Source organism: Myxine glutinosa, chromosome 3 (assembly GCF_964187855.1).
Source record: "Myxine glutinosa chromosome 3, kmMyxGlut1.1, whole genome shotgun sequence".
In the NCBI taxonomy this organism is placed as follows: Eukaryota; Metazoa; Chordata; class Myxini; order Myxiniformes; family Myxinidae; genus Myxine; species Myxine glutinosa.
Genome location: NC_136263.1, coordinates 65,288,977 through 65,361,065, shown reverse-complemented (window position 1 = coordinate 65,361,065; position 72,089 = coordinate 65,288,977). Strand labels below are relative to the sequence as shown.

The following is a 72,089-nucleotide window of genomic DNA, read 5'->3' as shown; positions in this document are numbered from 1 at the left end:
GGGAACTTTCATTGAATTTTTTTCCCGTTTTTTGCAACCGAGTCTTAAACCATCTTTGCGACTATGAAAAATGAAATCAGATGGTGAATTAGAGTCGAGAAAAAGCCGTGATGGAGTCTCAATGGACATTATGTTACAGGCCTTTGAAAATGCATTTTGTTCTATAAACGGTAAATTTCATTGAATTTTCTTCCCATTTTTTCTCTCAGGGCTTAGAGCCCTGGTGTGAATCGCCATGTTAGCGATTCGCCATGTTAGCGATTGTGAAAAATGAAACGAGATATCGAATTCGAGTTGAAATATAACTGTGAGAGAGAGCAAGACACCGCAGGCCAAACAAAAGAGGCCTCAAAGCAACGTGAGAAAACAAAATGGTGGTGATTTGTTTTTGAAGCCCCCCCCCACACAGACAGACAGAATCACCTACGAATAATATAAATATCGATGTTTTTTTTTGTATGTATGCAGCCATGTGATCTCTATGCTTTGTTTGGAAAGCTATCTATTGCTCGTGGTCTTTGGAGTGTGCTCCTTGTTTGATTGAACCAACTGATTTTTTCATTGAGCTTATTGTCGCATTGCAGCAGGTGATGGGCACTGGCCTTTGTTGAGAATTTATCAGCAGGTTTATAATTTATCAACCCCAAGGACCGCACAAGTTCTTATTGAGGTTCGCCTTTTTCCTCCCCTTTTTTCCCTCACTTAGAGAATCAGTGAAAAACCACAGATTGTTACAGATTATGAGGCCGGCCGAGCCATCCCTAACAATGTGGTCCTGGGCAAGATTGAGCGTGTGCTCGGTGAGTTTTGTGTGCCCTTTATTTGTTTATTTCTTTTTTCTTCTCTTTCTCCTGGTGTCTTTGTGCTTGTCCACGCTCATTGGGGGATTCGGGCTTGAGGACGGTTCCTGGTCTCCTTTGCTAACCAAACGCTCTACCCGTGACAGAAATCAAACTGCGATGGAAGGATATTGGACGACCGCTGCATTTGGGACCGAAGAAGAAATGAAAATCTTATATTATATTGTTTATGAATATTCTGGTTTTGTTCCTGAATGGCATTTGAAAAGACTCATTTTCCAAGTTTGCTTTTTGTTTTCACACTGCACGGACTTGACTGGGTTCTAACTTGCTTGACAATACCACAAGGTTAAAAGCCCTCCAAGACTTTCCTCTTTTGTACAATTTGGGGTTAAATGGTTGGGTGATTAGCAGCTCATTTTATTCTGCATCGAAAAGATGACAATTTGTTTAGTTTAGTTCCTGTGCCATAAATATAATAAACATGAATGCTGAATTTGGATTGTGTAGGATGTTTTGTTTAAATGTGGCATTTTATTGCTTTTAACTGAATACAACTTTTATTTTTTTGTTTTTAGTTTGAAGTTAACCAGACTTGGTCATGTAATGGTGAGAGCATCCGCTCTGAGTCTGCGAGGTCACGGTTCGAACCCCGGCCAAGTCATACCAAAGACTTTATAAATGGAACATGCTGCTTTCTTGCTTTCCATAAATCATCTAAAAGGATAAGAGCTTGGACAATCCTCATAAGTTGCCATCCTTGGGGAGGAGGAAATTCCTCCTCAGGAAATACTCCTCCAAGTGTGAGAAAGGTGGCACCATTGTTATGATGTCACTGCTACCAAGAGTACCTTGGGAAGTGACAGCACTTGTCTTACCCCAAGCTCAGTTGGCATTTGTCTCAACAACGGTCTTGGATTGCCGTGTATGTTCGTCTGTATGTCCATGTATATGTGGCTGCTCCACTATGGAGCTGAGATCGTGTAACAAAAAAAATATATATACATATATACATTATATATATATACATACATGATGTGTGTATATATATACAAACCATGATACTAAATGGACATTTAAGAAGCAGTTTTGATGCAAGATCAGTGTTTGTGCAGAAATGAAAAGTTAATGGGTTTTATTTATTTATTTAAATCAATCCCAATGCAAAAGATTTAGCATAAGAGGACTGTGTAAAGGGAACTCTTCTCCACGTCCGTACTGAAGGATTTAATAATCTTCAATGTATTTGCTTTAATATAGTCTTCAAATTGGTTTATTTATGAGTGCCGGGATGCAATGTCCTGAATTCAAGCCAAACACAGGCTGAACCCGCCCTCCCCCAGCCAACCCCCCCTCCTCCAGGGTGAATAAGGTGCATGTTAATCATAAAGTCTGTGCAAGAGTTATATACAACGTTAATATGTGATATGATTGTAAACAGGTTTGATCTCTGTTTATATTAATGTCTCGTTTATATTAATTTTTCTCGTTTATATTAATTTATATCTCGTTAATTTATATTAATTTATATCTCGTTAATATTAATTTATATCTCGTTCTCGTTTATATTAATCTCGTTTATATCTCTGTTTATATAAATAATTAAAAATTAATGTCTGTTTATATTATATATGAATTATATATATATTAATGATCAAAATATATTAATGTCTCGACTCAAGAAAGTGCTCGTGTGTGCCTCCAATTTCACTTTTGTTTCCTTCCTTTTCTTTACTTTACTAAATATTATGCTCTTCAGAGGAACCAAGTCATGCTCTGGAAAAGTTCATATAAAGGGGTGCCAATTTGATTCATGCAGCTGCATGAAGAAGTAAATGTATTTTAACCTATATATTGTTGCGGATCTCGAGCGTGGAGACGGCGTGAAGCTGGAAGGTGTGAAAACATTTTGCTACCTCGGAGACATGCTGAATGGAGAAGGTGGATCAGACTTGGCAACGGTTGCTCGAGTGAGATGTGCATGGAAGAAGTTTGGGGAACTGAGTGGCGTGCTGATGAGGAGGGGAGTGTCGTTGAAGCTGAAGGGAAAGGTGTATGCTGCATGTGTGAGAAGTGTTATGATTTATGGGAGCGAGACATGGGTCATGAATGTAGAGCAGCAACGAAGGCTGGGGTTCGGTGGAAATGCGAATGGTTCGGTGGATTTGCAGAGTATCGTTGAGAGAGAGGAAGACAAATGATGAATTGCGAAAGATGATGGGAATAGAGCCTGTGATTGATGCAGTGAAGAGGAACAGGTTGAGATGGTTTGGTCACGTGTTGAGAAAGGATGAAAGTGGCTGGTTGAGAAGAGAGATGGAAATGAATGTAGAAGGAAGTAGAGGACGGGGAAGACCGAGAAAGACTTGGCTAAAGATGGTGGAAGAAGAAATGTGGGCAAGGGGGTTAACAAGGAGAGATGCAGAAAATAGGGCAAAATGGTGAAGATTGTCATGGGGACCGCAAGGCTAACCCCCGCTCTCGCAGGGAAAATGGCCTTAAAGTGCATGTTGTTGTTGTGTTGTATCTCGAGTCCGTCGACGTACAGAGGGGGGTTAAACCCTTTTCCCCCTCGGGCCTTCGAGTCCACGAGGCCGCTACCCACTTTACACTCGTGGGGCGGATTGCGGAGCAATTCCAGCCGCCACCCCCGTAGCGAGCGTGCAGAAGGGTATCTGGTCGAATCCCCAAGTACCTTCCATACACACGCGGCCACGAGAACGGGGACTGGACCTCGCACGAGTCACGCTAGTCTGATACGCCCGAGTGGTTTGTGTAGTGAAATCGTATTAATGCTGAACCCAGGTGATGCTCGCTGCTCGCTGACACCGCTGGGGGGGGGGGGCGCGGCTATAAGACCCGATGAGGCCGCTGCTCTAGGGGACTTCTCCTGTGACATGTTACATTGACTGGTAGACTCGTTAACGGTACGTACCGCATAGAATATTACGCTTGCTTGCATTGAATGATATTGTGGATTGACCTCTGTGAAGCCAAACCTTATTTCTATTGCATTCCTGTATTTGCAGAATGATGTCAAAGGTCTTAATGGAATTAAACCGACAGATGGTCTAAAGTTGTGGTCTTGAATGATTTCCACAACACTTAATTCCATTAAAATCTACGGACATGGCGGGCAACAAGATGCTGGTGGTTTCGCAATTCTGCGCCGACCCGCAAGCCCCGGATGCTGGTTTGCAACTGACTCACTGGTTGAAAACCTTGGAGAACCAGTTCGCTGACCAGGACACCGAGCCGACTGCTGCCGCGAAGCTAGCAGCGCTCCAGTCCAAAGTCGACTACAAGGTGTACAACAGTATTGCGCGATGTGCGACGTACGACCTCGCTGTTGCGGAGCTCAAGCGATTGTACACAAAGAAAAAGAGCGTGGTGTATGCTCGGCGTTTGCTGTTATCACGACGCCAGCAACCAAACAAGCCGATGGATCACTATGCCCAGGAGCTCCGGCAACTCCTGCTAGACAGCACCCAGGAGCCACGGACTCACGAGCAGGTTCAAGATGACCTTCTCCTAGACGCTTTCGTCTCCGGAGTCTCCTCTCAGGACCTCAGGCTCAAGCTCTTGGAGAAGACCAACCTGACTTTCACGGCGGCTCTAGAACAAGGAAAAATATATTCCGAAGCGCGGCTGCAGTCGAACGACTATGATCGCACGCGCCTCTTGGCGGGGACCTCGCTACACGCACGGCCGGAGAGTGCTACCGCCGATGAACCGGGAGCGGACCCGCTCGCGGAACTCCAGGTTGCCCCGGCGGAGGATCCGGGGATCCTGATGGCTGCCGCTATGGCCAGACCAAAGGCCTTACGCGGAGCCACATGCTACTTCTGTGGGGGTCAACGACATCACCGGTCAGTGTGTCCGGCTCGGGACGCAATATGCCATTTGTGCTCGCAAAAGGGGCACTATGCAAAAGTGTGCCGGAAAACCGCACGGGGTTCGCGGCCGCGCGCGACCTTGAATGGGCTTATTGCAGAGCCTACGGGCCGAGCACGGAACACGGCGCCTTACCCGGCTTTGATCGGCAGTGCCCCTCCTTGCGGGCCCCTGGTCGCCCAATCGACCTTGGCAAGAGACACCGAACAGCCACAAGTCTCATCCTCAATCGGACACGGAACGTGCGTCCTTGACTAGACTCCGGGCAACGCGAGAGACTTTGGGGCCTCGCCAAACCCCGGCGGTACGTACACGCTACGTCTCTCAAGAGCGTACAGCGTCCTCTGGTGGCGACACGTGTTTGGTACAAACTACGGAGGCCCATACTCATCAAACGGCGATTTTGAATGGCAAGACTACGGAGGCCCATACTCGTCAAACGGCGATTTTGAATGGCAAGACTACGGAGGCCCATACTCGTCAAACGGCGATTTTGAATGGCAAGACTACGGAGGCCCATACTCGTCAAACGGCGATTTTGAATGGCAAAACTGCGGAATGCATGGGAAGGCTCTCTGACAGCTTTAACGAATGCCCCATGAACAACGAATACTCCGGCAACGACCGCAACACTGCTGATTGCATGGGAACGCTCCCTGACAACTTATACGAAACTCCACGGGCACCCTCTGACGCCCGGAAAACTGCGGCTGGCATAGGACCCACCCACGAGGCGCGACCGACTCACACGGGAGGTTCGGTCCCACTCCCAGCAGGCTCGTCCGGCCTGGCTCAAGCCGTTATTCCCCTCATGGTCGAGGGCCATTGTGTGCGTGCCTTGGTGGATACAGGGTCTACGGATAGTTTTATCGATCAGCGACTAGTGCACAGGCATGGTTGGAAGGTCTTGGGGACTATGAGACGGATCTTCATGGCTTCCCAGGGACTTCGGCTCAGCACGAAGGGGGAATGTCGATTGAAACTCGTGATAAAGGGACGGATTTTCCCAGATGTACACCTCATGGTCTTACCTGCTTTATGTGCTGACATTCTGTTAGGACACGATTTCATTAAGCGACATGGACGACTGGAAATGGAGTTTGGTGGGCCAGACACGCTTGCTGTTGGTGGGACTGACACGCTTGCTGTGTGTGCCCTAGCGAAAATGGAAATCCAGCCACTTTCGCTGTTCCCCAATTTAACCTCCGACTGTACACCTGTAGCGGTAAAATCACGGCGCTACTCTCAAGCAGACATGCAATTCATTGCGGGAGAGACGGCTCAGCTCTTGAAAGACGGCATCATAGAACCCAGCCGGTCGCCGTGGCGGGCCCAGGTCTTAGTGGTGCGAAGCGAAGCACACCGCAGACGCATGGTAATCGACTATTCCCAAACGATTAACCGTTTTACACAGCTGGATGCCTACCCCCTTCCGGGGATGGACGCGCTGGTGCGACAGGTGGCCCAATACTCGGTCTACAGCACTCTCGATCTCCGTAGTGCGTATCATCAGATCACTATCTCTAGGGCAGATCGTATCTATACCGCTTTTGAGTCGGGGCAACGGTTGTACCAGTGTACTCGATTGCCTTTTGGGGTGACGAACGGGGTCGCCTGTTTCCAGAGGGCCATGGATGACCTCATTGCGAGGGAGAACTTGACCGATGTTTTCGTCTATCTAGACAATCTTACGGTTTGTGGGTATGACCAAGGGCACCATGATGCTAATCTGAAACGCTTCCTCGAGGTCGCGCAGAGGTATCGCTTAACCATGAACGAGGCTAAGTGTCAATACTCCCTACGCAAGATAGATCTTCTGGGGTACACCGTGACCCATGGCTGTCACTCCGGATAAGGAGCGTCTGCGACCTCTGCTTGACATGGCCCCTCCCAGCGATCGGGCGTCCCTGAAGCGCGCTCTCGGGCTATTCGCCCATTACTCTAAGTGGGTCCAAAATTTCTCCGCGAAACTTCGCCCCCTTGTGGCCTGCGACACATTCCCTCTGCGTCCGGCCGCTTTAGCGGCCTTTGGGGGCCTTAAGGCCGACATCGCCAGTGCCGCTGTGGCGACGATCGACGAGAGCGGATCTTTCGTCCTAGAAAGTGATGCCTCGGATCATGCCATAGCAGCGACCCTCTCCCAAGGAGGGCGCCCGGTGGCTTTCTTTTCACGGACTCTTACCTCCGCTGAGCGGCGACATTCATCTGTCGAAAAGGAAGCGTACGCGATCGTCGAGTCGATTCGGCGATGCCGCACGTACTTACTCGGGCGGTGCTTCCAAATCATCACGGACCAACAAAGTGTTGCGTTCATGTACGACACCTTACACGCCCAGCGCATTAAGAATGAGAAAATCACTCGCTGGCGTATAGAGCTTGCCGACTTCTGCTACACTATCAAATACCGCCCGGGGAAGGATAACCAGGTCGCCGACACCTTAGTGAGTCCGGTTACGTGTGCGGGTATCGTCACTCTGGAGGGCCTATGCGTTTTGCACGAAACTGCAGGGCATCCGGGCGTGACGCGTTTCGCTCATTTTGTGCGTAGTGGTAATCTGCCGTACTCGATTGACGATATCCGCCGTATCTGTCGCGACTGCGCTATATGCGCAGAAATCAAACCACGTTTCTATAACCCTCCCCTGGGGACACTGGTTATGGCTACGAGGCCGTGGGAAAGATTGGCGATGGATTTCAAGGGCCCGTTGCCGGTGTCGAGTAACTCTCGCTATCTGCTCACTATCGTCGATGAGTACTCGCGATTTCCTTTTGCTTATACGTGCGTGGATATGACGGCTGCCACGGTAATGCGATGCCTGCAGAATTTGTTCTCTATGTTTGGGTACCCGGCCTACGTGCATACAGATCGGGGTGCGGTCTTTTTGTCTCAGGAAGTGCGAGGCTACTTGCTCCAAAATAACGTCGCTTCTAGTTATACCACGCCGTACAGACCCCAAGCGAATGGGCAGATCGAACGCTTCAACGGGATTATATGGAGGGCCGTCGTGCTCAACCTCCGGACCCTCGGCCGGGGCCTCGATAAATGGGCTTGGTCGCTACCTGCGGCGCTGAACTCGATTAGGGCTCTCCTATGTACGGCCACCAACCAGACTCCCCACGAGAGACTTTTCCACCACCCGAGGAGCTCGGGGTGTATCCGGTCTTTACCCAGTTGGCTCGCTGAGCCCGGGCCGGCCTATCTCAAACGGGCGGTCCGCACAAGCAAGTACGACCCCTTAGTGGACAAAGTGCAGGTACTCCAGGCTAATCCCGAGCATGCACGTGTGATGACGGCAGATGGGCGTGAGTCCACTGTCTCCGTACTGTTATGTGGTCCTCCCGGTAACTACCTGGTCTCGGTGACCCCCGGACCGTGGGAGGCACCCCGCCAGAAAGATATATGATTTATACGCTTTCGTAACGCAATCAATATGAATTCCAGTCAATAAGAAACCCCACACCAAGAATCCGGAGTAATCAATAATATATTCCCCCAAGGAATCAACAACCATCAACAATCAACAATCAATCACTAAGATGGCCATCTTACATATGTGTCCCCCCCTGTCCCCACTCACGACCACTTGGGCCACTGTCCCTCACAATGTCTCTCTTCTCCGCACACGGGCGGTTGAACGAACCCCGGGCGGACGTGCTCCAAACGTGCACGTCTCGTACCGGGGACAGCTGCTGCAGCGCACACCTCCTTGCCAAGCAACGGGGCAAAACCAAGCGCGGCTTGCAACGCGCACGAGGCCCAAGGTGTGACCCGTAGGCGTCCTTGTAGACGGTGAGGCGAACTGTGCCGGACGCTTGGTTCCGTGCACGAACCCACGGCAACTTGACGTGTCAAGGGGTAATTACCCCGCGCAGGTAACTCCTTTTGTCAGATGGGCTTTCAAACGCAGCGTCCTCCACGCTGCTCAATATCGATACCAACTCGCGTCGGAGCTCGGCGAGGAGGAGGAAGGAGATCGTCGCTTCTCCAGGACCTCGTGTCTTTTTTTCTTCCGTTTCCGGTCTCCTTTTTCCCAGAAGGGCTCCTGACCCTTTAATCACAACAACCTTTAATCGACTACACATTGATAAGCAAAGACCTGAATAGTAATTCACATAAATTCACATAAATCCGTAACAGTACGCCATCTTGCCCCATGCGGGGTCACCGGCCCTTATAAGGAATCGGACGAGCCAATCTATGAGACTATGGACTCTTCCGACACTTCCGTCACTGAACGTCTGCCGACCCTCCCTTCGCCACAGCCACCCTTGCCTGAAGGCTTGGCGGTACCCCCTTCGTCACCTGACTCCGGCAGCTACTCTGACGCCGGGGTCTCTGGGTTACGTGATGCCGTACCCGGGGAATTTCGGACACGTGCTGGCAGGGAAATTCGCCGACCGGTACGGTTGGGCCGACTGATACCATAATTCCGCACCCTGTTAATGCTGACGCCTCGCTCGATTATAGCCGCACGGCAGTGTAATTCTAACGGTGGGGAGAATGTAGTGAAATCGTATTAATGCTGAACCCAGGTGATGCTCGCTGCTCGCTGACACCGCTAGGGGGGCGCGGCTATAAGACCCGATGCGGCCGCTGCTCTAGGGGACTTCTCCTGTGACATGTTACATTGACTAGTAGACTCGTTAACGGTACGTACCGCATAGAATATTACGCTTGCTTGCATTGAATAATATTGTGGATTGACCTATGTGAAGCCAAACCTTATTTATATTGCATTGCTGTATTTGCAGAATGATGTCAAAGGTCTTAATGGAATTAAACCGACAGATGGACTAAAGTTGTGGTCTTGAATGATTTCCACAACAGTTTGCGTGTCACGTGACTCGTGCCGTTAATTATTATTGAACCCAATTGAGCGGTTTTACTTCATACAACGCGAGGCCAATGGTGGAAAAGACATACGGCCAAATGGAAGGAAAGAACACAGGTTTATTATTACAATGTACAATGGCCAAGGCAAAAAGACACAGGGCAGAAACTTAACGTCCTTAACTTAATACCCGGACAAGGGCCCTTTCACTCACGCGGGGAAAGGAAGGAAGAAGAAGGACGCACTCAAAGTGCGTCCGTTTGTGCGATTCACCCCGGTCAGCTCGTTGGCGTGTCCCTCGAGATGTTCGCGGCACGTGCAGTGAGCCCCGGGCAGGGAGATCGTTGGCGCCTGTGGCCCCGGTAGCTATCGTCCTCGAAAGCGCTTATAACAGGGGCAGAATGCAGACGACAGGGAGAGTTCGTGCTTTCGGTCACGGAGCGCAGAGAGAGATGATCACAGAGAGCCTCGATCACACACACAGTCGCTTCAGAATCCCGGGACAGAGAGCTCAGAGACAGACAGCGCGCTGGGAGCTTGGCCATGGAGGAGAGAGTTCGTGGATCCGGACCGGGTTTTATAGCCCCTCAGAGTCCCACCCGAATGTTTGAATCACCTCCCCTGGCTGCTGTCTCTGGCCACTCCCCTTTAGCTCCCATTGGCTGCTCGCCGCTTGCCGACCACTCCCCTTCAGCTCATCCCTCGGGCCTCCCAGACTTGTTCTGGGCATAGCACATGGCATTGCAGCCCAATGAACAATGAAGCCGACACTTACTTGCCTGCTTCAACGCATACTAACAGGAAAGGAGACTATACTTAACATTGAATAAGACATAACTGAACTAAGCGAGGCTACATGTTGTGGTGCAACTAACTAAGAGGGGGGTTTGCCTTTATTCTCAAAACTGCAACACTACCCCCCTCTCTCACCAGACTCGTCCCGAGTCGACCCCAACATCGGAACGACCGGTAGAGTCTGACATGCAATTTTACGTTTACTTTTAATGTGACACATCGGTGTAATCCCCCAAACATTTATTCTAACCCATGTGTGCGACATTTTTAACACTAGATATGTCCCACCTAATGCGTTGAGCAGCTATTCTATCAGACTCACACTCACAACTATCCGAGTATTTCCGGAATTTTCAAGCTAAACACATAGCCGGTGGGCGCATTCTTATATGTACATGCACAGAACTTAACCTTTATTTACAATTCTTTGACCCAGGACCTGGACTTAAGGAAAGAATTGGAGGAAGGAAAATCAAACACTTGATATGGCACTTGCTGCTTGCATCTTGCATCTTGTGTGTGCGGCTAACAAAACCGGCTGGCCATGACCGGCATACAGGCCATATGAAGCATCAGGGCCATCTAAGTCTTCCATCTTCATAACTAGCACACAATAGCACACAATTTCTTTTTATTGGCCAGCAGGGCCACTCTCACGTGGTCCAACTGTGTGGCGTCAGTGCCATTCAAGTCGTCCGAAGATGCAAGGTAAGTTTCAGCAAGATGCTGCACAGCAGAGGTGCGAGCCACAAGGCTTGTGGTCCATAGGTGTAGCAAGGTGCCGCACAGGTCGGCCTCCAAACAGTCCTGGGGCGGGGAGGGAAGACATGGCGCAACAAACAAAGGGAAAGGCACACGGTAGCACATGCAAAACAAGGTGACCAGGCACCACCATACCTGGTGCGGTGCGAGGGACGTGGTAGAGCGAGCGGAGCAAGCTTGTCCCTAACCGTCCGTACCCCCCCCCCCCCCCCCCCACTGCTGGCTGCACTACCCTAGCCCCCCTTGTATTTACAATCCGTCTCTACGTCTTGTCTCCCATATCCCCCTCTATACCAAATTCGTCTCCAAATCCATCCCAGGAAGGAAGGGATGGAACAAAACAATGTCTCACTCACGTCATGATGCATCTTACTTCCAACCGGCTTACAGAGCCCTGGTGTGAAGCTCGTCCTCCTCGGTGACTGTCTGTGGATGGTGCGAAGCGATCTCACATCCTAACTACACGAATAGCATTACTCATTTAAACTACCCGGGGTCGTACCCTGCCAATCGGCCTCTTTAAACTATGTGGTTCTAAGAACCCAAATTCCCATTGCCCACACTGTGGTGCCCTCCGAATTTGGGTCTCGCCCCAACAAATTTTCTCACTGTGCCCTCGCACAATTTCGGGGCTGGGTCATGTGGCTCCACCAGCAGGTCCACCTGCCTGCGCACCTCCGCCACTGAAGCCGCTTCCCGAGCTTGCCTGCTCCTCACACTACACTAACCGGGGAAGGCCCTCCCTGGCACTTACCCCCTCTATGCCCACCTCGGCATCGGGCAACCCGGGTCCTTTCCTGGGATCCTCGGGCCCCACTCACTCACAAACAACTACCCTAACCGGCTCCCAGAGCCTACCTGCGGCCTTACCTGGCCACCAAGCTACCAGTGACGGAGTGCCCCAATAACTATACTCACTAATTAAGCCACACGCCCAGCCATTCCACAGTCTACTGCACCCCACAAAACACTTCTTTCCACTACCCACACCACAGGTGTCATTATCCATGCAATTTACCTATGGCCCTCTACCTGGCTTTAAACTACCCCCCCCGGGCTTTCGCGAATGGGTTCCACTCCCCCCCCCCCCCCCCCATTCGATCCTTCGCACCATGCATTCCACACCAATTACTTCCACACCTTTAATCTCGCACACCATTTATTTTCACACACCACTACTTTCACACACCATTACACAATTCCCTTTATCTTCACTCACACAATTCCTCAAACACACAGCATCATCTGTCTAACTAATTTCCCCGAAAACTCGTGCTTCCCTCGTCGTCCCTTTACACTATGCACACCCTTTATTAACAACCACCGAAACTCTCTACGTCCCCACTACTGTTCAGGTGTCACTACTTAAATCTCAGTCCCTACTGTCTTCTAAATCCCTAACATTATCCTAGCCCTCCGTCGGCTAGCTTCGGTGCCCCATGGAGGCAACCATTGCTGGCCCCTCCATGTGTCTATCATGCCATCCCCATAAACTAATGCTCATGCCCCCCCCCCCCCTCCGTGGGAGGAATAGTCACACAAACATTCCCCCACGTGGGGTACACTACTCCCCCCAGTCTTCTGGACTATGAACCCCCATCTACGGAGGTGCTTTGTCACAGCTCGGCCTCAAAGGGCCGAGCGATCCATGCGGGTGGTTGGTCGCCTGTATGTGGTGTCCGTCCGGCATTGACGATCCGCGGGGGGAGGGATTGATGGGCCCAGGCGCTGGGCTCCATCCCTGCGCAGGGCCTTTCGGTCCCACGCGCGATGACGACCAGCCACGGTCAGCGCACCTCACCCGATAAGGTGCGTGGCTCCGAAAATCAAAATCTCCCCTCGAAGCCGGCCGATCGCCCTTGCCGCCGCACGGCGCCAACCATACCGTGCGGGGGCCGGAGGCACGAATCGTGCATGCCGGTCCCTGCGAGACCGACGAAGCAACGATTGCCTCCGGTTCCTGCGGCACACAACTCACCGGGGGCTCGCGTATGCTACCCGTCCCACTAAGGACTACCCCGGTCGGTGTCGATGCCTGGGCCGTGTCCTCACCACGTGCGACCCACTCCACACTCGCACACCCAGGCGCACATGCGCCCCCCACACACTCCGTTATCGCACAACCCGGTGCACACTTTTCTTCTATACACTTGGCCATCGCACACTCTAGTGCACACTTTTCTTCTACACACTTGGCCATCGCAAACTCTGGTGCACACTTTTCTTCTACACACTCTAACACACACGCGCTCCGGTACGCACTCCCTCTCACACCGCACAATGGGCCCTTCGCGAACGCCCGGGTCTTGACTCTCTCCCAAGCTCGCCGAGCACCCGTTCGCACCAAACACATTCCCGCCATTAGTGCCACTCACCTCGGGGCTCTCCTTCCCCTGCTTCTCCGCCAACACCTGCAAACTTTTTATTTTGTTAGCAAGTTCGGCATCACGGTGCAAACACAAACTTTGTGCGTGTTCCATTTCCACCTCCCGTGATTCGCTCCCTTTCTCTCCCGTCTCTTCGTCTAACACGACGATCGTCGGCGCCCCTAAAATTTCCTTTTCCAACTCCACCTTCGCCGGCGCCCCCAAAATTTTATTTTTCCAATTCGACGATCGTCGGCTCCTCTACACCCCGCGTCGCTACTCCCATAGCCCCCGTCAATGTGGCTGTGCTCCGCTTTATCCCGCTCGCCACGCGTTTCCCGCACCGCGTCACCCCATCCCGTACCAACGCGACCTCCTCGCTCAGCTTGCGCCCAATGTCCTCCCCCATTTTTAAAATGTCCTTTCTTGACTCTGCCCTCATCTTTTGCATATCGCACCTGGATTCCTTCCTCATTTTTTCCATGTTATACCTGGATTCTTCCCTCTGAGTATCCATTTTGTTTTCCAACCCTTCTACCGACTTCCGACTTCTACCGACAACCCTTCTACCGACTCCTCTCTGGCCTTGCCCCCCCAGCTCTCTCTGGGCTCTGTCCCGCAAATATTCCTACAGGTCGCACAAGATCTGCCTGCAACCCTCTTATGGTCAAACTGCCAAAATCAAGACTCTCTGCTCACCTTCAATCCTTCATTCCTCTTTTCTCCCGCCTCTGGAACAAACTCCCTCACTCTCTTCAATCCCACTCCACCCTCCAGGTCTTTAAAACAGCTGTTCACCACCATCTCTTATCTTCCCCCATCCAAAACCTTGATCTTTTCTACCCCTGCTAATTTCACCCCAATTCCACTTTTTTGAAATACCAACTTCTGTCCTGGAAGTCATTGGTGTCCTTGTGTTTTATACTTCTCCCTCCACCCCCCCCCCCCCCTTCCCATGCCTCCTCCCCCCAAGCCCTCTCCCTTCCACACATCTCCCTGCTCTCAAATGTTGTGTTTGTGTGCTTCACCTTCTCTCTCCATCTTGTTTTCCGCTCCCGCTTTTTATATATTTTGTTTGTCTGGTTGATTTGTTTGTGAAGTAAATGTTAGCTCTTTCACGAGCCTCGATTCAGTATACAAAAAAAAAAAAAAAAAAAAAAAAAAACCCTTCCATGTTACACCTTGCTTCGTCCCTCATCTTTTACGTATCGCTTCTTGACTCTGTCCTTTGCACCTCCAGGGATGCTTTTATTTGAGCCAAGAGTAGCTCGATGTTAAACCCGGCTTGCACAGCGGGCCCGGCTTCCGCCGCCACGTGTGAGGCGCCACCATTTTCTTCCTCTCCTGCCGCACCCTCTTCAACTCCCTCCACTACCAACTCTCCCTGCTGGTCCTGGGCCATTAATTATACATCCTCTATTACTCCCACCAGCATTTGGTCGTCTTGGCCAGCCATTGTACGAATTTAATTTTAATTTTAAACTAAATTTCGGCCGCTCGTAATTTCGAGCACGTGATGCGCACTCTAGCTCCAAATATCCCACTCCCGGACACCAATTTGTTGCGGATTTTGAGCCCGTCGACGTGCAGAGGGTGGTTAAACCCTTTTCCCCCTCGGGCCTTCGAGTCCACGAGGCCGCTACCCACTTTACACTCGTGGGGCGGATTGCGGAGCAATTCCAGCCGCCACCCCCGTAGCGAGCGTGCGGAAGGGTATCTGGTCAAATCCCCAAGTACCTTCTGTACACACACCGCCATGAGAACGGGGACTGGACCTCGCACGAGTCACGCTCGTCTGATACGCCCGAGCGGTTTGCGTGTCACGTGACTCGTGCCGTTAATTATTATTCAACCCGATTGAGCGGTTTTACTTCGTACAACGCGAGGCCAATGGTGGAAAAGACGTATACGGCCAAATGGAAGGAAAGAACACAGGTTTATTATTACAAAGTACAATGGCCAAGGCAAAAAGACAGGGCAGAAACGTAACGTCCTTAACTTAATCCCCGGACAAGGGCCCTTTCACTCAACGCGGGGAAAGGAAGGAAGAAGAAGGACGCGCTCAAAGCGCTAATAACGGGCAGAACGCAGATTACAGGGAGAGTTTGTGCTTTCAGTCACGGAGCGCAGAGAGAGATGATCACAGAGAGCCTCGATCACACACACAGTCACTTCAGAATCCCGGGACAGAGAGCTCAGAGACAGACAGCACGCTGGGAGCTTGGCCACAGAGGAGGGAGTTCATGGATCCGGACCGGGTTTTATAGCCCCTCTCAGAGTCCCACCCGAATGTTCGAAGTACCTCCCCTGGCTGCTGTCGCTGGCCACTCCCCTTTAGCTCCCATTGGCTGCTCGCCTCTTACCGGCCACTCCCCTTCAGCTCCTCCCTCGGGCCTCCCAGACTTGTTCTGGGCGTAGCACATGGCATTTCAGCCCAATGAACAATGAAGCCTACACTTACTTGCCTGCTTCAACACATACTAACACAGGAAAGGAGACTATTCTTAGCATTGAATAAGACATAACTGAACTAAGCGTGGCTACATGTTGTGGTGCAACTAACTAAGAGGGGGGTTTGCCTTTATTCTCAAAACTGCAACAGTATGTAGGGTGCCACTTACATCCGAGGGACGGCACACACATCGATGAATCACCAGGCTGACGATTTGTGGCTGGATCAGGATTCAAACCCAGGGTAGACAGCGAAGGAGAGAGTATGCGTTCCTCTCGGCCATCCTGTCAGCAAGGTGGACTACAGCACTGTACTGTTTTTGAACAACGTAATGTCGGACTAGCTCGAGATTAGTCAAGACTAGACATAAGTTGGTCATAGAACGTGTTAACGACGTTCTATTGAAACGATGCAAATAGACTCGACGTAAATTGGTGACTTACTGTATTGCAACTAACACCAAAGCTGAGCTTGCCATGAAGTTTAACCCCCTGGGGATCTTTGACTGGTCGAGGGTTAAACATGACCATCACCGCCGTGCCTCAACACAGAGTGCCATTTCCTGTGTGTTTTGTATTTTACGGCGATGGCCCCACTTCACACAGGAGCAACAAAGGTTTCATTGGCTTGAACTGTGGCCTCCTGAACTAGATTGTGTGGACAGCTGACTGAAGTACAACACAGTGACTGGGCGATTGCAGGTAAGGGAGGGCAGAATGTAGTCATTGCTGCTGTGTTTGTTTCTATCTTGTCTTGCTTCTTGCTGTTGAAGAGTTTAGTGTGTTCAGGATGCAGCATTTGCAAGTCGTTTTTTGTGGGTCTCCGGGAAGTTAGGTCTCATATTGAGAGCAATCAAGGCAGAAGAACCCTTTTCCTGAGTCTCCAATGTTGGTCTCACATTGTGAGCTGTCATGGCAGAACTGTTTTACTGATATCCTCAAATTTTGTGAGTCTCCAAGGTAACACTCACATGCTGAATTTTGGTTGTTCAAAAGGTTCTCAAACAAATTCATGTCACCCCTCATCTTATTATTATGAAAGAGCAAACGTAAATGGTTATGTTTGTATCTTATTATAATAGAGCAAACGTATATGGTTCGCTGTGTATGATAGGTATGTTTATATGCGACGAAAACGTCTTCTTCAAATAAAATTACCACCCTCTTAAATAACCCTCTTCATTGCGTAAGACTGCTGAGACCCCTTAGACCTTTGACGACCCTTTAATTCACCCAAGACCCCTGAAGACCCAAAGTGCCCTGAAGACCCCCAATGACCCAAAACACCCCAAAGACCCAAAATACCCTTCAAGGCCCTGAGGCTCAAAAAGACCCTGAATAGCCAAAAACCCAAAACACCCCGAAGACCCAAAACACCCCGAAGACCCAAAACACCCCGAAGACCCAAGACACCATGAAGACCCAAAAGGCACCGAAATGGTCAAAGATGCCTACCCCTCTGAAACGATGTGTGGTGAGGCGCGCAAAGCACGCCGGGACACGCCGGTATTTGTAACCAAAACGTCGTATTCTTCTTCAAATTAAAATAACACCCCAAAACAGTCCATGAACTCTTAATTACGTACTGTTGGAATATACCTTTTGACCCTTTGGACTGCTGAGACCCCTCAAACCTTCAATGACCCTTTAAGTCCCCCAAGACCTTTAAGACCATCAAAAGACCCTTAAAGATCCCGAATACCCAAAAGACCCAGAGGACCCAACAGTCCGCGAAGATCCAAATACCCTCAAAGACCCAGAGGATTCAAAAGTCCCTGAAGATCCAAAAGACCCCAAAGACCCAAAACACCCTGAACACCCAAAAGACCACGAAGACCCTTAAAGACCCAGAGGATTCAAAAGTCCCTGAAGACCCAAAACACCCTGAAGACCCTGAATATCCAAAATACCCTTAAAGACACGAAAGACCCTTAAATAACCCCAAATATCTAAAATACCCCAAAAAGACCCAGTGCATTCAAACGTTCCTGAAGACCCAAAACACCCTTAAAGATGCTGAAGACCTTTAAATACACCAAAGACCCAAAATACCCTTAAATCCAGAGGACTCAAAAGTCTCTGAAGACCCAAATGACCCTGAAGACCCAAAAGTCTGTGAAGACCCAAAATACCCCAAATATATAAAATACCCTGAGACACTAAAGACCATTAAATACACCCAAATACCCTTCAAGACCCAGAGGATTCAAAAGTCCCTGAAGACCCAAATGACCCTGTAGACCCAAGACCCTGAAGACCAAAAATACCCTTGAAGACCCAAAACACCCTCAAAGACACTGAAGACCCTTAAATACCCCAAAGACCCAAAATACCACTAAAGACCCAGAGGATTCAAAAGTCCCCAAAAACCCAAAAGTCCCCGAAGACCCAAAGCACCCTGAAGACCCGAAGCACCCTGAATACCCAAAATACCCCAACGACCCAAAGGACACTGCAGACGCTGAAAGACCCAGCAGATCAAAAAGACCATTAAAGACCCCGAAAAAGAACCAAAATACCCCAAAGACCCAGAGGAACCAAAAGACTTTTGACCCAAAATACCGAAAAGACCACGAAGACCCATGTATTCATGTTTCAATAGCATATAATTAATGGACGTACGGTACTGTCCTCGTATTCGAATAGTATGTATTTAAAAGACGTACTCAGAGGTCATTGGTATGTAATTAATAGACGTACTCACGTGCCGAGCCACGCTAGTTTTAGAAAAAAAGGGTGTCTTCAGCTTCAACTTCTGACTTTTAACTCCAACAAAAAAGATGAAGGGGCATTATGATTGGCCATGTCTTTGTTTGAGTTGATGAGGTCGAGAAGACCATGGCCACAGCTAAAGGAATGGGAAGGAGGAAAAAAAGTGAAAGATGATGTTGGCGTGCAAAGTGTTTATACAGTAATGAAGTCATGTACTATGGTAGCTGCAGTGAACACCGAGGGTTAACAGCTACAGTTCCCTTCATGAGTGACAGATATTATTGACATTGATTGCACGGATCAGGGAGAGACCTCGTCTTCCTTGAATTATTAAAATATCTTCACTCAGTATGATGAAGTTCTCGTCATGATATTTTGAACAAGGAAGTGACAGATTGAACAACTTGGGCTCAAAGTGTGCAAATACTTAAATAAAGTCCTTTGAGTGTGCATAGTATACCTGTAGTTCTGTAGACTGGTTTTCATTCAAAAAAACGTTGGATCGGCCAACCCAGTGAGTCGAGCGTTTCTTCGCGCATTCCTGGAGATCTTGCACATGGGATTGACGTCCATCGGATCTTCTTCTCCAGCCATCATTATGATGACTTCTTTTTCTGCACACACATCAGCAAAAGGAAGTCAAAAACACTCAATTGCACTGTCATCATAATTTCCATCATTATCATGCCTGTCAACAAAATCCTGGAATGAATATTTATCCATCTACATGTCTCTCCTTCTCCCTCGAGCCATGATAAACTGCTTTGTGGAAAGCAGCTCAAGCCACCCCAAGCTGATTGCAGGTGAAGAACACAGTTTAAGCAAAGTTAGGAATAATTTGTAATGCAAGGCAAGAATCTTGGCAACTTACGTTCCAACAGATATGATGGTTTCCTGAGGTGTTCGGGTGGAGGAGGGAATCTGAACCGCTTCTGAGGGGCCTTTGAAATAAGACAATAGAAATATGAAAGATTAATGCATTGATGTCTTCATCAGTTTGATAACTCTTCATTAGTTTGAAATGCAATGATGGAACAGATATAATCGATGGAAAGGTGAATTGGGTGATTTCATCCAATTGAGGGGAGTTGCATTTCTTGTTGTTTATCTTGCATGGCAACAACCAAGCAAAATTATGATTACAATTATCTCCACATTTAAAGATATTCTTCTTCCTCAAAGTAAATATTTACAGCAATGTCGAAAAAAATGAAGCACCAAAATTAATTTCAACTTAACAACTTGATCTTGGGGTTGGCTGAGGTTTGCACCCAGTATATTCACACCAACTTCACCAAAGTACTGAAGAGTGCTCACCTGTTGAATGGCAAGCACAGGGATTTCATCCTTAACACTGTGCTGCTTCTCCTGCTGTGTCTGTTGTTGCTGCTGCCACCAAATATTACATTGAGGATTCTGTGCCTGATGGAACCTCTCAAAACCGTGCTGTCTGTTGTTGCTGCTGTTGCAACCCACCATCACTGTGGGGCTTCTGACCAATTCCAGAACTTTTGTTTCCTGCCTGCCTTTGCTTCTTCATTTGTTTTTTGAAGAAGCACTTTTCCTTTTCTTTCAGTCGATGTTCTTCTTTCTGATTCAGCAACTGCTTTTCTTTCCAATCGTGAGACCACTCATGGTCATTCTGATACCGTTGTTGCTGTCGATTCATCTTCCAATCGGCATTCTTTTGCACATTTTGTTCCCCCTCAACAGCAACACCTTCTTCCTCCTCCAGAACAACACTTTCTTCTTCCTCCACTGCAGCAATTTCTTCTTTCTCCTCTATAACAACACTTTATTTTGTCTGCTCTACTGCAACACTTTCTTTTGTCTGCTCTACTGCAACACTTTCTTTTGTCTGCCCTACAGCAACACTTTCTTTTGTCTGCTCTCCTGCAACACTTTATTTTGTCTGCCCGACAACAACACTTTCTTTTGTCTGCCCTACAACAACACTTTCTTTTGTCTGCCCTACAACAACACTTTATTTTGTCTGCTCGACTGCAACACTTTCTTCTTCCTCCTCTTGACCAATACTTTCTTGTTCTTTCTCTTTGGTCACATTAAATTTCTCAAAATATTTTCTGCGTTCCTGATTCGTTCCCTTCTCTTCTTTTATTGGATTCATCTCAACTTCCTCTTTCTGCCTTAGATCATCTTCCTCTTTTTGTCTCTGCTCTTCCTCTCTTTGCCTCTGCATTTCTTTATTCTTTTTCTTTTTGAATTTTCGGTTTTGTTTCTTTCTTTGCGAGTTATTGCAATGAGGCTTTTGTTCCTGGTGAAGCCTCTCAAAACCGTGCTGCGGCTGTTGTTGCTGCTGTTGCAACTTGGCGTCATCATGGGGCGTCTGTTCAATTCCAGCAATTTTGTTTCCTGCCTGCCTTTGCTTCTTCATTTGAATTTTGAAGAAGCACTTTTCCTTTTCTTTCAGCAGCTGTTCTTCTTTCTGCTTCAGCAACTGCTTTTCTTTCCTATCGTGAGACCACTCATGGGCATTCTGATACAGTTGTTCCTGTCGATTCAGATTCCAATCGGCATTCTTTTGCACATTTTGTAGCCCCTCTGCAGCAACACTTTCTTCTTCCTCCTCTACAACAGCACTTTCTTCTTTCTCTTCTGCGACAACAATTTCTTTTTCCTTCCCCACAACACTTTCTTTTTTCTCCTCTATAACAACACTTTCTTTTGTCTGCTCTACTGCAACACTTTCTTTTGTCTGCTCTACTGCAACACTTTCTTTTGTCTGCCCTACAACAACACTTTCTTTTGTCTGCCCTACAACAACACTTTCTTTTGTCTGCTCTACTGCAACACTTTCTTTTGTCTGCCCTACAACAACACTTTCTTTTGTCTGCTCTACTGCAACACTTTCTTTTGTCTGCTCTACTGCAACACTTTCTTTTGTCTGCTCTACTGCAACACTTTCTTTTGTCTGCCCTACAACAACACTTTCTTTTGTCTGCTCTCCTGCAACACTTTCTTTTGTCTGCCCCACAACAACACTTTGTTTTGTCTGCTCTACTGCAACACTTTCTTTTGTCTGCCCTACAACAACACTTTCTTTTGTCTGCTCTACTGCAACACTTTCTTCTTCCTCCTCTTGACCAATACTTTCTTGTTCTTTCTCTTTGGTCACATTAAATTTCTCAAAATATTTTCTGGGTTCCTGATCCGTTACCTTCTCTTCTTTTATTGGATTCATCTCGACTTCCTCTTTCTGCCTTAGATCATCTTCCTCTTTTTGTCTCTGCTCATCCTCTCTTTGCCTCTGCATTTCTTTATTCTTTTTCTTTTTGAATTTTCGCTTTTGTTTCTTTCTTTGCGAGTTATTACATTGAGGCTTTTGTTCCTGGTGAAGCCTCTCAAAACCGTGCTGCGTCTGTTGTTCCTGCTGTTGCAACTTGGTGTCATCATGGGGCGTCTGTTCAATTCCAGCAATTTTGCTTCCTGCCTGCTTTTGCTTCTTCATTTGGTTTTTGAAGAAGCACTTTTCCTTTTCTTTCAGCAGCTGTTCTTCTTTCTGCTTCAGCAACTGCTTAACTTTCAGCAGCTGTTCTTCCCTGTGCTTCATCACCTGCTTTGTTATCAGCAGCTGCTCTAAGGTCTGCTGCACCCGCTGCTTTAGTTTCAGCAGCTGTTCTTCTTCCTGCTGCAGAAACTGCTGTTCTTTCAGCAGCTGTTCTTCTTTCTGCTTCAGCAACTGCTCTTCTTTCCTATCGCGAGACCACTCATGGGCATTCTGATACCCTGGTTGCTGTCGATTCAGCTTCCAATCGGCATTATTTTGCATATTTTGTCCCCCCTCTGCAGCAACACTTTCTTCTTCCTCTACAACAACAATTTCTTCTTCCTCCTCTACAACAACACATTCTTCTTTCTCTTCCACAACAACACTTTCTTTTCGCTGCTCCACTGCAACACTTTCTTTTGTCTGCTCCACTGCAACCCTTTCTTCTTCCTCCTCTTGAGCAATACTTTCTTGTTCTTTCTGTTGAACCTCCTGAAGCAATGGCTGCTCTTTCCTTCCCTTTTTTTGACGTTCATGTTTCTTGCCACATCGAAAACTGCAAGAAATAAAGACAATGCTTATCAGTTCGAGAAAATTGCATGATTTTGGAAAAGACAAAAGGCATATTTCATGCGTGTTGCATTGTTATGGGATATAAAAACATTGATCCTGCAGGTGTAAATTCAACAGTATTAATAGGATGGAGGTGGAATGATGAAACTAAAACATAAAACAGGCAAATACTTCATTGAGGAACAAAAAAGGGGGAAGACTTTGTGAAGATGAAAGGGCATGGAGGAAGTAAACCGAATCTGAACTCCCTTTGAGAGGCCCAAACTTCATGGTGAGTGGACCTGATAATAATAATGATAATATAAACCCAGACCATAATTACGAATTAAGCCCAAAACAATTATGCTAAAGGCAGAGGATCTATTCAGAGGGGTCGCAGGATGGCTGGAGGTATGCACACTTTCCTCGAAGCTGTCTAGCCTGGGTTTGAGCTATAAACTGTTGTGGAAGTGTAACTTTATGAAGCAAGTAATTTCTATGAGCCACAACCTGCTTTCCTAGTCTGCAAGTTTATTTCGTGGCTTCATGCAGAATCTGGGATTTCCTACAGTTGGCAAGTTATCTCCGACACTCTGACACTCAAATTTGTTGCTCGAGAAAAGTAAAAATTCTTAGTGGAGGCAATGGTGGACCACATATTGTCATGACAAAATCATTTATGACTGAGGGTAATGTGATTACATATGGGATGTTCTTTTGAAATAATGTAATGTTGGATTTAGTATGTCTCATTGAAGTTCCATGAGTTTCATAAGTAAGATATTGTTTTTTTCTTGGTATGGCTGACAGCTGACATCGCAATGTCTGAGTAAATTAGTATTCAGAACTGTCCATTGTTTGGTGAAAGCTAATTACTATTGGTGCTTGCTTGCCAATGGGCTTGGTAAACAAATGTTCGTTATGACAAAATCATCTCAGTATGAGGTCTGGAAAACTACCTTTGTTTTAATAAATTAGATGTAAATATTTGTAAGGTGTGTCCCCTCCCACTTTTGCCTACGTGACTTCTGGGGAATGGTAGTTCCGAAATCCATCCTGAACTTAATGTGACAACTAGGTTTTGAGAAAAATTGTGTATAGAACTACAAAAATTGCATGTAGTATTGAGTTTTAAAACAAAACTAAACTGAACAACGGTTCGGAAATAATATACCTGTAATTCATATAATTGCATGGAGGTTTACTCCATCCGGGTAGCTATCTCTGGGAATTTTCAGCATTCTCAGTAAAATCTTTCAAAAGAACGATAATTAAACACTGAATCAAAATAGCTTATTTGTATTTGATAAAGGGGTTAGTCTAAAGTATAAAATCCATGTAGGCTTGCTCTCTCTGGCTCTCTGCTTCTCAGTAAAGATCTTTTGTGGGATTGCAGTATGATTTTACTTCTCATTAAAGGATTTGAAAATGCAGATCTGCTCTCAGCGGGAAGTATTCTCATCTCAATATTTCACTCGACCAATCACATTGTATCCCCCGATCCTTGCTCCCTCCCACCCAAACTTTGCCCAACCAATCCGACTGCTCTCCTCCCTTCTCTTCGCTCCTCCCCCCTCCACTTGCTCCTCCCACTTGAAATGGTATAAAAATCAGAAACTGATGTCCAAATAGCTAGGATACTACACTTGGCTTGTCGATTCTGTATGTTTACACTGTATGTTAACTGTATTCTGTGCATGCTGGTGTTTGGTATGACATTCCTTTGTGCATCTCTACTGTACCAGGATTTCACTTGGGACTTTCTGTGAATCTTGCAATGTAATTTGTGAATTGTGATATGGTTTGATAAAGGTTATTGTTTCTTGCTGTGTATTTCCTTGTAGACAGAAGGTGTTGTCCTCCTCGGGAATTAAAATTTGTGACTCTCTTCTGACATTGAATTTTTGGTTCATCTATGACATACTACTGTTGGAAAATATCCCCAACAAAATGGCGACCGTGACACTTTTGCTAACTCTGAGACGACCTGGAAAACGGAGACCAGACACTCTCCCCTTCCTCTTGGTCGCTTGGCAACGTATCTCATGAACTGATTACAGATTTTGATTCCCGAGTATTATGGTCACAGGGTGGTGTATTGTGTTAACTATTTGTATCATCTGACTGTTCTTGCATAAATCTGCAGTGTGGTGTGTGAGTTGGTTGGTTATTTGGTTGGTGGGTATACCAGATGGTTGATCGTGTGAAATACCCCAGGAGTGTTTTGTCAAAGTGGTTTGTTGCCACTAGATTTGACAGGTTAAACACGGGTGTCCGCATTGTCGCGGTGGTTCCAACTGTCTTCACTCACTTAAGCAGTGGTGAACAGTTGTTCGTTGTTGTGTGCATGTCTTGAAGTATCAAGAGTGCCCTGTATTTTGTCATGAGCTCAAGTGGTTGTGTGCATGTCTTGAAGTATCAAGAGTGAGTTTTGGTGTGTGGCAGAGTGTGCTTTGCAATGGTGTGTCAGAGATATGGGTGAAAATATTGTGTTTGCAGGTGTGCGTGACATTTGGTCAAGTAGGCAGGTGCACCTGTTAAAATTAGGCTGCTTGTACCTTGGGTGTGAATGTAAAATGCTTTGTTGGTGTTTTACAGACAGGCTGACAACTAACATTCACTCGAATGGTGGTTGAAGCTGACCTTCATATGAATGAATGTAGTTATGACAAAAGGATGCAAATGAGTGATATCCCGGACAGAAATGGTCAAGTATTTCTGATCTGGCAGACATTCTGAGTGACGATTCAGAGATGTTCCGATTCATGATCAATGTTAAAGATGCAAGCCTTTTCTGTGTGATTTGCATGGGGACCTTTTGTTCGATATCGATATCTAGGATTATTGCATGACAAATGATGGGAATTTAATGAACAGGCTAAAAATTGTGTACATAATTTGTGAAATGGGAGAGATACGATGTTCTTGTAAATTCCTGCACGTTTTATGTGCCTTGAAGGAACAGGTGGATTCAACAATGCAGGTCCAGGCTTAGGAAAACAGATTTGGTTGGTACTTTTTTATTTATTTATTGAAAGGTGAAAAGTATATAGATATAATGAATTTGGAAAAAAATAAAACATTTATATATGAAAGATTTGTCTGCCATAAAGCTCCAAAATATAAAAATTGATCTGCTTGGTGTTAATTTAAGGGCTGTTCCGATTATCTTTGTTGAGCACCAAAATCTGTCTACCAAATTTTGTCCATGTCCATCACTAAGCTTTTGAGACATGCTTCACGTTTAATGAAAGACAATAATTCAGCGCTTTGTGGAAAGGCAATGGCAAACCACCCAATGTCGGACACGATATTTCCAGCACGATCGTGGATTTGAGAATGCAAGTAACTTCTAATCTTGTCTGTCCTGTGTGCAAAATGTCGGACAGTGTTGAACAAATTAATACAGTTAAGATTATTATGGCGTTTAAAAAAAAAAAAAAATCCCAAACGCATAATGACAGGGTTGATGGATTGAAGCGGTGTGTGTTTCATGAACCAATGATGTTGTCTCGCGACAATGATGTCTCACAATGTCTCGCGACGAGTGTTTGTGAATAACAACCACCCTCTGGTCGAGGCTCATAGAAAAACTGATACTTATTGATGTGGCACGCTTACAATAGATATGTAATGGCGAGAAGTTGTGGTTTGATTCGATTTTGCGAAATTAACATTCTTTGAACAAGTTAAATGGTAAAATAATGCAAATATATATATAATTATTTACTCTCTGAAACTGGGTATAGTTCTGACTAGGGTGTAGTTCTCGGGCATAGTTCTAGGGTATAGTATAGAACTCTGGGTATAGTTCTCAAATCACTCTGGGTTGTGACTTGAAGAATGAATTGGAGTTGTGACATGGTGTAGACAGATGGGAGGTTGCGATATTGGTGCTGTGGATTGTATGAGACAAAGTACAGACAAATTTTGTTTCACTTCTAAAAAATTTGTGGACAAAAGTGGGTGTGTGATTCAACCTTTTGGTAAAGATGTCAGGATGTAAGGTAAAATTAATTATGGAATTAATTGCTTTAATGAATAATCTTTCAGCATGCAAAGGGTAACAAGACATGGGATTTTAATGGGATTTGTAATGGGATTTTAATGGGATAAATATAAAAGATATTTGTTTTGTCAAGAAAAAGTGACAATTAGCTGACGAGTCACCGAGGGCCAAACTTTAACCTTTGACAGCAGAGAAATTGTGTTCTAACAGCAAATGACTTCCAAATAATATTTATGGCTGGATTGCTTACCGAGAAAATATATCTGAAGACTTACGGACATAATTTAGGCAAAATATGGCAGAATAGTTGTTGATAGTTTCAGCACATCTCAGAATGCTTGTTGATTTAAATTTCAAAGTCAAATTTTTACACCTTCAAGACTTCATAGCTACACTTACTCTTGGAGAAATTGAAGAATGAATGAATGAATGTGGATCACATGATTTCACTCGTATCTAATGGGACTTTATAATATTAATCTTTCTGTGTCACTAATGTAATAAGGCACAGAACATAAACAAAAATTGTTTTTTTTAAGGAATATAGTACTGATGAAATCTCCATGTTTTTTCCACATGTAGTTTTGTTGAAAAAACGAATGAAGATGAATAATTGACGATTATGGGGAAATTTTGAGAATCTAACTGTGGAAAGTTATTAAATCTTAGGTAGGTGTTACTAGGAAACAAAAGTAGACAGACAAGCAAAATGAGTGTAAAGACGTTGACCAACCAAGATGTTGCATATCTTTGTTGACGTTCTGACTGTTTATTTCAATTATGGTAGGAATTAATAGAATTGCTATTAAATGAGAATTTTCAATTGGATGTTAAAGTAACGAATAGTTTGATGGGATTATAAGGTCATATCGCGACATCATGAAAAAGCTAATGTTAATTGTGGGATGTCAGAGGTAATGGTGTAGTTTAATGTTCACACTGTTTGGGAAAATAATGCTCTCTGCAACATCATCCTAAAAATAACCCATCCCCACATCTCAGGATCAGGGAGGGAAGGAATGGAAAATTTGAGGTATTAAAGTTACGAAACTCAAAATATCTAGGTTTGGATGTACAGTCATAAAAAATTGAGTCATTCATTGGTTTGATGATAAAGTGTGGGGTATTTAGCATCGCCAGGCTAGCTTATTGGTTTAGGAATGTTTAGAGGTCATTACAATGTGATAAATTACTTGTGATCATTTATGAAATTTCATGAACAGATATGTGAAATGGATCTAATTTGAATGTGTATGAGAAAATTTTTTGCAGGATTCGTGGAATGTTCAAGGTCGGACATGATCGTTGGAGAACCGATAGTAAATTTGGGAAAAAGAAGTGACTTAATATAAAATTTTCACAAAAGATTTCATCGGAAGGAAGAGAATAAATTTGAATTGGAAATTCTGGGAAAATTAAAATTAAAAGCCCCTGTATTGGACTAACACGTGTGTTTAGGGGGGGCATCATGGGGAATAGAACTGAAAGACAATTTTTGGAACAATTGATTTAACAGTTAATAGGAACGCTATGAAAGTCGCATGAAATTTAATGCTGACATGACTCTCACATGGAAGTCAAAGGATGAGGCTGAAGGGAAAGGTATATGCTGCACGTGTGAGGGTGTGTGTGTGTGTGCAACGAAGGCTGGAAAGGGTGGAAATGTGAATGGTTCGGTGGATTTGCGGAGTATCGTTGAGAGAGAGAAAAACAAATGATGAATTGTGAAAGATGATGGGAATAGAGCCTGTGATTGATGCTGTGAAGAGGAACAGGTTGAGATGGTTTGGTCATGTATTGAGGAAGGATGAAAGTGACTGGTTGAGAAGAGTGATGGAAATGAATGTAGATGGAAGTAGAGGACGGACGGGGAAGACCGAGAAAGACTTGACTAAAGATGGTGGAAGAAGAAATGCGGGCAAGGGGGTTAACAAGGAGAGATGCAGAAAATAGGGCAAAATGGAGAAGATTGTCATGGGGACCGCAAGGCTAACCCCCGCTCTAGCAGGGAAAATGGCCTTAAAATGTTGTTGTTGTTGTTGTTGTTATCTGGCATGTGAAAATATCTGCTATTAATCTTGGGGTAAAATTTTGGGGAGAATTGACCAAGGAAGGTAAAAGGGAGCTGGAAATGTTAATAATGATAGACCAGATGGGAAAACACTGAATAATATATTGTGATACAAATAGGTTGGTCTAAATGTTAACATTGTGTGCAGTTCTGAAAATTAATAGGCGAATATCGATGAGCAGACTAAAAAAAATGACACCTACCCTGATATGGGAAAATAATCGTACAGAAAATTGGCAAAATTGATAAAGACTATGTATTATTATGATGTTGTGTAAGTGCAAAAGGTTTGTGGTCACAAATTTCAAAGGAAATGGAAGTTATGTCTTTGGGAAGTTTTCAAAATTTGTAAGGGATCTTGCATGGGTCAGCAAAGCATTTTTCAGTTTAATGGAAGTTGGATTTTGTAAAAATATACAGACATATGTGGGTACAGACATATATTCGGGGTAAATTGACAATTTTCTGATTGGATTAAGATATGAACTGTATATGGTTTAATGTAACCACAGTATAAAATAATATACAGATTTGGGACATTTTGTAAACTTTTTGAATAATGAGAAAAGTCATAAAATTCATTTTTTTAGTGAATGTCAAGTCAATGGAAGTGTTTTGTTTGATTAAATTTGTTCAATTTGTGTTCAAATGATCAATGTTTATCACAAGTCATGATAAATTAATGGAATTAATGCTCCAAATTAATGGAATGAAATGTAAATCTTGAACCAGATGGAAAACTGGCCTCACTGAAGGAAGAGTGGAATTATGTGATATTTATAGTATTTTTAATGAACTAGGGCATGCCCGTACTATATCTATATCTAAAATTATATCCCCCCCTCTATTTACATGAAATGGTTTGGTCCATGAAATGTTTTGGTCCATTCGCAACGCCAAAGCGAACGGCGAACGCCTTACATGAAATGGTTTAGTCCATGAAATGTTTTGGTCCATTCGCAACGCCAAAGCGAACGGCGAACGGCTTGCGAGTACAGTGACAATCCCCCCGGGGTTTTAATTAGTTTTAAAACGGAGCTTGGCAACCGCTGGCGTTCTTTAGCCGGCAGCTTCGCCCGCCCGAACGCCGTTACAGTACCTTCGACCGCGAGTTGCTCGGACTTCACTTGGCGGTCAGGCACTTCCGCCATCTGCTCGTGCGAGTACAGTGACAATCCCTCCCCCCTCTATTTACATGAAATGGTTTTTATTAGTTTTAAAACATAGTTTAACGCCAACATAGCGCCAACATAGTTTGCAAACGTGAAATAAATGAATACGCTCTCAAATGTGCCATCCGAGGCAGAGTGTGTCCGCCACGTTCGGCACACGCGATAGTTCGCTGCTCTCTGATTGGTTGAATCGTTTTTTGGACATAGCTCGGTAAGTAATTGTCCGATTAATATGAAACCTTGAAAAGGCACATCCTCGGGTCCCCAGCAATATACCTGGCAAGTGAAAAGTATATCGGACCCGTGGTTGTCGAGAAACAGCGGTCACAGACAGACAAACGTACAAACGTACAAACGTACAGAGATTACTGGAATTATAGATAGATGGTGCTGATATTTTATAAGGTGGATGAAAAGGGAAGGAAACGGTGCCCTGGGGGGCATGCACCTGTTACATATACATGCACCTGTTCCATAGCTACTATCTGTCCGTTGAATGAACTGTTACGGATGAGAAGTACAATGATATTGTAATCATTGTTGAAATGTCACAAATTTATTTTTCGGATTGAAGGTTATTTGAGGTTTAATGGGATTAATGTGTATGTTCGGGACATTTTGAAAAGAAATATGGATATATGGCATTACTAAAAAAAATCAAGCAATTGAGAGTTCTTGGGTTAATGGGATATAAATAAATGCATCTACAAGTTGATGGTTTATAAAAAAAATTAGTTCTGGATGATACTAAAACGATGAACAATGTTGACAATATACAAAGAATGTGACTTGTTATTTTTTGGGGGGAAAACATGTCGTTTAAAATAATTGGCTAAGTTTTAAAAATGAAGATGTTTGACAGAACTCTTATGATTATTTATATGAATAACGGACTATTCCATGGCGAGAGAAAATGGTTGATATTAATAAAAAGGAGAGGATGAAAATACAGATCTTGGCAACAGATTTGTAAAATAATGAATGTGAGATAATGAAAATAATGTGAAAGAAAATTGTTAAGGATGGGAAAATTGAGGCCTATTGTATTATTATATATATTTTTGGTTTATTTGTTATAAAATAAAGGGAAAAAAAAGGGGAGGTAATGATGATTTCAAGGAATTATGTGCTGAAAGTAATATGGATCATATAATTATGTGTTTCAGACATTATTTGTTGGAAGATTGATACAAAGGAGATGTGATAATTATGATAAGAATACATAAATGGTTAATATTGGATGATTACATCATGATTACATTTGGTTAATACATGATAATATTTGAGATTTCTGGGTGATAGAATTTTGGGTATTTTTGTGAGGAAAATGGGAAACATAATTTTGAAGATTTATTGAATACATTCATATGCACTTTGGTTATGCTTGAAACATGTACACCCCTGATTTAATATGTTTTTGTTTGGGTGTTACACATGAAATATTATAATCTTTCAAATGTTCTCGAGGAACTTGTGAACCAATGTAAATTGTTATAAGGTTGGATATAATCGGGATATTGATTACATTGTCAGTTAAAATGTGTTAATTCTATGTTTTTAAAATGATTTGCTTGATCCAGTGTGTGGGAAAACAGGCTCTGGGGTGGTTAAATGTAAGAGGACGTAGAGCCGTCTCAATAGGAGATTGGGCTGGGTTGCTACTTATTCCCCAGTATAGGACAATTAGATTAGGACAGGAATTGATGAGATTGGCATCTAGCAAAGAACGACTTGCCAATGAAACTGCTGAAGTTGAAGTGGAAGTAAATGCTGAAATGGTAGCAATGAGGACTGTTGTTATGTAAAATAGAATAGCTTTAGACTTGTTGCTTGCTGAAAAAGGCGGAACTTGTGCCATCATTGGCTCAGAATGCTGTACCTATATTCCAGACAACTGTGAACGTATTACTGATTTGACGGAAAAAAATCAAGAACGAAGGGGAAAAATTGCACAATGAATTAAAGACACATGGGGAATCACATCTTGGCTAGTCAGTACCTTTGGAGGCTGGGGTGCTTCTACACTGAAATTCATTTGCACCGTTCTTTTTGTGATTCTGATTGTATTGTGCCTTAAAATGCATACCGGCACTAGTTACGAAATGCTTCACTGCTAAATTCTTTGCAACTACATCTCCCAAACCTCCAAGTCGCAATGAGACTTTCTGAGAGATGTGCATGATTGATCTGTATTGATTCCATTTGATGTTACACTCTCATACTTCCCCTCACTATTTAGATGGTTCCTGACATGGAAGCCGAAAGAACAATTGGACGCACTGCTATCGCAAATAAGGGATACTGCCAGACGATGGGCTAAGCAAATGGCCTATGTTGGAGACCTTTATTCACCTGTTCAAAAAAATCTGCCCGGGCTACAAGAAGGTATATCCGTGGAGAACCATTAGACAGGGATCCTCAGGTGAATTTCGAAAATTTTAACCTGATGACCGAAGGAAAAAAAGAAAAAAAAGAACAGGAATTATTTGTGAAAGCAGGGTTAAAATTCTGAATGATTGTTCCTCAAAACAGGGTCAACCTGTGACTGAGATGACTAAATTGAACACTTCTATGTTGTGGTCCTGGATACAGGACCAGAGGAGAGATTTGGAAGTGTAAATTTATGAAGCAAGTAATTTCTATGAGCCACAACCTGCTTTCTGAGTCTGCAAGTTTTTTTCGTGGTTTCCATGCAGAATCTGGGATTTCCTACAGTTGGCAAGTTATCTCCGACACTGACCAAATTCGTTGCTCGAGAAAAGTAAAAATTATTAGTGGAGGCAATGGTGGTCGCTGGACCACATATTGTCATGACAAAATCATTTATGACTGAGGGTAATATGATTACATATGGGATGTTCCTTTGAAATAATGTAATGTTGGATTTAGTATGTCTCATTGAAGTTCCCTGAGTTTCATAAGTAAGATATTGTTTTTTTCTTGGTATGGCTGACAGCTGACATCGCAATGTCTGAGTAAATTAGTATTCAGAACTGTCCATTGTTTGGTGAAAGCTAATTACTATTGGTGCTTGCTTGCCAAGGGGCTTGGTAAACAAATGTTCGTTATGACAAAATCATCTCAGTACGAGGTCTGGAAAACTACCATTGTTTTAATAAATTAGATGTAAATATTTGTAAGGTGTGTCCCCTCACACTTTTGCCTACGTGACTTCTGGGGGATGGTAGATCCGAAATCCATCCTCAACTTAATGTTACAACTAGGTTTTGAGAAAAATTGTGCATAGAACTACAAAAATTGCATGCAGTATTGAGTTTTAAAACAAAACTAAACTGAACAACGGTTTGGAAATAATATACCTGTAATTCATATAATTGCTTGTAGGTTTACTCCATCCGGGTAGCTATCTCTGGGAATTTTCAGCATTCTCAGTAAAATCTTTCAAAAGAACGATAATTAAACACTGAATCAAAATAGCTTCTTCGTATTTGATAAAGGGGTTCGTCTAAAGTATAAAATCCATGTAGGCTAGCTCTCTCTGGCTCTCTGCTTCTCAGTAAAGATCTTTTGTGGGATTGCAGTATGATTTTACTTATGAAGAAAAGATGAGTTTGCAGATTGGAAAAGGATGTGGTTGTCATAGCTACTGAGTGACCTTTTGATTAAATAAGGACTTTCTTATTGTATGCCTGTTTATATATTTTCTAAATATTAAATCATAAATGTCCCTGCAATGGCATTATAAAACGTTGCTGCAAAGTTATAATAACGTTAACGCAACGTTATGATTGATAGGGTCTTGGCGCCGAAGAGTCTCGACCAAACACATTCTTCTCATTAAAGGATTTGAAAATGCAGATCTGCTCTCAGCGGGAAGTATTCTCATCTCAATATTTCACTTGACCAATCACATTGTATCCCTCGATCCTTGCTCCCTCCCACCCAAACTTTGCCCAACCAATCCTACTGCTCTCCACCCTTCTCTTTGCGCCTCCCCCCTCCACTTGCTCCTCCCACTTGAAATTGTATATAAATCAGAAACTGATGTCCAAATAGCTAGGATACTTCACTTGGCTGGTCGATTTGGCATGTTTACACTGTATGTTAACTGTATTCTATGCATGCTGGTGTTTGGTATGACATTCCTTTGTGCATCTCTACTGTCCCAGGATTTCACTTGGGACCTTCTGTGAATCTTGCAATCTAATTTGTGAATTGTGATATGGTTTGATAAAGGTTATTGTTTCTTGTTGTGTATTTCCTTGTAGACAGAAAGTGTTGTCCTCCTCAGGAATTAAAATTTGTGACCCTCTTCTGACATTGAATTTTTGGTTCATCGATGACAAACTACTGTTGGAAAGTATCCCTAACACTGTCATCCCAATCGAACTATAAAACTGTCAAGACGACTTGTTCCCTGTCCTCCCACACATTTCTCGTTGGAACTTGCTGTGCTCAACTGAGCACATCTACGGTATCTTCAGTCTTCAGCGAGTTTGAGGCCAGTTATTCCTGATACCTGAAACACCCTACAATGCATGCCTACAGAAAACGGATTTTTTGGAATGCCAGCTGCATTTTCCATCCAACCATCATGTAATTTTGATTTTAAAAATATCTCCATAGGCAGGTGTTCCTATGTTGAAAGCTTTGCGTCATTCGCCCAAGTGGTTGGAGAGAAAAGAAATTTAAAAGCGAATAAATGTGAAAAAGTGAGGGTGGAAGAAAGAAGGGTGAGGGCTTCGGCCAACGTTCCACAATATGGTCAGGGATGGTTGTGGACACCTATTACTAATTACTATTAACTACGCCAACTAATATGAAGGGCAATGAGGGATGGGTGGGGCACACCTGTCAATCAGCCTGGCGAGGTGAGCCAGCTGGCCAATCACATCTGTATGATTATGGGTGTGGTTAACAATGGCATATTACCACTGCCCATTATGTAATAGGAACACTTTCATGTGAAGTGTTTTCACACACAATAGCAATAAATTTCAGTGCAATCCAAATAAAATTCTTGAGCATGGAAATGTATATTTTTAAAGTGCAGAAACAAGTCATAATAAATCTATTTTTTTTAAGTACAGGAAAAAAACAAAAAACCTTTAGAGGCCATTTTCCCCTGCAAAGCGGGCACCTTTGTGCATCATGTGCATCATGATGCACAAAGGAAGCCGTGAATCAAAAAGGGTTGGCCTTTTTCGGTCACCGTGGTTGTTGTTTTTTGGTCCCCTTTTTGAGGCAATGTTTTACGGCCGGATGCCCTTCCTGCCGCCAACCCTGTTTGTCGCCTTTTACGACAAACAAGGAATTACCAGTGAACTGGTACTCAATTAGCCGACCTCGGAAGGATGACAGGCTGAGTCAACCCCCCTGGCGTTAATTCAGCGATCGACCGGGATTCGAACCCAGGATCCTACGATCCTAAGCTGGCACCCTAGCCGCTAAGCCAACACCAGGCTTTTAAGTACAGAAACAGGTAATAAATAACCTCCATCCACCTTTGGTGGCGGAGGTAACTATAACAATGCGACTGTGTCACCAATATGCCTCCACATATCCCTACTCATGACAATGGGTAGGGTAGATGCCCTCGTTGACTGTCCGAAAATAAAGAAGTTTGATTTAAATCCCTTCAGCTGTTTTCCTGTATCACATTTATACCAGACATGACAGGTTTCACATCGATGGGTGAAGCAGTTTAGGAGAAGGGGTTACTCTAAATATCGGCTTTCAAGCTAATATAGATGTCAACCCGCGTGACATATGACATCAAAAATGTAAACTTTGCATATGTATGGGTAGGGCATCATGTTTGTGAAGTTTCGTGCTGATCGGATAAGGTTAGTTTTAAATCCAAGATGGCTTCCAAACCACGTGACCTACGATGTCAGAATTTTCAAACTATATGCACAAATGGTGTTAGATGACATTTGTAAAGCTTCGCATCAAGAGGGTAAGCGGTTTCAGAGATATAATTATTTAATATTTTCCTTCAATACAATATGGCTGCCACACTGTGACCAATGACGTTTTTGTGATCAACTTTTAATTGCCATGCCAAGTCGATGGCACACGTAAAGTTTCCAGTCGATCGCTTTGGTGGATTGGGAGAAGATGTTTTTTTTAAAGATTTCAGGTTAAATCCAATATGGCTGCTAAACCATGTGACCGATGATGTCATAAATTTAACATTTCAATACAAATGTGTCAAAGATCATTTGCATGCAATTTCTGATTTTTAGGACAAGGCATTCAATTAAAACATTTATGGCTGGTATACCACTTCACCGATGATGCCATCATTATCAGGCTGTTGTTCCCCATTGGGAGTCCTTAACAATGTGCCAAATTTCAGTGTATTAACCGCAAAGTATTATTAACTGCAATATCTGTGTATTAACCGCACTTTTTATCAGCAAAAAGGTTAAAAGTTAGGGGTGTGGTTAAAAAACATATATTTTAAATAATACACCTGAAAATACAGTATGTAAATGTATATATGTATCTACATATATAAAACTGAAAGACATGGTCGGTGAAGCCGAACATCTGTCCATCCATCCGTCCATCCGGGAAGCCGTGAAGCTGTGTGATTATATGTCTATTGATTATGTATTGTTTGAACGCCAGTTGCATTCTGTGGATAAATTATTCACGTCTATGAATTACGTACTGTTGGAATATAACTCGACCCTTTGGACTCCTGAGACTGCTTAGACCTTTGAAGACCCTTTAAGCACCCCAAGACACTTAAGACCACCAAGACACTTAAGACCACGAAGACCCAAATGACTGCGAAGACCCTAAAAGACCCAAAACACCCAGAGGACCCAAGACGGAAGACGCTTTAGACCCATTAAACCAGCTTGGACCCATGACTATTTAGAGCTTTAGACCACTTGGACCCTTTAGGATTACAAATAAATTACAAATAAATAACATCACCAATTTTACAAATAAATTTGTACAAAATAAATGTTTGTAATATGATTGGTGTAAATCATGACAACACAGCAACTCACGTCGGCCATTGTCCTCAATTAATAGAAGCTTGTGCCTCTGTATCGACGTGTGGTCTTAACACGGATATACACCTCAACACGCAACCCCATTGGTGGGGAAAACCCCCTTGAGGAGGGGGGGGGGGCGGACAATTCCTTCGATACAACCTTCATTTATTGTGTTACCCTTAGTCGTCTTGTCAAGTTTGGTTGAAATTGGATAAGTAACAAAAATGTATCGCAGTCAAAAATCGTTAGACAGACAGAAACCAAATTGTGTATTTTAGTGTGAGAGATATATATTTTAGTGTATTTTTATTGGTTTCAAAAATGGTATCAAAACTCCATCAACCGATACATCGACTTACATCCCACATACAAAGCACTACGCAATCAATTACGTCAAAAACAGCATCGTCATTTGAATGCTCTGCTCTCCCCTCTGGGCTGGGGCTCCAGCCTCACACCTAGCTCGTCTTCACGCTGTTGAAACCAAAGCATTCAAAATCATTGGAATCTCCCGCGATGAAGCTAACTCCAAGGGCCTTTCACTCACTCACCGCAGGCAGGTTGGTGGTCTTTCCGTCTTCTACCGACTCCTCTCTGGCCTTGCCTCCCCAGCTCTCTCTGGGCTCTGTCCCCCAAATATTCCTACAGGTCGCACAAGATCTGCCTGCAACCCTCTTATGGTTAAACTGCCAAAATCAAGACTCTCTGCTCACCTTCACTCCTGCATTCCTCTTTTCTCCCACCTCTGGAACAAACTCCCTCACTCTTTTCAATCCCACTCCACCCTCCAGGTCTTTAAAACAGCTGTTCACCACCATCTCTTATCCTCCCCCATCCAAAACCTTGATCTTTTCTACCCCCGCTAATTTCGGTCCCCTTGTGTTTTATACCTCTCCCCCCCCTCACCCCCCCCTTCCCACGCCTCCTCCCCCCAAGCCCTCTCCCTCCCACACTTCTCCCTGCTCTCAAATATTGTGGTTGTGTGCTTCCCCCTCTCTCCCCATCTTGTCTTCCGCTCCCTCTTTTTGTATATTTTGTTTGTCTGGTTGATTTGTTTGTGAAATAAATGTTAGCTCTTTCACGAGCCTCGATTCAGTATACAACAACAACAACAACAACAACAAAAAATGCAGGGAAGCCCTGTGATTGGTAAGGATTTGGACCAATCCATGATGTGAACCACCCTCAATGGAACTCAACGGTTAACACCATACTCAACGCCTCTGCGGAAGTGAACTAGTTTGTTCTCGAAACGTCAGGCTATTAACAAAGAATTTTTTTAAATTATTTTTACTGCTCAATGTGCATCCTGAGCTGAAAATCTTTTGACGTGTATATATATGTATATATATATATATATATATACATACATACACGTGTGTGTGTGTGTGTGTGTGTATATATATATATTGTTACAGACGTGGCTTGGATGTTATTTACCGAGCGGTTTTATGGTATGACCACGTCTGCACAAGTTACCCGATTGTGCCCGAACGTTGACTAATCGCGCTATGCTAGACCAATGAAGGAAAAAGAAGACACACGGCTGGAATTAATACGACACGACACCAGGGATACGGTTCTCAAAGGTTGTTATTACAATAATGCGGAAGGTTTAGATTACAGGGACAAGAGGGAAACATAGGAAGGTGGGCACTTAAACACACTTATATTAACCCCAACAGACGACAGATAAACGGGACAAGGCTCACTCACACGGGGATTGATGGAAAGGACAGGCGGGTAGCGATGGCTCCAGGTGCACCTGGGCTCAAAGGTCAGAATCGACTCGGTCCGGTCCAGAGATGCGGGGAGGTCGCAGCGCTCGGATGGCGTCTTGTCTGCTCAAGCTGGGGGCGCATCTGACTCAGCGCTCGCAGGTGGCTTTCCTTCTCCAAGCTGGGTGCGCATCTCTCTCAGCGCTCGCAGGTGGCTTTCCTTCTCCAAGCTGGGTGCGCATCTCTCTCAGCGCTCGCAGGTGGCTTTCCTTCTCCAAGCTGGGTGCGCATCTCTCTCAGCGCTCGCAGGTGGCTTTCCTTCTCCAAGCTGGGTGCGCATCTCTCTCAGCGCTCGCAGGTGGCTTTCCTTCTCCAAGCTGGGTGCGCATCTGACGTCACATCCGGCGCGGGGCCGCGTATATCCGGCGGGGAGTGACACGCCCTCGGCTCGTTAGCTCCGCCTCGTGGAATCGGCACGTTGCTTCTCATTGGGTGCGTGCGGGGGGTTTACCAGGCTCCGCCCTTGACGAGGAGCTGACAAGGAGCCCCTTCGTGGTAACCCCGTGGAGCGCATGGTCTGGAGCTAATCGAGCCGGTGGGAGGACGCATCCTCCCCCGCTCCGCCGCCATCTCCTCTGTTGTTGTTGTAATTGTTGGGGAAGAAGATGGAAGGAGGTATGGGAAAGGTCCTAAACTCACTACTGATGCCATATAATCACATTCTGGTGCAACGAAGAGTCATAATTAATGGAGACGAGGCCTTAACTGACATAGAATAAGAATAACTAGGAAGATGTCCGAAAGTTGTCTACGTGTGGTGCGGTGGACCTGGGCACGACATTTAATGGGGGAATAAGGGGAAGGTCGGCTCTACTGATTGTTATTTACATGCAATGGGACTAGGGAATGGGGGATCGGGGAAAGTTGGGGAGTATTGGAGAAAATAGGGGAATATTTACAAGCGGATATGGAGGCCAAATTCCATATTCGCAACAATATATATACATTATACATGCAAGGTAATCATGGTAAATGTGTATCATACAACGACATATCATGCAGGCATCCGATATTACAAATCATCCATAAAAAGTTTAAACAACTAGAAAATGTGCATTTTGGTGATGTTGAAATCTGAGTGAGAATAATTCAAAACATTTAATTTGTTTCATTTTAGGCACAGGTTCAAACCAACACATCCAACAACGCTTTGCAGCGATGTCAAAGTGATTTTTTTTGCTTGCAACATATATAAGCAGCAAGAATAGCTGATGATTGTGATGCAGTTGACTTTAAATCAGATGGAAGATGATCTGAAATATTATAGAGTTCGCTATTTCCTTCAAGGAATACCATTTATATTGCTTGTATGTTTCATGTCACGACATTCCAAAGGGATATATTCTCTTACTTACACAGAATGTTGATCAGGGCCACAACCCTTCCCCTTCTTGTCATGTCTCCAGCACTTATACCTAGGTTGAGAAGGATTGGAAAGTTCGTTTCTTGTACATATGTTGAGGTAGATGTATCCCAAAAACAAGTTTAAAAAGTGAAGATGAGGAAGATAAAATTCTTTATTTACTTGAGACGCTTCCAAAGAGTGGATTTTTTTGGTGATGATGGTGGTAAGTGGTTCTCACCGACGTCTTCTGAATGGAGAGACTCATTCACACCGACATCAGAACGAGGTGATTCGTTCTTCTTTGGTTTCCTGAAAAACAACAAACTCCTAAATCCACAACATCATACAAATGTGTAAAATCAGATATCAAAAACAGCTGGACCCCGACTTTGCACTATTTGCCGTACATAACATGTGACCTGTTTCTACATTTGCGGCCAAGTGCTCCACCTATTCGCAAAAAAAAATTTCATCGGGACCCCTGTTTTTTTCTTTTTTTGCGGCCATTTTCCCCGCGAGAGTGGGTGTTAGTCTTGCGGGCCCCATGACAATCATCATGGTTCCCTTTTTGAGGCAATGCTTTTCTGGCCGGATGCCCTTCCTGACACCAACCCTTTAGTCGCCTCTAACAACACACAGAGATACAGTGTGCCTATTCTAAACCGTGGCACACACGGGCACATTCATCCCAGCAAGCTGGTACTACATTTTCCGACCTCAGAAGGATGAACAGGCTGTGTCAACCACCTGGCGTTAATTCAACGATCGACCGGGATTCCAACTCAGGATCATAGATCCATTGAAAATGGTTTAAAACAGAGTGATACGATTTAAAATACCTTTAGTCTGTGTAATATACTGCTTTATTGGTAAGGCCAAGGCCGTGAGGCGTGCTCTCGCGAGATCACAGTCGGTCCCTTCAGAGAAGGAAGTGCATGTGGTCATTCACAAAACATCGAACCAACCCACAAACATGGACCAGGAACATAGCATCACATTACAGTTTGCACACGATTAAAGTGTGCTCCCCAAAGCATGCCTTGATCTTCCAAACTGGAGGTTTTTGGAAGTGTCAAAAAGGCGATTTGTGTTTTACAGTGTTCAAGTATCTTACCATAATTCACCAAATGTTCGTCTGTCTGTTCGCAGGTACCATAAAAATTGCTGAACCGATCGCAAGGATATTTTGGGTGGGTAATCCTGGGACCCCTGGGAGTAAAATAGGCTATTTAGTTTTCCCAATTTCAGCTTTGGTCTCCAGCATTCTCAGGTTTGGACTCCCGCATAACATTCGCGTTCGCATAACGTTCATTGTGACGATGTTCTCATTGTGACGATGTTGTGACGATGTATGTGTTCACGGTAGTGTTTAACGTGACGGTGTGAACGTAATTTTGTAATGTTTTTCGTTTCGTAATCCTTTAATGAACGTTCAATGCCCTTCGATGGCCGGGGCCGCACGCGCGCTACACTGGATGGGCCAGCGTGTACCTTGCCCTTCGCCGTCATGCTCGGGTAAACCGCTGAGCCCCATCTGTGATGGGGACTGGGGCTTGAGACAGTGTCCCACGAACGAGGAATTCCCAGTAAGCACGAGTCATCAGCTCACGTTGATTAAGTCCCTGCCCTTTGTACACACCGCCCGTCGCAGCACAAACATCACAATGAAACACAATCACAATTCACATATTTGTGCAATTCGAATAAATAAATTCGAATTCGAATATTTTCGTCACAATGAAAACATCGTCATAAACGGGTACTGGAGACAATGTGACAAACGTCACAAACGGGTACAATATTGGAGAGGCCATTGCCAAAACGATTTGTTTTCTCTGGTACGTGTTTCTGGACGGGTACCGTTTCAGATAAACCGGTAAAATGCCTCCCAAACGGAAAGTCTCATTAAAGAAAACGTCCAAGGAAGCTGTTGCAAGAAAGAGGACTCGCCTCGACGAGGACTATCGGAGGCAGGAAGAAGTACGTGACACAGCTGTACACCAGTCTCGGAGGCAGTCCGAGGAATACAGATCTGGTGAACAAGGACGTGCCTTTTCATTTCGGCTCCCCAATTGAAGGCCCGCCCGTAGGGCGGGTACAGTTGCTAGTATAATTTAATTGCATAGAGGGTTTTAAGGCTGTAGAAAAAAAAAATCCGGATCTTTTCCACCATTGATGCAGCGTCTTTTACATGACCTTATTTGACACATTATATGAGTTATTTGTGCCTGGTGTTTGTGTATTTCATGACGTCACTAAAAACAGTAAGTTTTCAGGTTGAAATGATTTTAAATTTCATTTTACTGACAAACAGACAGACTAAAACAATTACCTCACTCTGCCTGGGATAAGATTCCATAAAATTTGCCTATTTCAGAGACAACCTCTGCTCCAATGTAAATAAGTGTGAGGTTCATGTTCCCATTCGTGTTCATATAAAGTGTTCATATAAAAAAAAGAAGAAAAAAAACCACCTTTAGAGGGCATTTTTCCCCGCAAAGCGGGGGTTGGCCTTTTTCGGGCACCGTGGTTGTTGTTGTTTTTGTTGGTCCCCTTTTTGAAGCAATGTTTTACGGCCGGATGCCCTTCCTGCCGCCAACCCTTTTTGCCGCCTTTTATGACAAACAGGGAATTACCAGTGAGCTGGTACTCAATTATCCGACCTCGGAAGGATGACAGGCTGAGTCAACCCCCCTGGCGTTAATTCAGCGATCGACCGGGATTCGAACCCAGGATCCAAGGATCCTAAGCTGGCACCCGAGCCGCTAAGCCAACACCAGGCTTCGTGCAATTTGTAAAATAACGTAACATAACGTTTGTAACATAACGTGTTCATATGTAAAATCAAATTGAAATTAAGTAGCTCTTTGATCAAATATATAGATGTGTAATTTCAAAACACATCTGGTCACAAGTGTGCCTCACTGACCGGATCCTCAGTCGAGGTCATCAGCATCATCCCGTTTTGTCCCTTCAACCTCGATACGGTCAGCTAAGGTGGGCCAGCAGTGGCACATACACCTACAGGACCGGAGGGTACGCATCCAGGTGCAGCTACACATGGATGCATACAAACCCCCACCCCCAGCCAGTGAGAACACAGACGACAACAACAAAAATGCCTCCACTCCCAGAATCCACAGCACCTCACCCACTCACTCACACACCGAAAAAGAAAACCAACCGACCACCGACCCTTACACCACTCAAACAAAAACACATTCATGCAAAACCACACCCACTCCTGCAAAACACACACACACACACACACACACACACACACACACACACACACACACACACACACACACACACACACACACACCTCCATTTTTCTTCCGTGCACAGTAACTACCCCTTTCAGACTGAATTACTGAATTGAACCACCACCCACAACCTCAACCTACACCGTTCGACGTGCCTCCATAAACTTGGAACGTTTCAAGGCAACCCGGGCCACTCCGTCACACATCCTCCTTCTTTCTGTCCCACACAATCCAAGCCGATCAAGAAATGCAGTCTGTCCTTTCGGTCTGCCACCACCTGCCAATCACAAGCATCTGACAGCCCTTTTGTTTTCCACCTCTTACCACTTGGCCCTCTGACAAACAACACCTCTCTCCCCCATCGGTCTCCTTCTCCACTCTTCTCTCTCTCGACCACTGTTGTACCATCTGCACTACCACCGCCAGCACCTGATCATGCCGTCACTTGTATCTTTCTGCTGCCAATGCAACTGAGCATGTACTCAGTGTATACTACACCATTCCCAAACACACACACACAAATATACACCCCCAACACACACACCCCCAAAGAACATCTCTCCTCCTGCAACTTGAGACGCTTCCACAATCTAAAGTTTACTGGTGATTGAAGCACATCATACGTTGCCCGGAAAAGGAAACGCAACAATATTGGCTCCATCCTCCCAATATCTTGCCACTTCAATGTCCTCACCTGCACACCTTCCCACCATGATCAAGCAGCTGTCTGACTGCTTTTTACATATGTCCCCTCCTCCTCCTTTCTTCCTAAGAAAGGAGGAGGGGATATACACTATATATATATATATATATATATATATATATATATATATATATATATATATATATATATATATACATACATATATATATATATATATATATATATACATACATATATATATCTATATATATATATATATATATATATATATATATATATACCAGCGTGACTCGGTGAGCTCCACGTTCCTCACCACACATCGTTTCAGAGGGGTAGGCATCTTTGACCATTTCGGTGTCTTTTGGGTTTCATGGTGTTTTGGGTCTTCAGAGTCTTTTGGATCCTCTGGGCCTTTAAATGTATTTTGGGTCTTCAGGGTGTTTTTGAGTCATCGGGGTGTTTTTGGGTCTTCGGGGTGTTTTGGGTCTTCGGGTATTCAGGGTCTTTGGGTATTCAGGGTCTTTTTGAGTCTCAGGGCCTTTGATGTCTTTGGGGGTCTTCAGGGCATTTTGGGTCTTCAGGGCTCTTGGTGGTCTGAAGGGTCTTGGGGGATTTAAAGGGTCATCAAAGGCCTGAGGGGTTTCAGCAGTCTTAACGCAATTAAGAGGGTTAATTAAGAGGGTGGTAATTTTATTTGAAGAAGAAGAAGAAGAAGACGTTTTCGTTGCGTATAAACATACATACATAGCGACAGACATAACGACATAACCATATACGTTTGCTCTATTATAATATATATATATATATATATATATATATATATATATATATATATATATATATATATATATATATATATATATATATATATATATATGGCCTCTGAAGGCAGTTCCATATACTGTGTGTATATATAAACTATTATGAATTTTGGGGTAGAGTGATATGTAGATTCAGGTAGATCTGTATAGTTAGAGGCTCGGATGATCGGGGGTAGAAAGAACGATTTCGATGTACATAAGCAGAGGACCTGTTTAGCCCGGATGTCGGATTAAGCTTGTATATTTGTGGTCATACGAGGATGGCCTTGCGCTAATTATCGTCGGGATTATGTTAATTTTTCTGCGTGTGAGACCTTGCGATTTATCCTCCTTCCGATATGGCAATGCACATAGACGCTAGGCAGGCCCAAAAGCACCACACACACAAACTAAATCCCCCCCCGGCCCACCCCCACAATAAAGCTCACCGGAAGTGCAGACAGGAAGTGCGCACGCATAGCACCAACATGGTGATAAAACATTGTTCGAGCCGAGAGCCACACCCAGAAGGACTCGCTATTGGGCGGGAGTTGACCGATGAAAGGCCAGAGTGAGGAAGGACTTGTGATTGGCCAGGGATGGGGCAAGAAGCTTCCCGCGGATTGGTAGATGTTGAGACGCGATGGACTGATTGGAAGGGACGACCGATGAGGTCAGGAGACAGGACGTAAAAACCACGGCTGGCCGGCATTTTGCCCCTCTCGTTTTGGATCCCTTCGCGCCCGGACGTCGTTCTTCTCCTGGCCTTCTCTCTCGCTTGGCTCTCACACATTCCTCTGCCATCGACTCTCTCCTCTTGGTTCCGGACATTGGCGAGCGACGGTGTGCGGGACATGAGCTGTTATCGGAACGAGGGGAGCTGCAGATCGTTCGCTCACGCACGCGACCTGTCTGGGAGGGGTGCAGATGTGCTGCGAGCACACGATGATACGGGGGCCTGGCAGCGCGCGAATGAGACGGACCGAGGCCTAATTCCCGCCAACGGACCAGACAAGCCAACGAGACCCCGAGTGGTTGAGCGAAGCCCACAAACACACACACAATGTTTCTTTTCATTGAAATTATCCCCTCATGTGTGTGTGTTATAAGTCTGGTGTGGGAGCGCTCCATTTTAGGACATATATTTAACTGGCGCGTTTCCTTGTTATCGGGTTCCGTAAATAAATTCCTTTTATTATTTTTCCCCATACATTTTAACCCGTTCTCGTTTGAGTTACTTTTCGCAGGATGAAGACATCAGCAGGTCGTCCAGGTAAAAGCTTCCAGCTTCTTCTTTTTCTTTCTCCTGCGCATATATAGTGAAATCCACATTTGGGCATCGTCTTTGGAGTTAAAGCTGGCTTTGGCTATCTGTGATTTCCCCGGTATTAACCAAGGGGGAGTCATGCGACAATACATATATATATATATACATATATATTGTTACAGACGCGGCTTTTAGATGTTATATTGACCGAGCGGTGGTGTATTTAACCGCGTCCGAACAGTTACTCCCCGATTAAAACCCGATTCCACCCGACGTTGACCAGATCGCCCCACAGATATTCAATCGGGAAATCTCTAAAGCGACCGAAAGAGAATGAAAAAGAAGAAGAAGAAGAATACGGAGGAAGAACAGATTTTATTATACACACACAAGCAATGGATGGAAGAAGCAGTAACACAGCGAATCGTTACCTTACACTATTCATTCTTACTTAACCCCAAGACAATGAGTAGGACAGGACGTTCACACTTACACAGGGGATATATGCAGGCAGGTAAGGCTTGAGATGGATTGCTTGAGAGGGAGGCAAGGTCGGGAGGCCGCAGTTCGCAATTCCTCGCGGTTTTGGCGGGAAACCCTCCGTCGTGTTTCCACTGCGGTAGACGTTACGCGCTGGTTCGGCACACCTGCTCCTCTTCTTGGGGTGGGGCCGTCTCCCTCCTTTCAGCGCGTCTCTCCAAAGCTGGTCTCCTTGCCGAGTACCTCTCCTCTTTGGCTTGGAGCGTTTCGCATCTCACCGCCTCTTTTTGGTGCAGCCTCTTTGCTCCTCTCCCAGGGTCATCTCAAGTCATCTCTCAAAGCAGTCCCTTACAGTCGCTTTTATCACCTCGAGCGAAATCAAGCCGCCGACTCCGAGGGCACGCCTACCGGGTCGCTCACCGCGGTGTTGATTGGCTGCTAGGGCTGGTTCACTCCTTCCCTCTTATGACGAGGTGGAGACACGCCTTTCTTCCCCAACCCTACCTCGTGGCCAATGGTGGTTTGAAGAAAACCGGCCAAAATGCGGAAGGCAATTGGAAGGGAGGTTTTGGGGAAATTGGAAGGGAGGTTTTGGGGAAATTGGAAGGGCCTACGCTTATTTTGTTTGATACAATGCAAAGTCAATCTAGTGGGAAAACACATATTTAGCCTACATGGAATAAGGAAATACACTATTTAAAAGATATATCGTGACCTGCGTGTAAGTTTCATGCAATTAACTAGGACGCCGACTGCGACCATTATTTACATTAACAGGGTGTTACCGTACCTTTTGTAACGTTCACATTGTAACGTTTTCACATTCGTTACACTTCCTCCAAAATTGTTACACTTCTCAAAAACCGTTACACTTCTCAAAATCGTTACAATATATATATATATATATATATATTGTTACGTGGTCCTCCCGGTAACTACCTGGTCTTGGTGACCCCCGGACCGTGGGAGGACCCCGCCAGAAAGATATCTGATTTATATGCTTTCGTAGCGCAATCAATATGAAAGACACAATAATTCAAGTCAATAAGAAACCCAACACCAAGGATCCGGATTACTTAATAATATATTCTCCATCCATCATCAGCAATCAACAATCCATCAACAATCTTACTAAGATGGCCATCTCATATATTTCCCCGCTTTCCCCACTCACGACCCCTCAATGGTCACTGTCCCTCACAATGTCTCTGGGCCCCTCCAGACCAAGGTGAAGGTCGACTTCTCCGCACACGGGCGGTTGAACGAACCCCTGGCTGACGTGTTCCAAACGTGCACCTCGCGTACCGGGGACAGCTGCTGCAGCGCACACCTCCTTGCAAAGCAAAGCGGGCAAAGCAAAGCACGGCTTGCAAAGCGCGCGAGGCCCAAGGTGCGACCCGTACGCGGTCCTTGTAGACGTTGAGGCGAACTGTGCCGGACGCTTGGTTCCGTGCACGAACCCACGGCAACTTGACGTGTAATCGGTAATTACCCCGCGCAGGTAACTCCTTTCGCCAGACGGGCTTTCAAACGCAGCGTCCCCCACGCTGCTCAATATCGACACCGCTCGCGTCGGAGCTGGGCGAGGAAGAGCAAGATCGCCGCTTCTCCCGGACCTCGTGTCTTTTTCTTCTTCCGGTTCACTATCCCGTTTCCGGTCTCCTGTTATCCGGAGCCTCTCTAACCCTTTAACCACAACAACCTTTAATAGAATAAACATTAATAAGCAATGACATGAATAGTAACTCCTCTAAATCCGGGATCCGTAACACTCCCCCCTTCAAGAAAGAAAGTTTGAACCCCACGAAAACTATCTGTGCCGGCCAACTTTGATAAACCAACCCGATACCCCAAATCATCAGTTCCCCCCGGGCACAATTATCGCATCTCAAAAATAAAGCAACAAACTTTCACCAAAACCCCCCAGAGATTCCAAGGTAATTCCCTCTAGACCAAGCGTCAACCACTTCTAGTTGCTCTTGGATGGAGGCCCAGCTGAGTACTCACTACATGGACGCCTTAAGGAATGTGGGGTTCACGGTTAGTCCGGGGAGGAAAGTTCATTACATGGACGCCTTTAAGAACGTGGAGTTCACGGTTAGTCCGTGTAGGAACGTTCCATACCGGGACGCCTTTTAAGAACGTGGCGTTCACGGTTAGACCGTGTAGGAGCCCAGGCTCGGCGGCTCCGCCGTATATAGAGTGCTTCAACTTCTCCGGACTCCTAACAGTTACGGTGGGACCCCTTGTCCCAGCAGTCCCCTGACTGGCGGTCTCCTTCTCGGCCAGTCCTCTGCCAATCATTCTTTCGGGAGATGCCGTAACTCTGGGAGCCTCCATAGTAATATCGGCTGCTGCCAACACCAAAACTACCGCCAAGTGGTCCTCTTCTGTAGACCTCTCGACGCCTACGAAATGCCTTCCCTACTGTTATGGTCCGACCCTCCAAATCCTTACCATTCCAATTCTTCTCTGCCTCCCTGGCATCTCTTGTGCTTGCATACGTGACAAAGCCGAACCCTCTTGACCGTTGCGTTTCCCTGTCTTTTACCACCCGCACTTCCACCAGCGGCCCATATCTGTTGAAGACAGAGGTCAGAACTTCTTCCTCTGTGTTGAAGTTCAGTCCCCCTACGAATAACTTGGAACTTTTGTCGCCATCCCGAGCTGGGGTGGTGTTATTTCCCCTGCGGGGCTCTTTACCCACCCTCGGGTTACCATAAATTTGCCCCCCGGCCAAATCATTCCCGATAATCACCGATACCCCCTCTACAGGAAGCGTGGCTTGTAAACCGACGGTGACCGGTCCTGACACCAAATCGGATTCCAAATGGATGACATGAAGTGGGGCACTAACACAGCCACCGATCCCTTGTAACCGAACACTATCACCAGTTGCGGTACTCTTTGACAATGGCAAAATGCCTTCAAGCATTAAGGATTGATGGGCTCCTGTGTCCCTCAATACCCTAACAGGTCTTGGGTTAGTCAAGTCTCCCTCGAGTGAGACAAACCCCTCATAAATAAATGGTTGGTAACTCTTCTGTGAGCGATTTCTTACGCTAGCCATCGCATTCGGAGTTGTAATAGTCGGACTCCGCTCTGGGTTGTCCCTTTTCATAAGGTAACAACTGGACATCAAGTGTCCAGGTTTTTTGCAAAAGGCGCAAGTAGGCCCGGAGGAAAAACTCGTGGTCTGCCTCGGGCCCCCCGGGAAATAAATTTGTCTTGGGCCCGTAGCCCTCTGATTTCGAACAGTTGGGGTATCCGCGTTGTCACCATAATCCTCTCGAGGCCGCCGCCATGTATTGTCATTCTCCGCACCGGGTGTTCCATAACTCCCCTGCTGAAGTCTAGGCGAGGAGCTAGGTGTGTGGACCCCTATCCGATGTGTTAAGGCATAATCATCTGCCATGGTGGCTGCGTCCCACAACTTTGGTACTTTCTTTTCCTGCAGGTACACTTTGATGTCCTCGTGGACACACTGTTGAAATTCCTCCACCAGCATCAGGTCACGCAATGCTTCGAAGTCGTTCCCGACTCCTTTCGACTCACACCACCGATCAAACATGTTTTCTTTCACTCTGGCAACCTCCACATGGGTCTCACTCTCCCTCTTCCTGGCATTCCTGAATTTTTGCCGGTAAGCCTCAGGAACCAACTCATAGGCTTTGAGGATGTGCTTCTTCAATACCTCATAATCTGCACAATGGTCCATTGGTAGCGCCAAATAAATCTCTTGAGCTTTACCCACCAGCACACTTTGCACTAGTATGGTCCAGGCCTCCTCCGGCCAGTTTAACTGTCGAGCCACTTTCTCAAAGTGTGGAAAAAATTGAGTGACTTCCTTTTCACTGAAGGGTGGAACCAGCCTCACATGTCTGCCCACCTCCCAGGTGTTCTGGCTAGGTGTCGACCCCGTCAGCAAGGGTGGTACCTCTCCCCGTTCTCTCATTAAATCCAGCTCCTTGAATTTAATTTCTTGCTGAAGCGCCAGATCACATTCCTTCAACTCCCTTTCGGCTTTTCTCTCCTCTGCTTCGAGTTCCCTGGCAGCTCTCCTCTCCTCTGCTTTTCTCCCTTCTAACCTTTCCTGGAGTTCTCGTTCCACTCTCCTTTCCTCTGCTTGTTTCTCTTCTCTCCTCTCTCCTGCTTTCCTTTCTTCTTCTGCTAACCTTTCCTGGAGTTCTCGTTCCACTCTCCTTTCCTCTGCTTGTTTCTCTTCTCTCCTCTCTTCTGCTTTCCTTTCCTCTTCTGCTCTTTCCTTTTCTGCTTTCCTTTCTTCTTCTGCTCTTTCCTTTTCTGCTTTCCTTTCCTCTGTTTTCATCCTTTCTAACCTTTCCTGGAGTTCTCATTCCACTCTCCTTTCCTCTGCTTGTTTCTCTTCTCTCCTCTCTTCTGCTTTCCTTTCCTCTTCTGCTCTTTCCTTTTCTGCTTTCCTTTCTTCTTCTTTTAACCTTTCCTGGAGTTCTCATTCCACTCTCCTTTCCTCTGCTTGTTTCTCTTCTCTCCTCTCTTCTGCTTTCCTTTCCTCTTCTTTGATCCGTTCCTGGCTCCGTAATTGCAACTCCAGTTTCCGGAGCTCAACGTCTTCTGGTTCTTCGGGTAGCCACTGCCAGGCTAACTCGGCCCATGTTCCTAATCCCACCATAGATTGTATCACAGTGGTCTGCAACTCTGCCTTCCTCAAATTAGTTCGGACCTCCAAGTTAAAATGTTTGGCCAATTTCAAGAGGTCCGCTTTTAGTAACGCTCGGAACTGTGCCTCACTAGGTGTTACCGCAAAGTTCTGTGCCACAAACGCCATGGTGTCTACTGGTAACACCTGTTAACCTTCACCCCAGAAATTTCCAACAAAGAAAAGCAACAGTATTACTATTATTGCTATTGTTTTTTTTGTTGTTTTTTTTTGTTGTTGTTGTTTTGTCGGCAGAACAAAACAATTTTGGGAACGTTGGAAAAGTTCCCACTCTTGGGAATTCTTTCCCGGACAAAAATTTAGAAAATTTTATAGATCCCTGACGTAGACCCAATTGCGAATCCGCAAATCGTAATTTGGACGAGCCCCCAATTCTGTTACGTGGTCCTCCCGGTAACTACCTGGTCTTGGTGACCCCCGGACTGTGGGAGGACCCCGCCAGAAAGATATCTGATTTATACGCTTTCGTAGCGCAATCAATATGAAAGACACAATAATTCAAGTCAATAAGAAACCCCACACCAAGGATCCGGATTACTTAATAATATATTCTCCATCCATCATCAGCAATCAACAATCCATCAACAATCTTACTAAGATGGCCATCTCATATATTTCCCCCCTTTCCCCACTCACGACCCCTCAATGGTCACTGTCCCTCACAATGTCTCTGGGCCCCTCCATATATATATATATATATATATATATATATATATATATATATATATATATACATATATATATATATATATATATATATATATATATATATATATATATATATATATACATATATATATATACATATATATATATACATATATATATATACATATATATATATATATATATATATATATATATATATATACATATACATATATATATATATATACATATATATATATATACATATATATATATACATATATATATATATACATATATATATATACATATATATATATACATATATATATATACATATATATATATACATATATATATATACATATATATATATATATATATATATATATACATATATATATATACATATATATATATATATATATATATATATATATATATATATATATATATATATATATATATATATATATATATATATATATTGTTGCGGGTATGAGAACTGTGTATTTTTTTTTATTGTGTGAATTGTTATTATTGTTTATGTTTATTCTGCGCCCCCCTGCCTCCGGAGCTGTGTAAAGGTGAAAGGGCATCCCATAATTAGTCCACAAGCATACACGTCAGCCAAATAATAGAATACCTCTGTTTGATAGTTATCTCTTATTATGTGTTTTTAGAGTAAGGCTGTGTCTCCCATTAATTGAAATACTCCATTGCACCAGTGAAAGAGATAGATTCCCTTCATTCCCACTCCCAACACTTCCATTCCCCCCTTTTCGTCAATTGCAATTCGCATTGCCAACTGCATGTTGGGCGGTTTTCCCTTCATCCGCCATTGACCACGAGGCAGGGTTGGGGAAGAAAGGCGGGTCCCCACCTCGTCAGAGAGGGGAGGAGTGAGCCAGCCCCACTCGACCAACCATGAACAAGGGGTTTGGCTTGAGAGGGCGGGGAGAGAACGTTTGGGGGAGGTTCGCAAAGGTTGAGGGGCGGGGCCTATATAACCCACGGCGGGGGTGTTCCCCGAGAGATGCACTTTGAGTTGAGACAAGGAGGGACGAAAAAGAGCTGGGTCATCAGAGCAAGAGCGCGTAAGGAGGAGAGAACCCGTCACGCCAGACCCCCCCACCAGCGCATCGGCTCCACCAAGCAGCTCCGACCCGTGATCCCGCGCACACGACAGGCCCGGTGGCATCAGCGGCCGTCGAGGTCCAGCCCGACGTCCCGTGCGGGATCAAGCTCCAGCCAGCTCCGTGCCGTCCCCCCCCCCTCCAGCCACACACCTCCTTCCAGCAATCCACTCTGCAATTCCCCGCGTGAGTCAGTGTCTTTGTTTGTTCTGTCCTGGGAATAAGTTAAGTCTGTATAACTATAAGCTAGTATTTGCACTGTGTCACCTGCGTCTTATGTGTTGTAAATAAACCTTGATTGCTCCTTTTTGCTTGTGTAAATAATAAATCCCATTACTCGTCTGTACGTCTTCTCGTTTTATTCCTTTTCCTCTTTGCATTGCGTCGTTTTAGTCTTTTCCCAGATTGGACAGCTGCGGTGCGATACGGCCAACGTTTGGGCGGGATCGGGTTCTAATCGGGGAGTAACTGTTCGGACGCGGTAATACCAACCGCTCGGTAAACTAACATCTTTAAAACCGCGTCTGTAACAATTGGTGTCTGGGTGTGAGATTCGGGGCCCGAACCAAATTTTTAAAACATCAAAAAAAAAAAATTTGGTCAAAATTTGGAGCGGACGAAATTTGTTTTGTTTTAAAGCAAAACTCGAATTTTGAAATCGCGCCATGGCTGGTCAAGGCGACGGGATGCCGGTGGGAGAGATAGACGGGGTAGAATCGACCCAGGACCTCGGGGAAATGTATGTGGAGGAAATTTGAAGTACACCCTGCCAGCGCTCCCGGTGGGACGGCAGGGCAACCAGAAGGGACGAGGTTCTCTTGACCACGTGGCCCTCGATCTGGGAAGCGAGAGGCGTTCCATTAGTGGACGCGCCCCTCACGCCCGACTTTTGGGCGGCCCCGGCAGGCCGTTTGTTTTGACGTTCCGTGACAGGCCCCGCACCCCCACCTCCGGGCCGACCGGGCGACCGGAATGAATCCCAGTGTCCCGATTCGAACCTTCAGAGCGGGCCGGCTGGGGAGTGCCAAGCACCCCGTACCTGCACTTTCCGTCCCTGCGGTCCCAAATACCGGAACCACCCGAATACCACTTTATTCGACAAAATGAGGTGCGGCCTACAGCCTTAGAAAACTAACCCTATATAAGTCAATACCTCCAACGACACAGGCGCGCATTCGTGCCGCGTGACGTGGAGGAGAGTAAAGAAGGTGTGGTTGAGGGGGTATCAGGTGCACAAAATGGCGCTCTCGCGCACGTGGTTACAGCGGCACCAAATTTAGCCACGCCCATGGTCGCGGCAGCCGAGCCAGAGATGCCAGAGTACGTGCGAGTCTTTATGATTGAAATGATGGCAAAAATGGAAGTAATGACGAACGGAATGAGGGCCGATAGGGAGGCAAGGGAGCAGAGGGACAGAGACCGCAAGTTGGGCGAAAGGTTCCCACGGGTGCACGACGAGGTAAAGCGGGTCGAAAAGCGCTGGTTGAGCGAAGCGGAGGAAAGCGCAGGTACAATGACGGGGGTAGAAATCGCGACACGGGGTTTGGAAAAGCCGGCGACCGATGAGGTAGAGGGAATTTTATTAAAGCCAACGGTCGTCGAGGTGAGTAAAGAAAAAGCGGAAGTGGGCATTGAAATTGAAGAGATGACGGAGGTAGCCCGGGAATTGCAGGGAGAAATGGAAAATGTGCAAAGTCCCTGCTCACATTACGATGCTGTGCTTAACCCGAATGGAAGTTTGCAGGTTTTGGTGCAGGGAGGAAGAAGAACCCCAAAGGTGAGACGTGCTGTTGTGTATTGTGCGGGGAGATTTTGTAAGAGGATGTTTGGCGACAAAAGAATTTTCACGCGCTTGGGATCGAGGAAGCATCCGGGCGTTGGTGAGGGGTCCCGTGTGAGTGGAAATGGCACGCGTGTGGAAAAAAAGTGTGCGTCAAGGGGTGAGCGTGTTACGAAGCGCGAGTGTGATACCGAGTGCGAGCGAGAATGCACGTCGGGGTGTACGGAGTGTGACACGAATAGTGAGTTGGTGATGGCGCAGGTGCGAGAGGGCACATCGGAGCGCGAGTGTGAAACCGAGTGCGAGCGAGAATGCACGTCGGGGTGTACGGAGTGTGACACGGAGAGTAAGGTGGTGGTGGAACGTGTGCGAGAAAGCACACCTGAATTGGTGGTAGCGCGGGTGTGGGAGAGCCCAGGTGAGCGCGTTAGTGGGTGGATGCAAGAGTGCACGCCCATGGTGAGTGTTACGGAGGACGTAACGGAGGAGAGGTGTGGACCAAAGTGTGCGCAAGAGTGTGCGCGAGAGGTGTGGTGTGTAACAGGGAGAGCGTTGGTGGAATGTACGGACGGCGTTGGAACGCCAGGTTTTGTGAGGGTGAAAGGGGTAGCGTATGCTTGTAAGCATGCAAGTGAAGCATCGACGGTAACCGGGTTAGCGGTTAGGGCGACGGATAGCCGATGCGAGCACTCGGTGCGAGGGGTGCTTTGTTGGGTGCGAGGCCCGGCGCGGGTCGATGCTGCGTCGCTTCTCTTCGAAGCGTCGTTGCCGATTCGGGCTTGGCCCCGCCCCGCACGGTCGAGTCCGGGCTTTGTCGGGCGAGGCGACCGGTCCGGTTCAAGGGCGAGTGGGAGGAGGCGGAACGGTGCCCCCTCGTGGGGACGGGGTTCCGACCGAGGGAGATTGAGCCATCGGGCCCGGGACCGCAAGGTGCCGCGCCGAGATGGTGCATGGAGCCTCGGTCCAACCAAACCACCTCCCTTGAACCGAAAGCCGGACGGATTCAACCTGCAGGCGACCAAACCACCCGAATTCATTGCTCGGCTTTACGAACCGAGTTTAATGATGTCATGACGCACCGAGGCTAGGATATAGCGGACTGTGATGATGATGGTAGTGATTTGATATGAAATTTATAATAGTGGGTAGAATTGGCAGTAAATGGAAAATTTTTGAATTGGTTGGAATTTGGACGAGCAAAATTGATAGAGAGACCCCCGATGTGGTGGGATGGCAAATCCACCATCCCTCACGAAACGTGGGGCAAATGCGCTATAGATTATGGGGTGTATGGCAGTGAAAACTAGCCCGGGTGGGTTAGGTTATATTGTAGGGATCTAGCGAAGATGACATTAGGTGACGTTAAGGTTAGTTAGTGACTGATACCTGTAGTGGGGACGCAGGTAGATTAGTGTGGATTATAATGACGAGGGAGCGCAATAGTTTAAAGGGACGACTGGGAAGCGCAAGTTTCAGAGGGGAGTAGTTAGCTGAGATGATGCCGTGTGTTTGAAGATTGAACAGGTGTGATTGAACAGGTGTGATTGCACAGGTGTGCAACTGAACAGGTGTGTGGAGCAGGGTATGAGTGAGTGAAGGTGATTGTGTATTGTGCTGACCCAATGGTCCAGGAAGAGGAGGAGGGTGCAGGTGGCACCAGGTGATTGCACAGGTGTGCAACAACAGGTGTATGTGGCTGTATGGAATAAATGGTATGGAGTATTGGAATGGATGGTCGTGGAGTGAGTATGGTGGAAATTGTGGAGTGGAGTGGATGGTGCGAAGGTGTGAATGGGGGAAGAGTGGACCCCCATCACGGATACCCGGGGCGGGTAGTGTAAGTGTTAGGTAGAGGGTACAGGTAAATTGTGGTTGGATATTGGCATCTGTGGTGCGAGTGAAAGAATGGTCTTTGGATGGGTGCATTAGTGTTGTGGAAATGGCTGGGCGTGTAGCCTGTTAGTGTGTGGAGTTGGTTTGGGCACTCCACCACTGTGAGGATGTCGGCCAGGTGAGGCCACAGGTGGGCTCTGGGAGCCGGTAGTTGTGGATGGGGCCCGAGGATCCGGAGGACGGACCCGGGTAGCCCAGTGCCAGAGGGCACCAAGGGGTGACAGAGCCAGGAGAGGGCCTTCCCCAGTTAGTTAGGTTAGGGTGAGGAGCTAGGTAAGCTCGGGTGGCAACTGCAGTGGTGGAGGTGTGCAGGTGGGTAGACCTGCTGGGAGAGCTACACGTCGCAGCCCAGAAATTGTGCGAGGGCACCGGGAGATGAATCGGGGGAGTGAGACCCCAAATTGAGAAGCACCACAGGTTGGTCAATGGGAATTGGTTTTTAGAACCCATAGTGTAAGTTGGCCAATGGATTGTCAGGGAGAGACCCCGGGTAGTGTAAAGTGTGTTAATGTCATTTAGAAAGTAGTTAGGATGAAGTCTCCTCACACCATCTGCATCCACTCACCTGAGGTGACAGGTACTCCACACCATGCCATGTTTTGATTATTTTTTATGATGCAAATGTTTGGATTGTGAGACGCATCATGACGTGGGTGTGACATTGTGCTTTGTTGTTCCATCTCTTCCTCCTTATGAGGATTGATGATGAATTTGGTGATGGCAAATTTTGAAGTAGAGGGATTGTGGTGACGAATTTGGTATAGAGGAAATATGGGGAAGACGTGACAGTAGCGACGGATTGGTAATGTGTAGATTTTGTAAATATGGGGTAAGGGCAAGGGTAGTGTAGGTGACAGGGGGGTGACGTACGGTAGGGACGAGCTTTCTCACTTCGCCCTCCGTACGCATTTCGCCTTGCATTGCCTTATTGATGTGTACCCTTGTGACCTTACCCCTCGCTCATTTGTCTTTCCCCTTTTGTCTCCCACATGACCTGTGCGCCATTGGGTGCCGAGGGGAGCATGCGTGGGTCAGCCATTGTTCGCCCGAAATTCCCAGAACCAGCTGTCTGCATCGATGCACCACATTATGGACCACATGTCTGTGGCCGAGCACCACCTATGGACCCCATGGGTTGGGGCATGGCCCCTCTGCTGGCACCGGCCATGAGGGCCCGAAATCTTGCTGGCGGACCTTGGCCACAGGGCACCGATGCCCCACAGGTGAACCACACGTAGTCGGCCCCTGTGGGCCATAAATAAAATAAAAACGGACACGTTAGGTGCATTCTTTTATTGCAAATGTCGGCAAATAGGCCGACATCGTCAGAGAGGACCTTGGAGGAACCTGTCTTATTTAAACCTCAGCCATTTAGTTTGGTTTGCTCTTTGTTGTTGAAGTGTGCGGCGTCACCTGCCTAGATCAAAAGAGCTCTGTGAGTCCTTCAGAAAGAAGGTTATAGACGCCTACGAGTCTGGGAGGGATTTAAAAGGATCTCCAAACAATTTCAAATCAATCATTCGACTGTCCGGAATATCAGCTACAAGTGGAGAAGATCCCAAACAACTGCAAACCTGTTCAGGCCAGGCCGCCCCAGCAAGTTCAGCCGAGAGCAGACCGCAAGATGCTGAAAGAAGTCTCCAAGAATCCCAGAATGTCATCACGGGACCGACAGGTAGCTCTTGCCACTGTTGATGTCAAAGTGCACGAGTCTACCATTAGAAAGAGGCTGCACAAATTTGATCTACATGGGAGGTGTGCCAGGAGGAAACCTTTGCTGTCCAGAAAGAACATCAGGGCAAGACTAAAGTTTGCCAATGAACACCGAGGCAAAGTCCAGCACTTCTGGAACAATGTGCTCTGGACAGATGAGTCAAAGTTAGAGCTATTTGGCCACAGTACCAGAAGACATGTTTGGCGAAAACCAAAGAGCATTTGACCACAAGAACCTGATGCCAACTGTAAAGCATGGTGGTGGAAATATTATGGTTTGGGGCAGCTTTGCTGCATCAGGGCCTGGGTAGCTCACCATCATATAATCCACTATGAATTCTTCATTGTACCAGAGGGTGCTTGAGGATAATGTGAGGCCATCTGTCGGAATGTTGAAGCTCAACCGAAGGTGGACCTTGCAACATGACAATGACCCTAAACATACCAGTAAATCCACCAAGGAATGGCTGAAAAGAAAGAAATGGAGGGTTCTGGAATGGCCAAGTCAAAGCCCGGATCTAAATCCCATCGAGATGTTGTGGGGGGGATTTGAAACGAGTTGTGCATGCAATTGCGCATGCTGTGCAACAATTTTTTGTTGAGTAAATTATTGCAAAGTCAACTTTTCATTGTTTTTTGTTCAATTAGATCACCTTTATCTATAGATACAATCTATCTACAAAGATATCTACAAAGATATCAAGATACAAAGATATCTTTATCTATATATCGATAGATATAGATAGGGGGCACCTCCGGGACACAAAGGTGATCCCGGGGGAGGAGGCTGTTTCACAGCACCACTTGGTTGTCTGCGACGTAAGGGTGAAAGGTGCGAAGAGAGCTCGGTGGGTGAAGTACCAACCGAGAATGAAGGTGTGGAGGTTGAAAGAGGTGACAGTAAGGGAGGCATTAAAAGAGAGGCTGAGTAGGGTCGAGGATGATGTGGTTGAGCTTGAAAGTGGTTGGATGTCAATAAAAGCTAGTCTGTTGGGAGCCGTTGGTGACGTATGTGGATGGACAAAAGGACCACCGAGGCACTCGGAAACATGGTGGTGGGATGATGAAGTTGGAAAGAGGATTGACGTGAAGAGGAAGAAGTTCAAGGAGTGGCAGAAGGCGAAGGGTACGGGAGCAGAAACAGCAGAGCATGAAAGTTATAAGGCAGCCAGGAAGGCTGCAAAGAAAGAGGTAGCAAAGGCGCAGGAGGCATGTAGGAAAATGGGGGAGGGGGATGGGGAAGGGGTAGGGCAGAAAGGAAGGGGTAGGGGGGAAAGGGAGGGGCATGGGGGAAAGGGAGGGGGGAGGGGAGGGGGGAAAGGGAGGGAGGGGGAGGAGGGAAGGGGAGGGGAGAAGGGAAGGGGAGGGGAGGGATATAGATGGTTACTGGCAATTGATCACATCCACAAATGATGTAATCCACACAATTTATGTACTTTCCATAACGTTAATAGGAATACATGGCCGTGTAGATGGGAAATACAGTTTGTTTGAAATAAATCACAAATATCAGATGAAAGTGAAAAAAAACCTATGTGGTGTGAATGGCAATGTTCCTCGCTGAAATGTGAAAAAACTGAATTACGTGTGAATGCATAACTGTGAGATTATGGCGGCAAAGTTGGAACATCACGTGATCGCTCTGAGCGAATCAGCGCGCTGCTCTGCCACCAGCTGAGATGTTCCTCGCTGAAATGCGCTGAGGTAAATATGAATAAAAAATTCGATATATTTTCACTTTTACGTTTTGGCTAACTTGCTCGCGAACCTGACGAAGATCCTGAGCAAGGATCGCTACGTTATGCTAACGCTACGTTAGCTACGCTACGTTACGCTACGTTCGCTACATTATGGCTAAAAATATGGATCGAAAGCTGAAAGAAAAAAAAACCTATGTGGTGTGAATGGCAATGTTCCTCGCTGAAATGTGAAAAAACTGATTTACGTGCGAACGCATAACTGTAAGATTATGGCGGCAAAGTTGGAACATCACGTGATCGCTCTGAGCGAATCAGCGCGCTGCTCTGCCATTCCGTGCATAATATTCCTCGTTGAAATGTGCTGAGGTAAAAATATGGTTAAAAAATATTATGAAATAAATTTTTAGGGCGACCATGTTCGTACTAGGCTCAATGGCCATGTTTGTGCCAAATATCAAGTTCGTGAGCCTCTCCGTTTAGGAGTCTATCGGTAACATTACACACACACACACACACACACACACACACACACACACACACACACACACACACACACAAATTGTGTTTTATATATATAGATAGATAGATAGATATATATATATATATATATATATAGATAGATAGATATATATATATATATATATATATATATATACTATATATATATATATATATATATATATATATACTATATATATATATATATATATATATATATATACTATATATATATATATATATATATATATATATATATATATATATATATATATATATATATATATATATATATATATACACAGTATATATATACACAGTATATATATATACACAGTATATATATATATATATATATATATATATATATATATATATATATATATATATATACACAGTATATATATATACACAGTATATATATATATATATATATATATATATATATATATATATATATATATATATATATATATATATATATATATATATATATGTATACATACAGGGTGATTGAAAAGTAACTCCCTATTTTAAAATATTTAGAATTTATTTATTTATTGTAATAGTTTTCTCAAATTTTTAGTGTTTGTTCCTTAATGTATGAGAATTTAACCTGTGTTGGTTTTGTTTCAGATTATGTTTTGTTTGAAATTCGGAAGCCCTACAAACATGGCTGGACGTCTTACCCTGCAGGAGCGTGCCCAGCTAGCGGCACGTTACGAAGTTTGGATGCTGGCTTGGTATGAAGATTGGTCTGATCTCTTTGAAAATATCCTCTGGTCTGATGAAGCGGTATTTCACATCGGTGGGTTTGTGAACCGTCACAACTGCTATTACTGGGCAGGAGAAGATCCTCGTGTTATTTCTGAAAAAACGCAATATCGGCCCAAGGTAACGGTGTGGTGTGGAATGACTTCGGAAAGGATTGTAGGTCCCTTCATTCTTCGCGATACCATGAATGCCAAAAGGTACCTCACCATGCTGCAAGACGAAATCTGGCCAATTATCAGTGCTTCGGAGAATGTTGAAGATTTGATTTTCATGCAAGATGGCGCTCCTCCACATTTTGCTGTTGTTGTTCCTGAATGGCTGAATGCCCACTTCCCTGGGAGATGGATGGGTCGTCGTGGTCCGTATGAGTGGCCAGCCAGGAGCCCTGACTTAACACCATGTGACTTTTTTCTTTGGGGTTGGGTAAAAGAGCAAGTCTACTGTACCAAACCAACGACTTTGGAAGAACTTGAAGGGCGAATACGAGAAGTTATGTCTTCCATCCCACAAGAGTTCCTGGTGAAATCAATTGATGCGGTTCCCGGGCGGCTTGAGAAGCTGGTGGCGAATCCTGGTGCCCACATCGAATTTTAAATAAAACTTCATGCTATAACGCTTTCTTCTTATATCCATTTCTTGTAAAAATTATAGTTAAGAAATAAATTATAAGTATTTTAAAATAGGGAGTTACTTTTCACATCCTGGAGCTATGACATCACTTCCGGTCAGCGCTGAATAGGGTAGTAGGCCAATTATTCCTATGACCTAATTACCAGCGCCTTCCGGTAAGCGAGGAAATGAGCCCCGCCCGAGCCGCGGATAAGATGGAAGATTGCCTAGCGGTTTAGCAATCCGCAGCTCGAGCCATTAACAAAGGACTAACCCGACTCCGAGCGTTTGGCCAAAATCGCGCCACAGGTATTCAATCAGGGAAAAGACTAAAGCGACTGGATGAGAGGAAAACCCAAAGAATAAGAAGGAACAGGTGTAATTTATTAATTATATACAAAACCAAAACCAAAGAAGAAACGAAAGGTAAGACTGTACAGGAAGAGGAAAAAGCAGATACACAGGGCAACCTTAAAACAGTCTTATATTACAACCCCGGACAAACAAACAGACTTACACGACAGGGAATGGCAGGAAGGAATGGCTGGAAGGAAGAGAAGGTCCAGGCAGATGGTAGGGCGTTGAGGTCCGGCTCCAGGAGTGGACTCGCGTCGTGGCGGAAACCCTGGCAGGCAGCGAGCGCGTATCGTGGACCGCGAGCGGACGTTACATATATCGGGGAAACTGGGATACGCCGTACGTAATATGTGGCTCGTGCCAACGCTCTCTCTCTCTCTCTCGAACAAGGTTCATATCATCAACGGTCCCCTGCGCAGTCCGTTACCATCAGCAGCTCGTGGCGCAGCTCGTACCAAAAGCAGTCCGTGGCGCACTCCCAGCTCCGCTCCAGCTCATCGACCCGAACTCCTTCTCACCTCATCTGTTGAAGCAGTCCCTCGCAGCCGCTTTTATTGTTCGTTGTTGTCTCAAGCCGCCGGCTCCAATGACATGCCTATAGGTCGGCTCTCCTTGGCGCTGGTTGGCCGGAAAGGGCTCGCTGGCTCCACCTCTGATGGTGAGTCGACGTGCCACACCTTGTTCTTGTGGTTCCGCCCCCTTTTTCCTCGGCTTGAGACCGCTTGCGTAATGGCGGCTTGGTGCCAGCAAACAGCCCAAGGCAAATGGCAGCTAACGCTATCCTACTGTTACTGCACTTTGACGAGCGGGAGAGATGATTGGGAAAATTGAAAGGGGCCTATCTTATTTGATTAATGCAACGCAGATTCAACTATTTGGAACAGATCCTTAACTGAAACACATAATAATGAAATAACTACAGAGAGGTCCTATGGTTCTCTAAGTGTTGTACATGGACTAACTAGGGTGCGATCTTTAATAAGCCAAATGATGGGGATATTTACAGGGGATCATTTATAAGGGAAACATTTACTAAAATTTACCAGTGAAGGTTCTAAAAACCGTAACAATATATATATATGTACATGCATATGTATGGAAATCTGGGTAAATGTGTATCATACAGCGACATATCATACAGGTATCCGATATTACAAATCATCTTTTTTTTTTTTAATGTTTAAACAACTAGAAAATGTGCATTTTGGTGATGTTGACATCTGAGTGAGAATAATTCAAAATATTTAATTTCTTTCATTTTCGGCACAGGTTCAAACCAACACATCCAACAACGCTTTGCAGTGATGCAAAAGTGATTTTTTTTGCTTGCAACATATATAAGCAGCAAGAATAGCTGATGATTGTGATGCAGTTGACTTTAAATCAGATGGAAGATGATCTGAAATATTATAGAGTTCGCTATTTCCTTCAAGGAATACCATTTATATTGCTTGTATGTTTCATGTCACGACATTCCAAAGGGATATATTCTCTTACTTACACAGAATGTTGATCAGGGCCACAACCCTTCCCCTTCTTGTCATGTCTCCAGCACTTATACCTAGGTTGAGAAGGATTGGAAAGTTAGTTTCTTGAACATATGTTGAGGTAGATGTATCCAAAAACAAGTTTAAAAAGTGAAGATGAGGAAGATAAAATTCTTTATTTACTTGAGACGCTTCCAAAGAGTGGATTTTTTTGGTGGAGTTGGTGGGAAGTGGTTCTCACCGACGTCTTCTGAATGGAGAGACTCATTCACACCGACTTCATCAGAACGAGGTGATTCGTTCTTCTTTGGTTCCCTGAAAAATAAGAGTCCTCTTAAATCCACAACATCATACAAATGTGTCAAAACAGATTTCATATACAGCTGGATCCCGATATTTGTGGTATTCGCAGTTCATAACATGTGACCTGCTTCGAGTGCCCCCACCTTTTTGTGATATTTTTGCACGCGCATTCAATGGTTTTAAGGGTTCCGTTGGGTCTTTCCTTAGAGGTCTTCAAGGGTGATGGAGTGAGGTGAGGGATGGAGTGAGGTGGGGGATGGAGTGAGGTGGGGGATGGAGTGAGGTGGGGGATGGAGTGAGGTGGGGGATGGATTGAGGTGGGGGATGGAGTGAGGAGGGGGATGGAGTGAGGTGGGGGATGGAGTGAGGTGGGGGATGGAGTGAGGAGGAGGATGGAGTGAGGAGGAGGCGTAATTGGCGAAAAAGAGACATATAAATATATATATATATATATATATATATATATATATATATATATTATAATAATATATATATATACAGACTTGGCATTTAATATGGAATATTTTTTTGTGGGGGTGAACTTACTTTTCAAGTTGACTTAGAGTTGACAAAAGTTCATTGGAATTATGTTGAAATTATTCTAGATTTTGTTAATGCAACCTTTAAAAGAAACAAAAACCACATTTGACATTTTGAAGCAAATAAATTGATCCTTGAAAGTGATGTTAACTGATATTGAACTCAATTCACGGACAGTACTGTGTTAAACTTCTGTACGTTTTCCAGAAGTATTTCTTTATTTTGCACATTAGCCAAATTTTGTTTTTAACAAAAACAAAAGTTAAATTACGACTGGGATTACGGACAGTAAAATTACAGTTCAGTGCGTCGTGTAACCCCCACGAGCATTCAGGAGAGCACGTACACGTTGAGGAATGCTGTCCATGAGATTTGCCAAGGTTTGGACAGGAATCGCTTGCCATGCAGTGACAATAGCCTGCTGCAATTTACGCACAGAGGTTCACTGCTGGTCCAAGTGGTCGATTTGACGCGTTAATTCTGCCCACAAGTTCTCTATCGGATTCATATCCGGGGACATGGCAGGCCACTCCATATGCTCTACACCACGGTCAGCAAGAAAGTGTTGGATCATGCGAGCACGATGAGGCCATGCATTGTCATCTTGGAAGACAAAGTTTCCTCGAAAGGCTGCACGAGCAAATGGAAGCAATGTTTCTTCCAGAATGGCCCTGTACTTGAACTGGTTCAGGTTTCCATTCAGAACAACCAGGTCAGTTTTTCCCCCTGCATGAAAAGCAGCCCAAACAGTCAGCCCACCACCTCCAGCTTGGACTCTTGGTACGATACAATCTTCGTTGTAGGCTTAATGCACTTGTCTGCGCACTCGGACATGGCCATCTTGACGATAGACCAGAAATGAAGGCTCGTCACTGAAGATCATGTGATTTCAGTGTGCTGGCTGCCATTGACGGTGCTCTCTGGCCCACTGCAATCGGCGCTGGCGGTGTTGTCTTGTCAGGCGTGACTTTCTCAGGGGACGCCTGGCACGATAGCCTGCTTGAACCAGTCGATGGTTGACTAGCCTTCTGGATACAGGCACATTTGTCAGTTGCTGCCACTCAGCCCGAAAACGATTAGCTGACCTGGTACGGCCATTGCGGATTAACCGGTGCAGCTGGCGATCATCCCTCCTTGTGGTTCTGCGGGGACGTCCTGGCCTCGATATTGGAGTAGGGACACCCCTCTGAGCATTTCGTTTCAGGATCTTTGACACCTGACCTTGAGTGATGCCATACTGCCGAGCAATAGCACGCTGTTTCATGCCGGAATTTCGTCAAGCCACCACTCCATGACAAACAGCATTGTCGAGTTGACGGACCATCTCCAGAGGAAGCGGCAATAACTTTTGGAGACTGGCAGCCGATGTTTTCCACTAATACAGAACGCAACAACCCTTGTATACCCGACTGTGAAGCCAATCATCAAATGCACCTGTCCGTACATTTTGCCATGCCACCTGTGATATAATCCTGTTGTTGATTTCTTGCTGCGACAGACAGTGACATGGTTCTTTAAACAAATAAATCACCGAAGTGTAAAAGAAACTCACCAGATTGATATACTGAGTTAAGAAAGTAAACCCAAGTCAAGAAAAAAAAAATATTCCATATTAAATGCCAAGTCTGTGTGTGTATGTGCATATATATATATATATCAGTCACTTTTCGATTTCATACCATCAGTGGTGAACCGCCATTAAGGTATCCCATCCAGCTATGCTGTACCTTAATGGGAGCGATAAGTGCTCCCTTATAAATAAATAAATAAATATATATATATATATATATATATATATATACATATATATATATACATATATATATATATATATATATATATATATATATATATATATATATATATATATATATATACATATATATATATATATATATATATATATATTGTTGCGGTTTTGAGAACCCTCCACTTTGTAAATATTTGTAATAATCCCTTATAAATAATCCCCTGTAAATATTCCCATTTTTGTGTAAAGGTCAAAGGTGGCACCCTAGTTAAGTCATATTGCAACACGTAGAACACCAGAGGATCTTCTTTAGTTATTTCATTAGTATGTGTTCTAGTTAAGGATCTGTTCCCAATAGTTGAATCTGCGTTGCATTAATCAAATGAGATAGGCCCCATTTCGCTCATTGTGCACTCTCTCTCTCCAAATTATCATGTAGCTGGGTTAGCAGCGTTCGCTGCATTGAGCCGTCATCGCTGCCTTAGCGCTCGCTCCAAACGCCATCACGCATGCGGTCAAGGTTGGAGAAGAAGGGGGTGCAGCGCCAAGAACGAGGTGTGGCCACGTCAATTCACCACCAGGGCGTGGCGGGTATGCCCCCACCAGCCAACCAGGGCTGATGTCATCTGACCGATGGGCGTGGCCTGGCGGAGCGATTTCACAGCGCGTTATATAAGCGCAAGCGCGAGGACTGCTTTGAGATCAGATCTGCGCAGGGGACCATCGCTTGCAAAGAACGGCGCCACACACTCCTTGCTTATTGTAAAAGGACTGCACGGAGGTCGGGCGAGTGAGCACATTGCATTGTTAACGGACTGATCCGGGAGCGCTCCATTTGATACGGACATTGAGTTTTCAGGAGAGAGAGAGCGTTTGGCACGATATATGTACGCGGCATTCCAGCCCCTCGCAGATGTAAGGTCCGGTCGTGCGCCAACGACACGCGAAGCTGCCTGCCGTTCTTCGCCCGCGGACCCGGAGCCTGGACCGGATCCCATCGCCTGGACGTTTCTGCCTGCTATTCCCCATTCGTGTAAGTGTGTTTGTTCTGTCCTGGGAGTGTTATATAAGACTGTATAAGGTTGCCCTGTGTCCTTTTATTTCCTCTGCTTGTACATTCTACCTTCTTTTATTTCCTCTTCGGGGTTCGTGTACATAATAAATAAATATTTGTTCTCCTTTCACTTTGGTTTCCTCTCGTCCGATCGCTTTCGTCCTGTCCCCAATTGAATACCTGTGGCACGATATAGGAACCGCTTAGAATCGGGTTTAGACTGCCGCTAACGGCTCGAGCTTCGGATTGCTAAAACCGCTCGGCAATATTCCATCTTGTCCGTGGCTCTGGCAGGAGTATCACCCTGCTTCCGACCGGAAGGAGCGCGATATCTTCCAAAGGACCGGGAGAATCGGCCAGTGTAAAAGACAAGGGGATTAACCCCCCCCCCCCCCCCTTGGTAAGGGGAGCGCCGATGCCCGGATCCACTATATATATATATATATATATATATATATATATATATATATATATATATATATATATATATATATATATATATATATATATATTGTTGCGGTTTTGAGAACCCCTCACTTGTAAATACTTGTAAATAATCCTTGTAAATAATTCTCTTCATTTAAAAAGGTTGCACCCATAGTTAGTCCACAAGCAACACGTAGGACACCATAGGAACTTCTCAGTTATTTCCTTAGTCTGTGTTTAGTTAAGGCTGTGTTCCCAATAGTTGAATTTGCGTTGCATTAATTAAATAAGATAGGCCCCATCCCGTTCATTTTGCGGCTTGCCCCTCTCCAAATTGGCTCGCCCCGGCCGCCATTATGCACGCGGTCAAGCCGGAGAAGAAGGGGGGGGGGGCGGAGCGCCAGGACCGAGGCGTGGCCCTGTCGGCAAACCAACCAGGGCTGAGGTGAGCTCACTAATAGGCGTGACTCGATGAAGCGCGGCTTGATTTCTACGCACACGAAATAAGCGCAAGCGCGGCGCCTTGAGACAGAGAGGAGAGAGAGAGGGCACGGACTGCGCGGAGGTTGGGCGAGCGAGCGGATTGATTGTATTGAACTGCGCATACGGCCTCACGAAGGACTACCCTCCCCCCCCCCCCCCCCCCCCGCCACATATAAGGTCTGACCGCGCGCCAACAGTACGCGATCGCTGGTGCCCGGGTTCTCGCCACGGCATGAGTCAACACCCGGAGCCGGACTCGAGTGGACCGGAGCCGGACCTCAACGCCTACCATCTGCCTGGACCTTCTCCTCCTACCACTACCCTCCCATGTAAGTCTGTCTGTTTGTCCTGTGGTTAAGTAAGTCTGTATCGTTAAGGTTGCCCTGTGTAGTGAAAATGTATCATGTGCTGCATTGTATCAAAGTTGAACCCAGGTGTGATGCTCACTTAAACCGCTGAGAGGCGTCTATAAGACCTCGGACGTCCGCGACTCGAGGCCACTCCTGCGACATTATACTATGACATGTAGACTTGAATGGTACGTACTCGCACATATTCTAGGCTTGCTTGCATTGACTAATATAATCGATCCTTCCTATTTGATGCCAAGATCCTGATGTATATATTGCATGATCGTATTTTACAGGATGATGCCAGAGATCTGATTGATATTAAACCTACCTATGGGACAAAGTTGTGGACTTGGTTCATTTTCACAACACTTCATATCAATCAAGATCTGCGGAAATGGCAGGACACTGGCCGGGTGATCCCAGATCCCAGACGAGCGTTTCCCAACTTTCTCCACGCTCCGCGATGCCCACCTCGGAGAAGAATGAACAGCGGAGGACCCGTCGAGCTAGCTCCAGCCACGTAGCTCCGACTACTCTCGCTGCCAGTCTGCCACGAAGGGACCGGATGCATCGGAACCTCGCAAGCATTTTGTTCCGGAACCGCGTCGTCAAAGCACGACTCCAGCAAGACACCTGGAGAATGATGCTACTGGGAAACGTCCTGTTCCGGAACCGCGTCGTCAAAGCACGACTCCAGCAAGACGCCTGGAGAACGATGCTACTGGGAAACGTCCTGCGGCTGAAACCCCGTCGGGTCGACGGACGTGCTTGGAGCCGAAGGTACGAGTCTAGCCTCGGTTGTGGGAAACGCTAACGGCTTCGTCTGAGAGAATCATCTTAGATTTGCGTGCCTCGGCCCGAGATGAGATTTCCACGTGAGTGTTCACGACTCCCATGTCTGTCATGCCTCACTCGGCCGGCCTACCCGACCGATCGTTGCTCGTCGGAATCACCTCCTACGTGCGAATCGCGCGCGCTGCACCCATCGCGGGCACTACTCTGTGAGGCCGGCGATTCCGATCGCTGCTCGTCGGAATCACCTCCTACGCACGAATCGCGCGCGCTGCACCCATCGCGGGCACTACTCTGTGAGGCCGGCGATTCCGATCACTGCTCGTCGGAATCACCTCCTACGCGCGAATCGCGCACGCTGCACCCATCGCGGGCACTACTCTGTGAGGCCGGCGATTCCGATCGCTGCTCGTCGGAATCACCTCCTACGCGAAGCCGCACGCTGCACCCATCGCGGGCACTACTCTGAGAGGCCGGCGATTCCGATCGCTGCTCATCTGAATCGCCTCCTACGCGCGAATCACGCGCGCTGCACCCATCGCGGGCACTACTCCGTGAGGCCGGCGATTCCGATCGCTGCTCGTCGGAATCACCTCCTACGCGCGAATCATGCGCGCTGCACCCATCGCGGGATGGAACCCCTCTTACGCACGAATCACGCGCACTGCACCATTGCTGGATGGAATCCCTTCTATGCACGACGCGCACGCTGCACCATCGCTGGATGGAACCCCACCTACACGCGAATCGCGTGCGATTCCCCTCGCAGGCCGTACTCGGCGAGGCCGGCGGCCCCGATTGCTGCTGGTCGGAATCCCACCTACGCGTGGCTACTCAACGAGGCCGGCGAACTCCGCTGCCCGGAGTCGCCTCAACGCATGAGGCTCGTCTGACACCACTCGAGGACTCGCCACAGCACGGATGTTCGGCTTGTCAGCGCCGTCATCTCTGTCCCGATTAATGGACAGGCAGCGAGCCTCCTCTGGCAGCAGTTTCTAAGGACGTTGAGCGGGATCTTCATAGACTTTCACAGCACTCGGGCACTGCAGGGGAATGTCGTATCAAGCTAGATGATAATATACCATAGCACGATGTATTCAGATGACTAGATGATCATATACCATAGCACGATGTATTCTGATGATCGCCTACATGGCGATGGGTCTCGCCCACCATCCTCTTTGCTCGGGTGATAGCGGAATGGCTACCGCACTGTTGACGCTATTCCCCGCGTCCAACTCCGGACAAACACGGCCCGAAAGCTATCAAACGAGACGCTACTTCAGGGCGTGCAATTTATCGCTGCCTCGCCCACTCGCCTCAGCGTGCCGCGCTGGATCGACAGGCCGAGTTCGACTCTCGGTTTCCCTCGACAGGACGCGCGACTAAAGTGTCGGTGCGCCATTTACTCCATGCGGGGATACCGCTCAGCTGGAACTCCGCTCGGGGAATCCGAGGACGGGGCGAATCGCCGTCAAAACCTGCCCGCACGCACCCGAACCAATTGATGACGTCACCGACTAATCATGCGTTTGCCCTACGGCGACATTAACGTAATTGCGTGCTTCACGCGCTCTCGTCATCGGGGTTCGTTTACTCAAATTTCCATGTACCTTGGTAAACTCCACAGAAAGTGGAAATACTCAACCTGACCGCCCAGCACATGCGTGCGTGTCATAACGCGGCGCTACCTCGAGGTCGCGCGCCCGCGCCGCCTAGCACTCAACGGGGACTCATGCCGTTATTCGCTGAGACCATAGGCCTTCGGGGCATCTAGCACTCAACGGGGACTCATGCCGTTATTCGCTGAGACCATAGGCCTTCGGGGCGTCTAGCACTCAGCGGGGACTCATGCCGTTATTCGATAGGGCCAGGGGGCATTTGGGAGTACACGGTGACCTCATTGGGAGTACTCGGTGACCTCGTGAAATGGTAACATTGAGCGTGGCGCCCGACTCCCTCGTCTCCTGAGCAAGCCACGGAGGCACCGTCCCCGCCTGATCGCCCTTGACTCTTGGCTTGTTATTTCTAGGAGAGGGCTCTTGGCTCGTTTCCACGACACGTTTCGAGACTGCGAGACGCCTCGCCCGGCCGCTGCCTGTTTCCATTTCCCTCTGACCCAGACTGTGAAGGTCGCTCGACTTCAGTATGCAGCGCGCTGCTGCAATCTCGGAGGGGGGAGGGTGGGATGGATGAGTGGGGGGTGAGATGAGAACATTCTCTCGGGTTTGTCGATAGGAAATCCGTGGATGGACAATCCATCCGGGGCATCTATGGATGGACAATCCATCCGGGACATGGATGGACAATCCATCCGGGGAATTGCGGTACTCCATGGCGTCGGTGCATGGAGTGATCCGGCTAGATCTGAGCCATTCAATGGAAGCATTGAATGGATGGATGGTTGGCGAATCCGGTTTAGCCGATCTTCTTCGTTCCGCCGAGCTTTACCTCTAAGTAAGATACCGGAAGGACACTTTAGCGTGTTCGCCGCCGTGCGTGTTTGTCGTGCGTGTTCGCCGTGCGTGTTCGTTCGGGGTAATCTCGAGATATGGTAATCTCGTTCGCTGCTCGAGATATGCCGTCTGCAGGA

The 72,089-nt window shown here is 45.9% G+C and overlaps 3 protein-coding genes across 3 annotated transcripts in view; 1 reads left to right on the top strand and 2 right to left on the bottom strand.

Annotated features, from left to right (window-relative positions):
• The window catches only part of LOC137423488 (endothelial differentiation-related factor 1 homolog), a 22,014-nt gene extending 20,718 nt beyond the window's left edge, over positions 1 to 1,296 (top strand). The window contains exons 3-4 of the mRNA XM_068110718.2: positions 707 to 800; positions 947 to 1,296. Of these exons, the coding sequence (XP_067966819.1) occupies positions 707 to 800; positions 947 to 1,008 (156 nt within the window). The 3' untranslated portion in view covers positions 1,009 to 1,296. The remainder of the gene's footprint in view (positions 1 to 706; positions 801 to 946) is intronic.
• A 17,706-nt stretch (positions 1,297 to 19,002) lies between these two features.
• On the bottom strand, positions 19,003 to 20,091 carry LOC137424025 (uncharacterized). Its single transcript, XM_078773572.1, has 3 exons — positions 19,930 to 20,091; positions 19,484 to 19,553; positions 19,003 to 19,226 (listed from the first exon to the last, which is right to left on the bottom strand). The coding sequence occupies exons 1-3, from the start codon at positions 20,089 to 20,091 to the stop codon at positions 19,099 to 19,101; spliced, it is 360 nt and encodes a 119-aa protein (XP_078629698.1). The 3' UTR covers positions 19,003 to 19,098.
• A 505-nt stretch (positions 20,092 to 20,596) lies between these two features.
• On the bottom strand, positions 20,597 to 64,104 carry LOC137424221 (uncharacterized). Its single transcript, XM_078773571.1, has 6 exons — positions 63,979 to 64,104; positions 63,810 to 63,869; positions 40,205 to 40,333; positions 40,035 to 40,094; positions 21,635 to 22,676; positions 20,597 to 21,124 (listed from the first exon to the last, which is right to left on the bottom strand). The coding sequence occupies exons 5-6, from the start codon at positions 22,400 to 22,402 to the stop codon at positions 20,597 to 20,599; spliced, it is 1,296 nt and encodes a 431-aa protein (XP_078629697.1). The 5' UTR covers positions 22,403 to 22,676; positions 40,035 to 40,094; positions 40,205 to 40,333; positions 63,810 to 63,869; positions 63,979 to 64,104.
• Positions 64,105 to 72,089: the final 7,985 nt, after the last annotated feature.

Coding starts and splice junctions, on each gene's coding strand:
- LOC137424025 (XM_078773572.1), bottom strand. CDS start 20,091: ATGGTGGGTTGCAACAGCAGCAACAACAGACAGCACGGTTTTGAGAGG. Junction 19,554..19,929: donor CTGTGCTTGCCATTCAACAG/GTGAGCACTCTT, acceptor CTTATTTCAAAG/GCCCCTCAGAAGCGGTTCAG. Junction 19,227..19,483: donor ACCATCATATCTGTTGGAAC/GTAAGTTGCCAA, acceptor ATGTGTGTGCAG/AAAAAGAAGTCATCATAATG.
- LOC137424221 (XM_078773571.1), bottom strand. CDS start 22,402: ATGCAAAATAATGCCGATTGGAAGCTGAATCGACAGCAACCAGGGTAT. Junction 21,125..21,634: donor AGACAAAAGAAAGTGTTGCA/GTAGAGCAGACA, acceptor CTGAATCGACAG/GAACAACTGTATCAGAATGC.